The sequence below is a fragment of the Amblyomma americanum genome, chromosome 1, assembly GCF_052857255.1.
Source record: "Amblyomma americanum isolate KBUSLIRL-KWMA chromosome 1, ASM5285725v1, whole genome shotgun sequence".
In the NCBI taxonomy this organism is placed as follows: Eukaryota; Metazoa; Arthropoda; class Arachnida; order Ixodida; family Ixodidae; genus Amblyomma; species Amblyomma americanum.
The window spans coordinates 205553321-205621236 of record NC_135497.1 but is presented as its reverse complement, the minus strand read 5'-3'; the positions used below and the strand labels follow the sequence as shown (position 1 = coordinate 205621236).

The window sequence follows — 67916 nt, the reverse complement described above, 5'->3', positions numbered from 1 at the left end:
TAACATTTCGCTATAACGATCAATAATCCGCAGATCACCCGACGGTAGTCTTGCATTTTTTTGTAGCGAGAGCTACACTGGGCTACCAGTCGAGCATTTCGTGGTGGCTGGGAAAGGCCAGTTGCGCGCATGCGCCGTTGCCGTGGCAACCGGAGATAAGCAGGAGGCGCGGCGTGCGCTTCGCCGTCGCCGCGGCCGCGCGCCCGCTCCACCGTCGGAGCGAAGCGCGCCGCGCGCTTCGTCGCCGCCTCACCGCGCGCCGGTCTATCACCCGAACAGCGCGTCGCATGCGCAGTATTGCGTATAAAAGGCGCAGAGGTAATGGGCGGCTGTATCACAACATTTTACATGGATGCAGAGAGGGAGAGTCGAGCCGCTTTTAAACGGCGGTATACACATGAGAAGATGAACTCTTCCGATCATGAGGTTGTCGCCTAGCACTTGGCTACTCAACAAAGAATGAGCGTAAGAAGGCGAACACAGCAGTGGAGACGCCTGAACAGAGAGAGGAACGGCTTGCCAAACGGAGATGCCACACTGCCGAGCGTAAAGACGGCGGACACCCGCCGAGATGGAGCCTATATGTCTCTCATTGCTAAACATATAGTGACCACAAGCTCAGCCAGGGAAACATACCTCCCGCTACGTATATCCTGGCATAGCCGAGCTAAGCCACTGTCAATTTTTTCTTTTCACGTTTTTGCTATCGCCAAAAGCGTTCCCCATTAGTTTTCTATGGCAGTCTCAACTGTTCGATGCGATCGCTGTAAAGACTTTAAAGGAAAGATTTTGCTACATATCAGAATAATCGACCATTACCTTCAATTTTTGCACAAGTGTTTTACAATTTTCCAATTTTTGAAATTTTTGCCCGAGAAAGCTTGACTTGGAGCCGCTAATGTCAATCAGCTTTCGCTGATAAATGCGCTAAGCCGGTAAGCTTAGACGTACTAATTTTTCGCCTTCGCTTCTGCCATAATACGGCTTCTATGGCCGGAATTTAACCCACGAAGTCATAAGTAGCAACCCAACACACTGACAATGAGACACCGGGAATATATATTGCATAGCTAGGGCATGAACAGTGCTGCTTCCATAAAACAGATTATATTTGTAGGTTTTCCAAGTGTTGGTTTGGTATTGCTTTTACGGGTTTAACCTCCCAAAGCGACTTAGGCTATGACTGTCGCTTCGTTGGGGAGGGGATTATGGCTCTCTCTTCCGCTGCCCTCTGCCGGGATAACTGCAAAGAGCCAGGGGAGGGGCGAGGGCGGTGGGAGGAGGGGGTCCGAGAACGAAGGCACAGCGCATGTACCAGGCAGGGCGCACGGGAGCTTGGCAGGGAGATCTGGAGTGGAGAGGGCAAGGAGTAACGGAACGCCGAGGGGATGTTTCACTATAGGACACTGCACACTCTGTTGCACTCGATGAAAGGCAGCGACCATCCGACGGGCATGGGGAGGTTTAACCACATAAGGAGCACTGGACGGCCTTGCTTGAGGTGTGCATCTCGCTCCACAAATGGAGCAGTTATGAACGTCACACTTAGGGCACTGACTGACTTCACTGTAACATAAGCAGATCAGAGAAGCTCAACTGCACTCAAAAGAAGGGGAATTCTCCGTCACTGTGATGACAGAATTGATGGGCGACACGTATTCATACTGTCCATTGTTCTTGTGGCACTGAAGTTCGAGTGACATTATGAACCATCACGCTGTAAAGTGACGAAAGGCAATGAACATGCGCATGCGCACACACAAGGGACAGTGTTATGCTGTAAGGAATAACACAGTTGAATGTGGAAAAGGACAGAGAGGGCAGGGGTGCATGTACGAGACGCACATACATTGTCAATGAACTGTGGCACTACGAAAAATGTCATTATGCACTAGCACAAAACGAAGTCACTATGCCTTATGCCCTGACATACTGCACATCAAGTGAAAAAAAGAATGTACAACATGCGCAAGCACAGTCATTGCACTGTTACGCAGCAAAATATGTCCCTATGCACTGTTACAATGCACAGAGAAGATATAAAGGATGTACTACATGCATTGATATGCTTGGGTATCGGTACCGAGGTCTTCACCGCATGACGATGAACTCTGCGGACGACGGAGGGAAGCCTTCAGGAGGGTTGGTAAACTTTAAGGTTTATTTACATATTTTCAAGAGAAGCAGGGCGACCCAAAAGTCAGAGATGAAGTGCTACATATTTACAACAGAACCAGGGAGACCCAAAAGTCAGAGATGGAGTGCTACATATTTACAACAGAACCAGGGAGACCCAAAAGTCAGAGATGGAGTGCCGTGAAACCAGCCAAATCGCGGATTAAATACAGTGGATATTCCCTAGGCACCTAGCTAGGGAAACCGGTGGCTGATCAAGCGTCCAATAGCAGACACACTCTTCATAGTCTCTTCCCTAACCCCGTGACCACTCCGCCCCCACAAACACGTGCACAGGCGATAAGGAATCCTGGCGCCTTGAGGTCCTGGAATTGTTTCCGACCGGTTGAGCAGGTTCATTAGGTTGTTGGCTTAGCAGGCGGTGGCCCCCTCCATGGGAAAGAGGCGTCCTGGAATGTGTTTTCCGACGGGTTGATCATGTGCACAAGGTCGTTCTTAGCAGGTGGTGATGCCCTCCGTGCGAAAGAGGCGTCCTGACAGCCCCGGGCATTCCAGAGGGTAAGATGAATCAGCCGTGTCCGCCCCCGCTTTGTCTGGCCGCACGTGCAAGCTAGCGAGGCGGGTTCGGCGCCTTTGTTCGCGTCTTTCTGCCGGTCCACGTGAGGGCGCAGTTCGGGAACCATGCCGCATTCCATACTCCGGACGAAGGGATGAGAGGCCTTTCGTCACAGCTCACCGTCGCCAGGAGCCGTTCCTAATCCTCCTCTCAGGACGACAGCACCTTTGGGTCAAGCATAGTTCGATGGCGCCTGCCGGGCTCGTCTGTTCCCGCTGTCGGGCCTCCGATCACAACAGCATATACACTGTCATTGCACGGAGAAAAAAAAGAGAAATGTCACTGTGAATTGTCACAATGCGCTGCGTTGAAAGGAAGGAGTGTACAACAAGCACGCACACTGGAAATTGAGCTGAAGTACTACAATGAAATTTGCAAATTGCTGTCACAGTAAGATGAGATGGAGGGAGGGCATGTACGACATACATCGTCACATTTCAAGGTGGAGAATAGATATATACAACACAAAGACAGGCTGCATTTTCACTGTGATCAGAGGAGTCACGAAGCACTATCGTACTGCAAATTTACAGGATGAGGACAGGTTCTACACGGAATGCACTAGCAAAAACGTGCATTGCCAGTAGGACTATGAAGAGGGGTATATGTGCGTTTAAAAAAATATGTACCAGGTGACCCGCCTAAATGTAACCAAGCTTTTAAAGAACACGAAATGTCCCAGCTGTGTGATTCCAACTGAGGATATATATAGTCGCGTGACCTAGCCTGTAGTATTTTTCGTTCTTTTAAGTTAATTATTTAAATTGACCTAATTAGCTAAATTTTTAATTTGTTACTTGAGCTACAAAGTGTCAATGGAAATGTAGCAGATCGCTTTGAAAAAGAGCTGACTGAAACATTTGCACCAATGTGCCATTTACAAAAAAATTATTTTTTTAGTGGCCTTAAACCATGAATCGCACTATAAAAATAAGATTCCCCGTCACAGCGGTGCCACTTCATCGCCCCAAGACGCGTCTAAGAGAACAAAATCCGGTTTTATCTGAAGTGCTATTCTTGCTGGAGGACATTCGTGAAGCGTCACCTTTTAACATCACAGGCATACCGCAACTTTATTAGAGTCCTCTTCAGAGCCCCTTTAATATTTTTAGTTGTCCGTCATATGCAGGGTAGGCAAGGAGAACATGGCCGAGAGTCTCGGATTCACGGCACTGTGAGCAGTTAGGGTCTGGCACTAAGCCGTGACTGAATTTCCAAGGCCTTGTCCAGGTGCAGCCAATTCGGAGGCGAAGTGGAAGAAAGCGTTCCCGCCTGGTAAGGTTGGCATGGAGGCGCTAAAAGGGAAGACGTGCAGAGACTCTTGAGTCAGGATGATAAGACAGCACTTCGTTCGGAAAATGTCGTTTATGGTAATCAGAAGTTCTGACAGCTGATGATACTACAGGGGAGGATGAATAAGCAGACTTAGCCAGAACATCGTCCTCTTCATGCTCGGAATTCAGGAGTGTGAAGGGAGCCACTCCGGAATTCTAGCCCGGTATCCTCGAAAGTCATAGGGCGGGCCTCAAGAAGAGCTGCGGCTGTGGAGGCACGTTCTGGCCGTTGTAGGCTCATGAAAGCTGTCTTGGAGTCAGACAGGATAGAGAGAGGACAGTGAGATCGGAGCTGTTCGATGAGATCAGCAGAAAGACGAAGAACAGCTTCTCTGAGGCAGCTGAGCTGGATGGAAGGCAGAGCCGGCAGGTTCTAGAGACACTGAGTGAGGGAATGAGGAAGGCAACAGTTACCTGTCCTGTATGAGAGGTGACAGACCCGTCTGTGAAAATGAAGAGCCTGTTATGAAGTTCTTCCTGTAGTAGCAAGACTCCAGCCTACATTGGAGGTGAGCCACTGGGATACGACGGTCAAGAGGGCTTTCCAATGTAGTGAACACGACAAGATGGCGACGGGTGGTAGAAGAGGAAGAGACTATGTGTGGTGGAGGAAGGTATTCATTGAAGAGATCCTCAAATATTGCTCAGAGAATACCCATGCTCGATGAGGTGCGTGAAGAATGTCTTGAAAGGAATGATGAGCCTTCAGGTAGGTTGTATATTCGACTAATGTAAGTTAAGCATCTCTCTAGGAGGAGCAGAGAGAGAGGGGGGAAGAACTCCAGCTGGGTGTTATTTGGGAGCTGTTGGGAACGCCCAAAAACTTACTGATATAGATGCGACTGAGAATCTCCACCTGCGAAGACGAGTGTTCTGGAGAAAGACGAAAGACAGGGCATAGAGTATGCGTGACGTGGCCGCAGATTCAGTCTTTTAGCCCATTTAGTGCTGCAACCATGACCGTCGGCTTGGAATCTGGTGATTGCTTTACCAACTCGGTGAATGTGTGATACGAGATCCTTTTTTGCAGGTAACCACGACAGTCGATTGTCGATTATAGTCCCACGTAGCGGTCCTGTTTGCGCCAGGCTAAAGTACGTCCATTGACTTTTAGTTTGGGTGCTTTTACGGGTGACATTTTGGGGTGTATCAGAAGAGCTTACGGCTTTTCAGCTGAGAATATAAGGCCTATGAGTGACATATGCTTCTCAACAGCATCAGGATCGTCATCATCAGCCTGACTGCGCCCGCTGCTGGGCAAATGCCTCTCCCGTGTCTCTTCAATTAACCCTGTCCCTGGCCAACTTCGGCCACCGTACCCCCCAAACTTTTTAATCTCTGATGGGAATAACGCGCTCCACAAGGAAAAAAAAACGAAAGCTAAAAGGACTGACACAGGACAAGCGCGCTTGTCCTGTATCAGTCATTTCAGTTGCAGTGTTTTTCTTGTGTAGCGCATTATTCCCATCAGATGTACAACCAATTAGCCCACATTGCTGCCTTCCTTTCTTAATCTCATCCGCCCACCTAACTTTCTGACGCCCCTGCAGCATTTGCGTTGCCTTGGAATCCACTCCGTTACCCTTAATGACCAACGGTTATTTTGCCTTCACATTACATGCCCTCCCCAAGCCCATTTCTTCCTCTTGATTTCGACTAGGATGGCATTAATCCGCGTTTGTTCCCTCCCCCACTCTGCCCGCTTCCGGTATCTTGATGTTACGCTTATCATTTTTCTTTCCATAGTTCGTTACTTAGACATTAACTTAAGGTGAACCCTTTTCGGTATCCTCCACGTTTGTGCCCCGTAGGTGAGTACCGGTAAGATGCAGCTCAACAGCAGACAGGGCTTTTTGTAGGCGCCCGATCTCGGACTGTGGCACAACAACATGTAGGACAACGCACCCAGAGTGCGACATCGTCGGCGTAGATTGAGGCATGTATTTGGTAAGGAGAATGAGAAGGAACGACACTAGGTAAGCCCGCAAGCGCAAGATTGAATAAGAAGGGACTAAGTACAGAGCCTTCCTGGACACCAGCGGCGATAGGTTGAGAGGTGCTCAGGGTAGTACCATGTCGGACTTCGATGAACCGCTTTGACGAAAACCGTTCTCTTTTTACGTTTCATGTATGCCCCTCCTGCTTGGGATTCGGCCTGCAGTATTTCGTAAATAAATAAATGGACGAATTTTTTAAGGCGACCTTCAATTCCTGAGACACCTAGACCCATCAGAATGCCAGATTGGGGTAATGAATCGAATGCAGATGTCGTTCAAGAGGACAAGGATAGAGGCGGCACCTTGAACGCGAGCATATTCGAGTGCAGAGACGACGTCGATGGTAAAGTCGATAGTGTTGCGGTGTCTGCTCAAGTCGGTTTGTTGATCTGGGAGGAAATTATTTGTATGGTGAAATCCACGAAACCCTCTTCAGGGTAATGGATTCGACAGTCTTGCAGACGACCGACGTCAACAAGACGGGTCTATGTGATGATAGCTGGGACAGCAGTGGCTTCTTTCCCTCATTTATTGGTATGACAATGGCTAGACGCCTTAACTCAGGAATGTTACCAGTAGTCCAGACCTGGCTGAGGGAGTCCAGATGGGCGGGCGTTTCAGGACTGTCCAGGTTTTGCAGCATTTTATTTGTCGCCCCATCACCTGGAGCCGATTTCCGCTTGGAAATATTTAAGGCAGCAAGTAGCTCATGAGGGGTAATTTCAGAGCAGCACAAGGTATGCATATGTACTGCTACTTCGCACGAAATATTGATGTTGATTGCAGGAAAGACATCCGTAGCAGCCAGGTTGTTTTCAGGTGGCCTGAGTGATGGAACGGCAGGTGAAGAGAAGCGGCTTGCGAGGCGATCTGACAGCTATCGCCCGCTGATGCCTAGAGAAACCGCTTCTCCAAGGATAGGGTTCCAGGGAATTTTGGGCCGAATATTGCACTTAAAAAGTCGCCATGTGGTGCGTGTATCGCGGGCTCCCTCAAGCCTGTTGAAGATGGCCATCCAGCCTTCACTCCTGTGTCTGTTGGCCTGTTTTCGACATGAATCATCGATATTGCCGTATGCAATCCAGCCCTTCTGTCTTTGGGTGCAGATGACTTTTCGCTCCCTGCTACGACGAGCTGCCCTGAGTGACGGAAGTCCGAGGTCGGGAACAGGCGTAGAAGTTGGGATGGCTCAGGTTACTGAGGCCATTTAGGCGAAGTTGGAGATGTGGGTTACGACGTCACCACTGCTAGGAGGCTGTTTGCTTAGCTCTCTGAAGTACCCCCATCTGACGACCTTGTATATCTTGTATTTTGTTCTCCGCTTGGTTGAGATGGAGATCAAGATAGGAAAATGGTTAGAAAATGGGCCTTGGTCGAGGTACAGCCGGCGACTTTTGCGGTGAAAGCCAGGTCATTGTATAGGACTGGCTGCATATTATGAATGTAGACTGGGGCTTTGGAGGGGCGCCGGGACAGGGCACGGGAGCATGAGAAAACGTTAGAAAGCGGAGGCGGGTCAAATTTGCCTCCCCATTGTAGAGACTGCAAGTGTGAGCCGGTGCTTAACGGAATAAGGATTATGGGCAGGAGTCGCGATCAGGTGGCGCGTGAAATACTTGAGGCCTTTATGATAAAAAAGAAAGGAAGCACATGTGTCAGCGACGCCTCGGTATTCCTTCGTAGAAATGAAGTTTCCTTCCTAGACAGGTTTTTGTGACGTCAGGTTCTGTGCTACTTTTCAGCCTAGCATTTCTAGCAGCCGTCTGCTGTTTGTTTAGGTGGGTTGTTAATTTTTTTATTGGTTTTATCTTTTTTTTGTGACTGCTTTTGCTTCATATGTTTGACTCTGCTTTTGCTACGATTGTTATTGGTTTTTACTTTTTATATTTTGTTGATCTTTTGTTTCTTACTGCTTTCGCTTCTCCTGTATGACTCTGCTGTTGCTACGATTGTTTGACACTGCTTTTGCTAAGAGATGGCCCCTTTGTTTCGTTTTTTAATTCCTTTGATCAGAGATATCTGTTAGTCTAATCTGCAGTATATAGTCTGTTAACCTGGTGTAGCGGCTTTTCATACCACGTGCTGGGTTCGAAGTGATAATGGGATGAGTATCATGCTTCAGCGGAACTGTTTAAATATGCCACCTTTCCATAGAATAAACAGTTGGTAGTGTGCGCATGTGGTGTCTCTTTCTTGTCTGTGTCCTGATTTGCGCACCCATTCATTTCATCATGCACCTACTCGCCCCTCAGGCCGTTATTCCGTAGTAGAGGGCTCCGGAAACTTCGACCACCTTGGGTTCATTAACGTTCACTGACATCGCACAGTACACGGGCCTCTGGCATTTCGGCTCCATCGAAATGCGAACGCCGCGGCTAGGATAGAAACCCGCGTCTCTCGGGTCAGCAGCCGAGGAACATAACCACTGAGCCACCGCGGCGGCATTATTGCAATTGCATTGTCTATGTTCCTGCAGCGACAACTTTTTGGACGAAAAAACAATCTTGATTCAAGGCTGCTGTGGAAGTCATTTTATTGCAGGCAGAAATAAGGACCCGCCCTTGTACATGTTCAGCGAAGGGACATGAACTGAACTGATGCGATAAAATATTCAGAAACAGCTGGCATTCCAGCACAAGGATGTATTTCGTGTCTGCACTTATCGTTACGCAAAAGAGAATCTTTCATAGATTTCTGCTCACGTAAAAGGAAAGCAATAATCAATATCGGAAAGCTTTGACTTACCATCAGATACCAGCAGGCCTGAATACCTTCCTCTCACTCCACTAATGTAGCATCGTAACATGCCATCGATATCCAAGCGAAATTCTGTCGTATCATTATTCTTAGCACACCCTGCTGCTGCGACACGGCGACAAACGCTCAGACATTTCTCAGACAGGAAGGCAAAACAAAACGCCGCGAAACCTTTTTTTTTTCTCCTTAAAAAAACAGAAAAATAACAGCGCACATGAGAAAATGCCCAATGACCCCGCTTGAAGGGTGCCGAGTGAGCGGTTGTATGAACGCGCAGCAGAAATGGGAGAAGATAGATTGCGCCTGCCGGAAAGAAGCAAACGAAGCTCGAATTCGTACCGGCGCTTTAAAAGGCCACAACGAAACTGAAAGCTATTTGGCCAGAAGCGAGAGGCCAGGCAAGGTTCTTGCCATACAGGGCAGCGGCCTCTGGATGCGACCTTGACGTAGGCTCGTGCGTGCCGGCGGCACCCCCGCTGCGGGCCTCCTAAAGATAGGCGGTGCGCGGGCAGCACGAGCGGACGGACCCGAGCGGCCGCTGTGCATTCCGTGCGCCCCGCGCTGTCAGTCGGTCACTGGAACGTGCGTCCGCCCGGGCCTGCGTCGACGCATCTAGGCTCTGCCTCAGCCGCTGCGGCGTTCCCGTAATTGTGTCCCTCGCCGCTTATCAGAAGCGTGTGCTGGCAGCCGCGGGCAAGCGGAACACTGCCCCTGTCCCCTCGGTCGTGGTAGGTGGGGCCAAAAGATGGAGTATAACACCGGCAGGACTCGGCCCGGAGCAACATCTCTGCCCCGCCTACGTTCCCAGAGTGAATATAGCGGCGCGTAGGCGATCTATCTGCTTCATTTTTTTTTTGCTCCTGTCATGAAAACCTTCCGGTCAAAAGATGCATGGCTTCAGGGCGCTTTGGGCACGGAGCTGAAATAAGCTACTGAAGAAGGGGCTGTGAAACTAACATAATTTTTTTCGGCCTAGGCTCTAATAGTGCTGCACTTTGTTCAGTGCTCTAGCCTGTGTAAAGTGACATCAAAAACCGTAGTAGCAAAGCACCCTTCACGCAACGATAACAGTGACCTAGCCATCATTCGTATACTTGGAAATAAAAAGTGTACTTAAACGTTTTGTAGAGGCTTCTTGATTTCTGCTACAAATTTCTTTTTGCCTGCTCCAATGCTTATATACATTATTATAGCGTGCGGCGAGTGATTCCAATCATACGGACGGTTCTAGTCGCGATTCTTACAGGTACAAACCTTGTTACCACTCGTGATGAGATACGTACAAGAAACAAAATAATCATACCACCTTTGTTGTGTATTCTTCATTTTTTGTTTTCTCGCTACCGGTTGCTCCAAAACGTAAGCGCATTTGAAGGTAGTTGAGGGGTTTTGTCCTTGTAAAACAGAACGTGTTGATAAACACGTAGGCGTAATTTAAAAAAACTGGGCATTACCTTGGTTCCGTAACGAAAAACTGAACAGAAGGGATTTTAACCTCAGCCTTAATCTGTAAAATAACCTTTGGCCTGATTTGTTCTCTGAAAGATACGGCAAACATCATTGATGCCTTCATTGCTATAGGAAATGCGTTGCCCGAAAGATGTTTCTATTCGAACAGCCGCCGATGTCGCTATTCTATCTCCCTTTCAGTGCAAGGTATCGTCGCCTGCCATTTTGACATACTGCATCTGTAGTTACTTTCTCTTGTCGCAAAGCTTTTTTTGCGTTATCAGTGATCAAACAAAGGGTTTGAAGGCACACATTCACAGCATTGCAGGGCTAACCTTTTTGTTTATTCCGAAATAGCGCCCAGCTCAAAGGGAAGCAACCACAATGGCGGGCTGACGTTCATAACGCCGTTTCGCAACGTAGGGCTTCAATTGAAATTTCGTTTGGAGATGATGTCCTTGTTTTCTAGCAAGTTAATGCCTGCACGGGGCATCCGCCAAGCCAAACCTCAAATTTTGAAAATTATAATAGGGTTTCGAGGAAAGGAAATGGCGCAGTAATTGTCTCACATCTCGGTGGACACCCGAACCGCGCCGTAAGGGAAGGGAGGAAGGTGGGAGTGAAAGAAGAAAAAGAGAAAGAGGTGCCGTAGTGGAGGGCACCGGAATAATTTCGACCATCTCCGAAATCTTTAACGTCCATATTGTTTTCTTGGGTGCCAGGGGTCAGGTCAACCAACCTTCGTTTGCCTAAAAAAATTTGCACTCGTGACCATATATATAGCACGCACTAAAAATTTCGGACATCTCGGCTACTTCAGTAGCCAGACCATTCGTATGTATCAATCGACTTTTTTTTTGTTGTTGTTCTGGACGAACAGACGTGTTAACTCTGAGCTCCTGTCTAATACCGTAACAATAAATTACGCATGCGAAATCATATGCCAGCGAAAATAAATGGATGTAGATCAAAGAGGAAGCCTCTATTTCGTCCAAATAGGCTTGAGATTATGGTGTCATTTATTTGCCGTCACTTCCGCAGCACTTTTGGTGTGTCTAAATAAGAGACGCGTTTTCATTCATGCCCTTGTTAGAAAGAGCGGCAAGGAGTATTCAAAGCTGCATTTCGTCTTTTGTACCAACTTGCCCGTACAAGAGTTCTACTTGTGTGTTCAACCTGCGACACTGCAGCTATTCTTGTCTTCATAGAACAGAGCGCGGAAATAAAGATTCCGGACTCTACATGTCAAAACCCAATTGCCAGTGGTGCCAAAAAGTTTACTGAAGGCCGGCAGTCACGTCACGGAGGCAGTTACGGCCAGTTCTTGAGGGGGCCAATGGAGCCACCCGAAAAGAGGTCAGACGCCTTCCAAACAGTGAAGTGTTTGCACTTTCGTGTGAGCTCAGCCGGATGCCCGGGCGTTGTAGATGCAGCCAGACACAAAACCTTTCGCCGCTTCTTTCGTTTCTTTCTTCGCTTCACGCCCAACCACTCTGCACTTAACAAGCCCCGGCAAGAGAAGGCGGGCAAGCGAGTTGGGCTTAAGAAGACTGCATTCCACGCTCTGATGAAAGCTGGGAAAGAAAGAGAGGGGGGGGGGGGGGGATAGCCCTTACAACCCGGATTTAGTTCGTAAAAGGAAGACCTGAACTCGATTGTTGGATAAAAACTTGTCTTGTCGGGGGAAATCACCATTAAAACGTATAAAAAGGATCGCTGAATGGCCAGGTCTCTTTGCTTTTGTGGCAGACGTAAGTTTTGCAAGTTTTAAAAATAGAGACGGAAACCTGCTGCAATGTGCGTGATGGGCTCAAACAGACCGGATGCCCTCAAGAAGTCCTAATTAGGTGACTAACCGAAGGACTTACCGCATAATCTGAGTTCCTTTATGCCGCGCCGTTCATCGCCCTCCTGTAAACTCGACAACAAAAAAATACGAGGTGAAAGGCCCCCTACATTCGTTTGAAGAAATACGGAACTACCTGAGGGAAGTGCGAGTACTCTCTGCCTCTATGCAAAAGTGAACAGACTATGCAGTGCAGCATGAGAATAAGTTTTTGGAGTGTTTGGAGCCGCGCATTTGGCGCACTGCTACAGGCCTCAGCCCTATCTCACTTGGTGCTCACGCTGTCTGTGCGAGACGTCCGCAGCTGGCCCTGAAACCACGCAATGAAGTGTTCTTGTAAAGTGTGGTCCACCCTGTACGTCGTGTTCTAAACTTAAGGTAATGGTACAGTTGCGCGATCCAGCATGAAGGAAGTGAATATTTTTCTTTCGTTCCTCTAATTTTACGAGCCTTTACAATGCAATTGCAGAATGGACAGCCCATATATATATACAGTACCTCACGGCCTAAATCAAACCACTGAAGCTGATAATTGGGGTCTTTCATCTAAACCGTCCAAACTTTCCATCTTATCGGATTCGTGTGAAAATGAAATGACGCGCTTTTGATGCAACAGCAATTGATTATTAGCAAGGTATTTAAGTAAAAAAAAAAGAATTAATGGCTTTAGAACAATTTAAATATTAAATTTACAGTTGAAGCCAAAGACAATGGCACTGCAAAAAGTTATTAGAAATTGTCTTCATGACGGCCTAATACAGTAAAGGGCAAAATAGAACAAACTTTTAAATGCACTATGAATGGGCCTTGTCGGGGAGTGGTCGACTCGGTCTATCAGGCGAAGTGTGCTAGCAGACCGGAGTTTCCTAAAAAGATGACTCGGGGAAGATTCCACTGCCACGTCGAGCCAGGTATTCTCTGTAGCCCAGCAGTGTATGTCTCCTCAAATTTTCTTTCGATTAAACTTCGTTTCTTTGATGCTTAAAAATCCGGCCATAAAATGAGCGACGCCTCCCATTTCATGACGAAAATAGGTCTGAACGCCCAGGTCGAGATTTATTTTTCTCAAATTTGAGGTTCCTTATCAGCCTAAAAATTGTCAGAAAGGACAGAAAAGAAAGGGCGTTTTTTTTATAGAAAAATATTTCAATTAAGAACAGTTTGGATTATGCGAATAACAGATAAAAGAAAACAAAATAAAACTTGCTCTCTCGGATTGGACGGCTCACCTTTAGTAAACGCTAATAAAATAGTAGCTTTGAGGTGCCGCGAACTTGATTTCGGATGACTTTCCGATTGCTTGTTTTCACGCCAACTTCAATTTGAAGCTGCCTAAGGGCCCAACATTTTTTTTACATCAAAAATAGTTTAGAAACCAACTAAGGAGATGATTTTTTTTTTCACAAATTTTTACATCAAAAATACTTCCGAAACAAGGCAAGGAGACGATTTTTTTTTTCAAAGAGTTGCAAAAAGGTAGAGCGCCACACTGGAAACATCTGATACAAATGACCCGCTGACTAGAGCGTACTGCTCGTGTTTAACTGCATATCAAGTTCTTTATGCGCTAATAATTTGCTAACATCAAAGATCTGACTCCGCTTGCATATACAGGGTGTCCAAGCTAATTTTAGGCAGAGTTTAAAAATACGCTGAGGCTCTCTAAGACTACGCGACCAAATATATGATGCTGGCTATTGTATGAAGCAAGTCACATTATTTTTTGTGTTGTGCTTAGTTGCGTAATTCGTCGATATTAATTAGCCAGCTTCGCAATCAACAGAAATAGGCGAAAAAGGTGAATGAGAAAGTTGTAGAACGGTTCGCAAAACTTCCGTTTGTACAGTTTTTAACTCTCCATCTATTACATATAAGCTTTTCTCGATCACTGCAAATACCCGCGAAATACAAAAAAATACCACGCGAAATGCCCGCTAGCGCGCAGCGATTGCAGTGCTCTCAAACGTTCCGTGTAGGGAGTAACAGATCATTTAGCTCGGTGTGTTCCTCCTTAAAAGGCGACAGGGCAGCGACGCAGCAGCTGGCTGTGCGATTTACGCTAGCGGTGTGCTTCCTTTGCGGCGCTTGATGATAGCGACAAGCAGACACAGTCCTTATCGCTTGCGCTCCCGTAATCGCAGTCAAGGCGTGCGTCACAGCCCTGTCACCTTTTTAAGCAGCAGCACACCCTGCTAAATGAGCTGCTTGTTTGTTGGGCGGAACGTTTGAGAGCACTGCAATCACGGCGCTCAAGCGGACATGTCACATGGTATTTTCTGTATTTCGCGGGCATCGGCAGTGTGCGAAGCAAAGGCTAATAGGTAATGGATGGAAAGTTAGAAACAGTTCAGTTGGATGTTTTACGAACCGTTCTACAACTTTCTCACTGGACTTTTTCGCCTATCTTAGTTGCTTGCAAAGTTGATTAATTAATCTCGATTAATTATGCAGTTAAGTCCAATACAAAAACAGTGTGAAACCGCAGCGGTGGCCAAGTGGTTGAGCATCCGCCTCGTATGCGGGAGGTGCGGGGTTCGATCCCCAGTGCCGCCGGGTACCCACCGGTGATACAATGGGTACAAGCTTTCCCCTGGTCTGGTGCTCGGCTTATTTAGGGTGAAATGCTTGGGAAATGGGTCTCTGACCCCACCTTGAGAAAAAGAAAAAATACCTTGTGACATGGCGCTCTTTGGCCATAGCTGCCCTTGCGCCATAAAAATCCATAATCATCATCAAAAATAGTGTGAGTTGCTCCATACAATAGCCAGTAACATGCATTTGGTCGCGCCATCTTAGAGCGCCCCGGCATATTTTTAAACCCTGGCTATGCTGATGATGATTATGGATTTTTATGGCGCAAGGGCAGCTATGGCCAAAGAGCGACATGTCGCAAGGTATTTTTTCTTTTTCTCAAGGTGGGGTCAGAGACCCATTTCCCAAGCATTTCACCCTAAATAAGCCGAGCACTAAGAAGGGGAAAGCTTGTACCCATTGTATCACCGGTGGGTACCCGGCGGCACTGGGGATCGAACCCTGGCTAAAGTTAGCTTGGACCCCCTGTATGAAAGTGCCCCATTTTTCTACAGAGCACAATGTGTTAAAAGGCGTGCCTGTACACCGCTAATGCTGACGTTTTAAGCCACTTGCTATAGAAAAGGTACAACTTTCCTAAAAAGTAAAAAATTCCGGGCGACATACGAAAACTATTTTGTCCCCTTACCCTACTGACACTTCAGACTTCAATAACGGTTTCGAACTGAGCACGAATGTTGCGCCCACAAGGCTGGCGCTATTCGTCAGTAACGCGACGACTGGGCGTCACAAGCTGTCATGGGGGTTTATCTGCTCCAATACAGCAACACACTGAACAAGTACGCAATAACGAAGAGACCAGCGGCGATGCCTGCCAGAGGTTGCCGCAGTACGCCACACGACAGAGAATTGGTTTTTCTTCACCCACCGTTGTGCGCCCTCCTCGTAAGCATTCTCAGCCACAAAGGCAGGAAATAGGCTGCAGCAGTGTACAGTGAACGGGGTGGCCTGATCTTACAACTCTTGACGTGGTCGCACTATCAGGGCTGCAATTGTCACTACATGCAGACAGAGACGTTCCCACTTAGAACAGATAATGCAGTAATTATTCTGGCCGCATTTTCTGCATCTTTTTTTTTGTGCAAGAAACAGCGCCTGCGGAAAGTCACTTCTGATATTTTTTCTTCGTACAGCCTACAGCTGTGCGAAACTCACGTCGAAAGTAATCCGTGCACATTTTAAAGTAATGCCGTTTTATTCTTCAACGACGATGACTCCGTTGCCTCTTGAGCTTTACCAAGCTCCACTTCAGTCACCAGTCATGGAACGCGATGGCGGAAGATGTAGATGCGAGTTGACTTGACTGGCCTTCTTTTGCTGCAACCGAATCAATGGGCGTTCCCGCGAAAATAAATGGCAGATGTTAAGCTGCGTTGCATTATGACTCTGATGTCGCAGCTCAGCAAAGGTTTCATGCTTGACTGGAGAATACACTCCGCTTCAGATGTGTTGAGCTGGATGGGGCTTAGAAACTTCGTGTTGGAGTACCTGCAGTCAACAACAGTAAATGCATGAAGAGTAAGGCGCGGACAAAGTGTTTCTGTAGTAAGCCCTACTCCCCGGCAGTAGCACCTTCCTTGCGAGCCCTGGTAAAAAAAGCTGGCACGGTACCAGCTGGCGGTACCGTACGGTACGGTATGGTGTCGTGGAGTACGGTTTAGTACGGTAGGGATGGTATGGTATGGTATGGTATGGTATGGTATGGTATGGTATGGTATGGTAGGTTTAACGTTCCAAAGCGGCACAAGGGCTATGAGGAACGTAGTAGGGAGGGCTCCGGATTAATTTAGACCACCTAGAATTTTTTCGTGTGAGTAGCCCGTTCTGCACATCCAGGTTCTTCAGCATCCTTCAATCACTTTAAGAGACTATTATTCTGAAGCGTGGAAGAAGCATTCTAAAAGTGCTATATTATTAACAATACTGCATGCAACAATTTACTAAGCTTATTTTTTTTTTAAGGCTGAGTGGTTTTTACGATAGACCGGGGCGTTTTTTTATCGAATATTACATATGGGAGGGGGAGGGGGGTGAGCTTGAGATTGCCGCTAGCTGCTGGCAGGCAAATCCTGTGTAATACAAATCATAATTCGTGACGGAAGAGAGATTGTTCACCGGCCAATCGGGGAGAGCTCTTCGAAACGGAGTTTTCTTTAACTTGCATGACACTTCGTTCCTCATTAAGCTCTCATTCGGGCAACGCCTGATTAAGTTGATAGTTATTATTGCTGGTGCAACCTTGCATTTTTGGCAAGTAGCCATATGCGTCTTCACGGCTGCTTTTGAAAATATCAGCCCACGAATTCTAGAATGCCACCTCTGTGAGTATGTGTACCAAGCAGCCTTGCGCTTGCCTGAGGTGATCACGGCACAAGGATGTGGCATTGTTATATTGCTGTAAATTAAGTTGGCAGCATTCCCTCAGGCAATGTGTGTTGCAGGTATTTTCGTATAGAAAACAAGACACGCCTTTCAAGCGTATTGTCGGCAAATGACACACGGCTGATCGAGACCGTGAAAAGAAGAACTCCAGAGTAATAACACACTAGCTAAGGGACGGTAAAGAATGACATGACTATTTTTAACTTTCGATAAGCAATCAACGCTCTTTGTAGCGCCAGATGCTGCAGAAATGATTTTTGTTTTGGCTCTGGGCAATACAATCTGACGCAGTTGCTGAAACCGCAGTACCATAAGCGTTTAAAGTGCGCAGTCAAAGTAACATTGGAAAGGCTGGCGAATTTTAATTAGCGCATTTTAATAGGCACTCCTGCCGTAACGTATAAAGAAATCCAGTGCAGTGAAGATTGAGAAAACAAGGTTCTTTTCTCTCTAACGCGTACATATTTCCTGTCATAACGTATTGCAGGCACAATTCAACGCTTTAGTTTTCACGGCTCTCATCTCTGCTAGCACAAGCAGTGTGATGGGGATCTTTCACTGTCTGGAAACAATGGAAAGAAGCATTACATAAGCTGACAAGGCTGCACCGGCAAGCACAAACCCGCTGACACTTGTGCTATTTCAATCACAATGCGTCGCGTCACATACATGTGCCTCTTCGCGAATGAATCGGAAATCATCAGTGAGCAAATACCTCATGAGAACAGCACTGGCAGGCTGGTTAAGATGTTTGAGCTCGTTTCTTTGGGATGCAAAGGGAAGCAATGATAATTCATCTCTGCTATAAAGCCGGAATCACTCGTGCACACCATATAGTAATTGAATATAAATGTTCAAATGTTCTTATTTTGAGGTTAAATTGCAGAAGTAACGTGACTCACATCTCTATTGCCAAAGGGTACTAACCGGGTAAGCGACGACGTCGCGCTACATAGGCGAGGGATGACGCACGGGAGTGTCCGTGCTTGAAATGCGGCTGGGTAGTGCACACGCGCCTTTGTTTTCGAGCTTTACATCCCCAAGGTTGCTTTTCGTGTTCTGGTAACCAAAAATAAAGGTCCAATCCTAAATGCGAATTGTGCATTTCGATGACATCACATTGTATCATGAGCTTACTTTTCAGTTCCTTTCAAGCGTTGATGGATGATAAATCATGGACAAAACGGACGCTCTTTTATTGAAATTAAGTTTTTAGCGTGCATTCGGCCGAATGTTTGCAGAGGCCGTAGAGGAGAACCCCCAGAAATTTCACTTTCCAGAGGCTACTTTAACACGCGATGATGTTTCAGATGACCGGATTCTTTATTTATTGTCTGTCGAAATGCGGTTATCTGGACTGTTATTGCGCCCCTGAGGTTATGCTCAGCCGCAGAGCGCCAGTGGTGCTGAGCCCGATTGAATGCACGGTGGTTTGATAAGTGGGTGCAACCTAGTATGGCAGGTGGAACAACTGGCGACCTTTCCCTGCTTTTCGTATCGCACACTCATAAACCACACAAGAGAATGAGATATCGGGTTTAATCAAAAAGAGCGTATTCCTTATTGACCATTTGAGTCGTATTTATGTTGCCATAAATGCAGTAGTGAAGCGCAACGTCTGCATAATCCAATGGCGCCTACGTGAGTCAGTATCTTTCGCTATATTTTCACAAAGCGCTGCTGTAAACCAAATGCTGCAGAGACTGAACCAGCACAGCTACACTAGCGTGCACAAAAATGTGAGTGTAGAGAGCTTGTTTCCTTATTCATGTAGCTAGTTCAATGAACATTTAGCATAATATTTGCCAAGTGAGGCAGTTGCAACCACTCTGGCACATTGCCAGGGCCTTTTCTTGTGTGTAAGTGCTCCGTGAGGCGTACTCACCTGAGAGAGATCCGTCAAGTTCACAGAAGCAAGCTTCCGGGGGCTCACCACCAGCCGGCACCAGCCCCGCCTCCACCGCCACTGGTTTTGCTGGTGATCACTACATAGGTGTCGGTGATACCATTGCCTCCTCCAGCTTTCCATGGTCCCCCTGCTCCCCCACCTGCCGGTTTCCAGGCTCCGCCACCGAAGCCTCCAACCGTGCTCCACATGCCAGGAGAGCTCCCAGTCGCCTTCCAGCCTCCACCACCAGTTGCCTTCCATCCGCCGCCACCGAATCCCCCCATGCCGCCGGGCTTCCAGCCTGCGCCGAAACCGCCGCCTCCGAAGCCGCCGCCCCCGCCACCGATCTGTTGGATGATGTATACGGGTCCCGAACCGAAGCCTCCTCCTGAACCCTTGCCGAATCCGGATCCATGTCCCTGCGAAGCCAGTTTCACGAGTTATACCACAGTTCAGTCGTTTCGCTATACGCGTTGTGAACTTGCTTTTCGATGGGGGCACACGCTGAAGTAGGTTTGTTCATCACAGAAAGGTACAGCACAGAGTCGATCACACTTGTCTAGAGCGCTCGGGCGGTGTGCTGCGGAGCAAATGAAGTGAAATATTTTCGCAACTGCTTTGCTAGCGTTAGAGCACTGATGCCTGTGCGGTTCACTTGTCTATTCGGCTGCTGTCCAGGGCAAGCATTATCAGTCAAAGTCAATACTTGCTTTAGAATGTCGCCTCATTTCCCGCGGACGGCATCTCTCGAAAGCTCTAGACAAGTGTGATCAACTCTGCACGTCACAAAATAGCATTACTTTTCATTCTTGATCCAAGTTCGTCGTACACACAAGATTCTTCGCTACGGCTGTGGGGCATTTTTGCGCCGCCCTTTCTCAAAGCGGTCTTGTTTCACTTTTTGTCGTCGATGATGATGGTTATGGTTAACAGTCTGGATTCATTTCACAATAATATAAGAAGAAAGTAACGCACCTTCTGATTGCTCCGTACGTATTCGACAATGTAGACTTGCTGTCGCTTTCCGCTGCCGAAGCCACCTCCTCCGCCAAAGCCTCCGGTGCCGAAGCCTGCTCCGCCGAAGCCACCGCCGGAGTGGCCGAAACTGCCGAAACTGCTCAGGCCCCCCATGCTGAAGCCACCTCCCCCGCCAAGCCGCTGGCTGATTCCGCTTCCCAGGGAGCCCTTAAAAAGACGGTAGCCGCCCAGACCTGCGACCCCATGGCTGGCCAGGAGCAACGACAGCAGCAACTGAAAAGACGACGACGACGTCTTCAAAGTATAAGCTACGCTTATATGTTCATCTGAGACCCACGAAAGAGGAGTAAGCGGAAGACCGGTAGTACTAAATCCTTCGTAAGGAAGAAAATAGAGCTGCCTGACTTGGTTGTGAGATATGTTCGGTCAGATCGGGCTGTAATGTTGATGGCCTTGTAAAGGCGAAACCATTCTTTTCTCCGTACCTTGCTAACCCTCCTGCAGCTAACTTGAAATGATTGAAATTCTCTCCCTCTTTTGAAACGTAACATCTATAAATGGCATAAGAGTCACTTAAGTGAACGCCAGTAATATATTTTTTGTCATTGCAGCCTGAAAAGGATTTCTATGCAACATTACAATATTTAGAAGCGAATGTGCTTAAAGGCAGCTACTTGCATGTACCTTCGTTCCCAACCTTCAGTTTTCGTATGCTGGCCCGGAAGACTAAAGGTCCCGTAAATACTCAATAATGCCGTTACAAAAGTAGGCCCGGTCACGTTTCTCCGCATTTTCTGCGTATCAGTTTAAAGGAGTCTTTTGAAGTCATTTTATACATGGCTATGCTTGGCCAAACTGTATTTTCGAAGACAGAGCAAAACACTAACAGCATAGATGTTCTCCGAACAAAATTATGGCATTGACAAACCGATAAGCTCACCTCTTAGTACTCAACGGTCTTTGTGAAAATAGTACTGATGATAAATAGAAACCATTGCTCCATGTCGAGCCTTTTGACATAGTTCAGCTTCCACCACAAATCCACTTCCTACCCTTCAACCAGATACAACGTCTTTAACTTCATCTGTACAGCACACAAAAACCCGTGTCTGAATGATAGCCCCAACTCATCTGGCAGAAAAGATGCGAACGCGCACCCTAAACGCAACAATGAACACATGAAATATGCCCTTAACCATACCTTACCGCATGGCCTATTGATCTCACAAAGAACGCAACCACGCCACGAATGACATTTAGGCCAAACCCCCGCTTTGACAGCTAGAGATGGAGGTCTTCATGTCACCTCTTTACTGTCATAGCGAATGTTTAGCCGCAAAGACAGCACATGAGCACAAATCTTGAACTTGCCGAGAGTAACTCCATATCGGGGGCTCGCTCAATGTCCAGGATCGGGCGACGGCACAAGCCGCGCGGTTTCTCCTTTGTCAATGCGTGCCGCAGAAGGCCGTGGCGACGCCGTTCTCAAGAGGCCAGCACTCAACAGCTGTACGCGCTGCATTGAGAAAAACCGCTGGTGACGTCGTTTATATATGAAATGCGGAGAGAAAGTAGACCGCGTTGTGAGGTTGGCTCGTAGGGGGCAGTGCAGCTTAACGTGACCTTGGCAATGTGAGAAGGGTCAGCGCCGACGAGTCCCTCCCTCGCGCGGCTTATGGCAGTCTGCTCAAAGGAGAGGTCCGACTCGGGGGATTTGACCTAGAAGGGTTCCCTCTAGCCCATCTTATTCGTAGGTCCCCGCTCAGAGGGGACGTCCCTTTGTACATGACCCCAGGTACGAGAGGGGTCACTTTTGTTTTCGTCAAGCAGTCTTTACGCTTGTCCTCGCGGCGGGGATCTAGCTGGGTGTTTCGACCTGTCTGTTCACTCTGCCCCCTCTCGGGCACGGTCGATTGTACCGCGCCTTCCCGGTACGTCATCTGCGGTGAGCCGGCAAGCCGAGAACAAGGATGCCGCAGTGCGCGAGTGGGCCGTGACAGCGGCTCCCTTGTGTCTTTTTTCGCCGTGTCAATCCGCGCCGCGATGGGGTCAGCTGGCAGTGTGTCTCTGCCGTCGGCGGTGGGGGCGCGGGCGGGCCAGCGTTTCCTGATGGCTTTTCGATGCCCTCCTCTGCGCCTGGAATCCCTCGGTCGCGACACATGTGCGTCGCTCGTTGCCCTTATGCGTGCTCTGGCCTGAAACAAAGCCAGATGCGTGTTATCGAGCCACATATGCGTGCGTACGAAAAACGGGGAGAACGGCAGAAACGTGAAGGCATGACCGGGGTCGAAGGCAGTATTATCGACGCGTAGTGTCGTTTTATTGTGCGGGAAGTGAAGAATGTGCATCGCGCACGCAGAAAGTGCACTTCATAATGCTTCAAATTAATGTCTTCTGAGTGACCCCATGCACACGGTTCGCATTCTTTGATCATAAATATAATGACGCTGACCTTTTTTTTTCATTATTGTCTAGTTAGCTCCACCAGACATAGGCGAGGCGTTCCCAAGAATTGCCGTCAAAATATCGCCTGAAATTGGTATTGACAGCCCGCTTTATTAATCGTTATTGTCTGAAATGACAATGCATGGCGGTTCCGCGCTTGTAGCACGTCATGCTCTATATACATCGAAATCAAAGCGATGAAACGGTGCAGGTTTATTTGGTCACCTAAAAGTGCTGGTAATTTCATTCCTTGCCCATTCCAAAGAGTCTCAGAGTACAAGTTGTATAAGCAATGGGCGGGCACTGGCTTCATGAATATCCGTGTGATGCGCGATGACAGCGCAAAGTAGAGAACACGGGGTGGCTTAATTAATCCTGAGCCCTCCACTACTGCATCCATCATAGCCCATGTGTCGCCTCGAGACTTTAAGCCCCACAATTCGCAGTTCTCATTTATTTTGCATGCTGCCTCTTAACAAGCATTCCACCAGAAGGGACGTATTTTACAGCTGCTGTGCCGTGGAATATGTGCATTTTTTAATATTTACAAGTCTTATTAAACTCTGGTGAGAAACTAACTTATATGCTAACTGCAAGCTGCCTCTGAGGGTTTAGTTTTTAATATGTTGTCGCCAGTTTTGTCGTGTCTCATTTTGCGCACTGCAGCTGTGATGAAGCTTGACGTTGTTTTTTTTTCCTGTTTTCTTTTCTACTATGTTGTCTCGCCCCTCACGACGACAAGGGAACATTTATTTTGCTTTTTGCAGGGAATATTGGTTTCTTGTTTGCGTGCAGCTCCATTCCGCACCTCCAGACTCACTGTCGGAGAGACTGATGAAGTTACACTCGGATAAGTATCTTTGGCTGAAGCATAATTTAGTGTTGCTGGTAATATTAGGCATTACTGTACTACAGGGGTCTCTATTAGAATGTAATCTTTCTTCCTGCTCTCGGTTCAAGCGGGTCATGCCTCGTGTTCCGCCTAGCTATATCGCTTGGTTAATCGTGCTATTTCTCACACCATCTACAAAACACTTATTGCGATGCAACACATAATGACTCATTCTACAAAGAAAAAGCGTTCGTTGTAATACCCCAGATGGCCAGGGTCGCACAATCGAATGATTGATGTATTCACAGCTTTCGTGCGAAAGGTCCACAAACTTTCAGCAGTGTGTGGCGCGTAGCATGTCGTTGCAGAATATTTCAGAGCATACAGCTAGGTCCCTGCTAGCAGAGACATTGTATGACGTCTCTTTGGCGCGTACTGCTACATAAAAAAAAGCTTAGTTGAAACACGTCATCATACGTTCGAAGTTTGAGCCCCCTTAGGCTCGCAGTTTGTTTGGACGTTAACCGTATACTACCAGCTCTTCGCTTTCGCTTTCTGGCGCAGCATTCTGGCACAGTAAGTAGAATAAATTGGAAAAACGCTCACCACTGCTACATAAAAACAATGTCAACCTATATATGCGCCGCCATGTATTAAGTGCGCGCTGCAAGCTCCTTCTCAAGGCGGAAGTCCTTCATCAGCAGTTTATTATCTTATTTAATTTCGTTGCTTACGCTTCCGGTAACTGACTCCTCCTGTAACAAAGCCTGGCAAGCTGCATGAGAATCCAAGAACATCACAGCGGAAATAGTGCTAAGACGCACCGTTGCTATTCGCGCCTGTTTCTATGCGCCAACGTGTATCTGCTACTGTTCTTCCGATCTCTTACAGCGCACGTCACCAAAATAGAATCCCCTTCCTACTCGGCGAGCGCGTTTGAAAGAGCGGCACAAAATTCGACAGCAGTTTGAGCGCCATTTCATAAGCCTTCCCCCCCCCCCCCCCCCCCCCGCACCATACCGGGCCAACGCAAACAGAGGCACGCACCATTTGCCGTTCGTCGCTCGCGCAAGCAGTCGCGCTGAGCGCGCGGCGCACAGCAAAGAAGCGAAGATGTCAGCGCACATGTAACGAACGGGAAGCTAAGATGTGCTCGCCCCGAACAGGTGTCCGGCGCCGACGTAAACCCTGTTTCACGGGGTTCAGCCTGTTGCGGCCGGCCCGAAATAGAAGCTGCCCGAGTGAGATGTTCCGCGGACAACCGTGCGCGTTCGCGAAGAGAGCAAATTTGTCTAAGCGTCGAGAGCGAGACGCCGGGCCATGTGAAGGGCACGCCTGTCTTTCGCTCTCTCTCTCTCTCTCTCTACAACCCTGCGCCGTCGGCACTGCCGGTTGTCCCAGCATGCCTGCAGCACCGCGGCGCGAATGCCAACGGACAGCTGTGGAATTCTTTCGGACAGCAAAAAGAAAACTTTCTTCTGATTTAAGCGCTGACTATGAGTTTCGCTTTCTCGCCGGCATTGCCATTCCTTGAGCTCCATGCGATGTGGATGCTGAGTTCAATATGTGCGTGATATGCGCATGCAGAGAAAAAAATAACGCTCCGAAGACCTGCTAGAGCATATAGCCTATATCAGCGGCCCACGCTGCTATAGCTCGACTGTCCTTGACATATATATCCTTTCGCTTAAGTGAAAGTGCAGTCAGCGTCCGCTCTGCTCAAATTTTTGGAGGATATAAAAAAACGGAAAAGGAGAGAGTGGCATTTGTGGTTGTCCGAGTGCATTCCTTATGCGGCATCTGCGCCGGTTTTACTTCAAAGATAGCGACGGTGGCTCTCATGAAGGGCACCGTTTTCGTGTACAGGGGGGAAACGACAGGAACAAACCAGATTCGATTAGGGCTAAGGGCTCGACAGCACTTAGAGAGCAGAGCGTCGCTATCGACGACCAAAGTTTACGACTTAGGGGCTGACGATTGGTGCTCAAAAGTGAACATTTAGTTCGAAGCAATTTACGGCAGCTCAGCAAAATAAAGTAAAAAATGGGCCGTGGTTAATCTCACCAATTTCTTTTTTTTTTGTTTAACGTGTTCATTCCAGCCCAAAGTACTTGACAAAAAATGTTGCTTAAATGTCTTTCAGAGAAAGCCGCGTTGCGCACCACTTTTCTCGACAAGCGCTATGCGCGGTAGCCAACTTGAATTTTTTTCGTGCGGTCATCTCTTCGAAAAACCCGCTCACTCTTGGTCTCTTATCACCAGCACAAACGCACAATGGAAGCAGTTCACTAGACTTTCGGTTCGAAATAAATGCTCAGACAGTTAATGCTAGATTTTCCGTAGTTCGGTGCAGAGGGGGAAAAAAACAAAAGGTGCTGTACAGAATTTGGGTGCAAAATTCTTTCACAGGACGACAGTGCGTTACGCTCCGCAAAGTGTTTTAAAAGCACCTACATGTCGTTATAGATCGCGCGCTTAATGCCGTAATTCAGCCAGGAAAAAGGCAAAAAAAAATTATGAGAAACTCTCGAGTTTTCACGCTAAACAGCTCACATGGAACTCGTTGCGAGGCGAGAGGAGCGCAGGTGATGGTACGGACGGGACATTAGTGGTTAACGAGGCCATCTTCGGGCCGACGATGTCGCAGTCGCGCTGCAATCGCCTCGACGATGCGTCGCGCGTATGCCTCCCTTTCTCTTCTTCCATTCCGCCATCATGCACACGGTCGAACAGGCGCTGTCTGCGCACACATGTACACTGCGCGTAAAACAGGGGAAGGGGGGGGGGGGGAGAAAAAGTAAAGAAAAATTACGAAAGGGGAGGTCCGGCGGGTGGCGTGCATATTCACGGAGAGGCGGCTGCCGCGGCCGGTGTGCACTGAAAGCAGCGAGTTTCTCGCTGTTGTTTATTTATAACGGGGCCGGCTTGCACGAGGAGCCGGCGTGACCCAAAACGCAACTGCGTCCGTGCCGTGAAGGCGCTCAACCGTGACAGTAATCTTCCACGTCCGGGCGGCTTCTGAATGCATCATGGGCCATTGCTTTCGGTTACGTTCGGGCTCCAGAGGCGTCTTCTTTGCGCGGACTTCCGCGTCGGCGCTGGTGCCTTTCGCCGGTGAAATCACCCGCTCGCGCGCCCCTGCGCGGGCAAGTTTTCATAGCAAAAACCAACAAAGACAACGAGGCCCAGTGACGGCACAGGGCGCATTGAGCCCCTCCGAAAGGATGCGCGCTTTCGGTTCCAGCACTTGAGGACGCCCTCAACGTGTAACACATTTTGTCGTGGGGCGGGAGATAATGCCTGGATGTTCGGAAATGAGAAACGAATTGTGGCACTGCACGGATCAAATGCAGCGTTTTTGTCGTCCGTTATGCTCCAGTTGCGCTTTACTTCGTTCAGCGCCGATGGTTTAGTTATTGCCGTCACACTAACCAGCTGGGAATTTTCGTGCCAGTGCACACCGATCCGATGTCTGAGGTTATCTCCATTTTTGGATGCTACATGTTTCATTCATGCCTCGAAACCATTGAAGGAAAGGCGACCGATCGAAGACACCCCGTATGAGTGTTTTCCGGGTCGCTGCGTTACAAACTTAATGCCAAACGGAAACCTTTGCCGTAAACGCTTTTATTTTTAGCTAAGCTTAGCCTGCCGCTGCAATCTTCAGTTCTTGTCTGCGCGCACCAACTGCGACGTTCGAACTCCTGCTACATGGTGCTGATTGCCCCTAGCGACGAAGGACGGGACGAGGAAAGGACGGGTTCTTTATCAACTCAGAGATGCACCTGTATGGCTCTAAACCAGCGCAGAGCAGGTGAGTAAAAAAAAACAGAACAGAAACATTATTGCTCCAGTGATGTAACGCAAGTACAAGAGATATAAGAAAAACGATTACTCTTGCTTCAAACGAATATCATGCGCGTCATTTTCGACACAAGACTGGGCTTTTGAATCCATATCATATTTTTTAACATTTTTTCTTTACAACAGCTATGATGACATGGATACGCATCCCATGACTGCAGCGCAACGAACGGGACGTAGAAGGACACAGGCAGGAACACAGGAACCTATTTCGCCAGCGTCCATAATATTGCCGTCATCAGCGCTCATGGCACTGGGGGCTTAAGTGCCCTGCCAAATGTCCCGCGATGTTGTGCTGGCGCGTCTTGATTCTTTCATTCGTGCACTTGCTTGTTTGTCCTGTCGGTGCTCCTCACCGGGAGGATGGAATACGATATGCGCCTCCTTCGGGCATTTAGAGACTATGCCGGAATCTTTTACCGGCTTGCAGAGCCACGACAGCCGTTTGAGGCGGAAAAAAGCGCCTGCACACTGTCTCGATCGATTATCTCTTTCAGCCCGTGAGAAAACCTGTGCCTGCGTGCCACCCCTTCTTTTCCTGAGCTCCGTTATTCATGAGCAGTACACGCAGTTTCGCGCGTTCCTTTCGGCTTTAAATGGGTTCTTGCTTACTCTTATAGAAACTCTACTTGAATATCTGGGCACAGTGGAGTCAAAACCAGACCCAAGCATTCTTGTCAGCTTGTACATAAGATTGAACATCAAAGCGCATGCAGTTGAATAAAGGGGCCAACAAAGGAGAAATTTATTCTGGTCCCCTTTTCTTTCCAAGTCGTAAAATATTCCACGCGAGCCTCCCGCCATAACCATAGCTTTATCCTTAAACCTATTTTTGCACATATTAATACATATGTTTTGATTTTTTCCCATAGGACACCCTCAGAATGGAACGCTCTACCTAACAATTCTCCGTTTTTTTCCCCTACTTGATTGATGTGCTATTAGTTCGGCAGCTGTTTGTGCAGTCTCATGTTTTCTCAATCAAATTATTATGTTGTGTATTATTGTAGAGTGCATTTTTCATGTTATTCCATAGGGCTCTATAGACTTCAGTAAAAATGCACTTGCTGCTTTTGCTGTTGTAAGATGCCATAATCGCTGGTATTCATTTATCTATCTTTTCCTTTCTTGGGCAAAAGGCATGTACGCAGTAAAATAAATAAACGCATAAATAAATAATTAAACATACCGCCCATAATGCTGATTGCCTCAGTGAGCCATAGAAAGCGGAGGGAAGGGTAACGGGAAAGGAAAGGTAACGAGAGGCGCATACGTCACTCGCTGAGAGGTTGTGTGACCCAAATGATGAACTCCGACTGTTTTCTAGGTACAAATTGTAAATTCTGGAATTTAATGCCCCTAACCGACACAGGTAATCGGCCAAAAATTGCAACAGGATGGTTCCATCCTGCTTTTTTTTTTTTGTAGGGCCGGCCTTTGCCAATACGGTTCCAATGCTGGGCCAATTACCTGTGCTGCTTGGGGGAGGGCTGCGGATTATTTTAGACCATCATGTGCTGTCGTCGCACATCAGACAGGCGTTTACAGATTTCACCTGCAAATAAATATGCCCTACGCGGCTGGGATCGAGCCTGTGATGGTGGCATCAGCAGCCGAACGCCAAACCGATCATCCACCATGGCGGATTTTACCCAGCTACGTAATGACAAAGCCAGCCATGTCTAAATATACAAGATACTTCACCTAACACTTTACACAACATATAAAAATAGGATTTTTGAGTTAGAAGAGCGCTTTTTCGGCATAGCATTGTCAGCAGTGTGGTACGTGAAATATCTGCCCTATTACGCCTGATATTGGATATCTACACCTACACCTGATATTGAATACTGCAGCTGGCATTGAATATAGTGATATTGAGATCTTGATTTATCTGGTATTGAACAGTTAACTTTTGAACTACTACTTTTAGGTTCCTTAATTATTGAGAGGTGTGTAGCCCACCGCAAGTAATATTTATTTATTTATTCAAATACCTCACGGGCTCCGACTGGAGTATTATGTGAGGGGGGTTACATAACTGGGGTGGGAAAAAGAAGCAAGTAGAACATGGTTATTTTAACATCGTTATACAAAGAACAAGCAACCAACCAGAAAATAGAACTAAATTGAAAAACTAAATTGAAAAACGCACTACAGAACACACTTCAGAAGAAAATGCTACTTTTTTCTTTGAAAATAACATGATCTGAGATGTGAACAATGTTATCAGGAAGACTATTCCAATAAATGATTGCACGGGGCAGGGCTGATGAGTTGAATGCAGTGGTCCTTCCCGAAAGGCGCTTAAAACTGAGGTGATTACGCAATCGGTGAGATGTGCGGGCCGGTTTTGTAAGGGGTAGTGTGAAGGAATGATGGCTGTAAACAATTTTATGGAAGAGGCAAATAAGTGCTATTGTTCTGCGAGATTCTAAGGATGGAAGGGATAACGAAGCCTTAATGTTAGTTATACTGGAATGTCGGCAATAGTTGCGAGAAATGAAGCGAGCGGCACGATTTTGTACGCGCTCTAAGGAATTAATTAGGTACTGTTGGTGAGGTGACCAAATGGAAGATGCGTATTCAATTTGAGGGCGGACGAATGTCTGATATGCGAGCTGGCGTGTGGAAGAAGGCGCACCTCTGAGGTTACGCTTTAAATAACCTAATGTACGGCTAGCTTTGGCAGCAATTTTTTCTATGTGGGTTTTCCATGAGAGATTAGATAAAAAGTGAACGCCAAGGTACTTGTACGATGACGCAAGAGTGACTGGACTGTTGTTAAGCGAGTAAGTGAAAAGGTAATTAGACCGTTTACGGCTAAATGTCATTAACTGGCATTTATCAGTGTTAAGGGACATTAGCCATGATGAGCACCAGTTATTAATGCGATGTAGATCTTCTTGAAGGGCGATGTGGTCATTAAAGGAGCGGATTTTGCGATAAATAACGCAATCGTCTGCAAACATTCTGAGTGTTGAGGTAATGCCTAGTGGGAGGTCATTGATGTAAATCAGAAAAAGTAACGGGTCTATTACACTACCTTGCGGTACGCCTGATGTTACATCAATTAAATGGGATGAATGGTTATCAATAGAAGTGAATTGTTTTCGAAATGATAAAAAGTTTCTTATCCAAGAAATTGTTAATGAATCGAGGCGCAATGATGAGAGTTTCGCTATTAAACGACAGTGTGGAACGCGGTCAAAGGCTTTAGCATAGTCTAGGAATATACAGTCGATTTGAAGATTTTCGTCCATACCGTGAAAAAGCTCATTAGTAAATTCGAGTAGTTGTGTTTCACATGATAACCCTTTTCTGAACCCATGTTGTTTTGAAAAGAAGAAACCGTTGCCTTCTAAATGTAATGCCGTGTTAGATGCAATGATGTGTTCGAGAAGTTTGCAAGATATACATGTCAGAGATATTGGGCGATAGTTAGCAACGTCAGTTCGGTCACCGGATTTGAAAATTGGAATAACTTTTCCAATTTTCCACTCGTATGGTATCTCGCCTGTTGAAAGTGATTGCCGAAATATATTCAGTTAGAATTTCGAAAACGTGGTTACCCTTGGCGCTGTGGCCCAAGAAATTTGGCCATTTCGACAAGTTGCGTCCACTGGAGAGGTTGATTTGCCTGCAAGCTCCTCGAAATCGCATATATTTTGGCGCGATATAGACAGAATTTGTTGGGCCGCAGCTCCAAGGGTAACGGCGTTTTCTGAATTCTAAACCTAACATCAATATTACTTAAGGTTGGCTACATGCCTCTCGATAATTAGGGAGCCTAACAGTAACAGTTATAAAGTTAACCTAAATATTAGTTAACCAGCCTGCTAATTAACACTTCCTAGCTGTAGCATGATGTGTTTTACGTCTGACAATTCAATGCCGAAAAAAGCGCTCTTCAAACGCAAAAAGTTCTTTAAAAACTGTGTGAAGTCTTAGGTGAAACACCCTGTATATCGGAATGTGCAAACAATAATTTTCACTTTAAAGCAGGAGCATAAAGAGCAATTTTTTTCTCGAAATTTTTTTATCGAAGCTAGCATTTCCTTTTCCTTAATAACAATAGCGAACGTTTAAAAATTAGCTGTACTAAACTGCCCACAAGTGGGCCTTGGCTTCTATTTTTTTTCTTCTGCAGGTGTGGTACAGCAGGATACGGAACCCCCCTCAGTGGGAAGGAGTGTTGTCGTAGGGAAAGAAATTCGCTGCGTTTTAAACACTGAAAAAGCTTTTCCTTCGAGTAACCAGAGCGTTCATTGTTATCAACGAATGCACTATTATTAGTGTTTGTGCACTGCAGCCTCAAATGATGTGGTTGCTCAGTAGTTACGGTGTTCAGCTGTTGAGTCCAAGGTCACGGGATCCAATCCTGGCTGGTGCTGGCGGTCGTAATTCAATGGAAGCGAAATGTAAATACGCCCATGAGCAGCTCGATGGTTGTACGTGTTAAAAAACACCAGGTGGTAAAAATTCACCCTAGAGCCCTCCATTTCGCCTTTCGTCGAATTAACTTTATACCGCCGTTCAAAGTGGAAAGTAACAGCGGCAGAGAATGCTTTTCATTTTCTGTCATATCGTTTCGGAATTGCTTAAATCTTGAGTGTGACCGAAACAAATACCCTTTCTTTATTTATAAGCTATCGAAGTGATCATCAGCAGTATAATCAGCTTGACTACGTCCGCTGCAGAGCAAAAGCCTCTCCTGTGTCTTTCCAATTAACCCTTTCCTGTGCCAGCTGCGCCCACCCTATGCCTGCGAACTTCCTAATCTCATCCGCCCACCTAACCTTCTGCCGGCCCCTGCTACGCTTGCCTTCTCTTGGAATCCACTCCGTTACCCTTAAAAACTATCGGTTATCTTGCCTTCACATCACATGCCCTGTCCAGGCCCATTTCATCCTCTTGATTTCGACTATAAGATGTCTCAGCCAATCTGCCCACTTCCGATCTCTTAACGTTACACTTACCTATTTCCGTTCTATAGCTGGCTGCGTATTCCTCAATTTAAGTTGAACCCTTGCCGTTTGCATTCACGTTTCAGCCCCATATGTGAGTACCGGTAAGACGTTGCTGTTATATACTTTTCTCTTAGGGGATATTGGTAAACTGCCATTCATGATCTGAACGAACAGGCTAAATGTGTACCGACCCATTCTTATCCTTCTAGTTATTTCTTTCTTGTGACCTGATCTGTGGTCACTACCTGCTATAAGTAGGCATATTCTGTAACCACTTCCAGAGCCTTGCTATGAAATGTAAACTGAAGTTTTCTTGCGAGACAGTCAAGCATTACTTTGGTTTTGTGCATATTAATCTTTAGACTCACCTTTCAGTTCTGACTGTCTAAGTCATTGATCATGCTTTCATGCTTTGCAATCATCCCCTGAGTGATTTAGCGAGGCAATGTCATCAGCGAATCAAAAACTAATAAGGTATTCACCATTAACTCTTATCCGCAACTGTTCCCAGTCCAAGCCTCTGAATACCTCTAGTAAACAGGCGGTGAATAGCATTGGTGAGATCGTGTCTCCCTGCCTAACAACGTTCCGTATTATTTTATCGCTGACTTCATGGATGACTATGGTAGCAATGCTGCCCGTTATAAATACCTTCCAGTATTTTTACATAAGGCTCTTCTACACCCTGATTCCGCAATGCCTGCATGGCCACTAAGGTTTCGAGTGAGTCAAATGATTTTTTGCAACCTATGAGGGCTATTATAGAGGTTGGTTATATTGTGATCATTTCTCTATCACCTGAGTGAAAGTTATAATATGGGCTGTTGTCGAGCATCCTTCACAAAAGCCTGCCTGATAATTTGGTTGAGTGAAGTCCTAGGTTGTAAGTTGTAGCAGTTGAAGTGCTATAACTAATAAGTATGTAACCTGTGATGTTGTGCGACACTGTAATAGTATGTTAGTGTTACTTCGTCCCGTGTTCTGTTCAGTATTTGAAGAATTGCTACGATTACATGAATACTGCCTGCACTTTTGGACTAAATTTTTATACTATAGTATTCTCTCAATTGTTCATTTTCGTAGCATTCATTTCTCCGTACATCCACTTTTATTCGCGCACGAGAGTCCCGCCTGCTGTCTGGTTCTATGCGGAGTTTGGAAGGATGGCCCGAGCGGTTCAAGCCGAGTTACAACGCTGAGGACAGTCCAGATGTGTCCAAAAACTCTATCGGGTTTTGGAGGGCTGGCGACTGTTTCCGAGCGGGAAACAGCCGGCGAGGCTGTATTGGCTAGGACTCTCAGAGCAGAATCGGTGATCAGTATAAAAGAGGTCCGTTCGATTCGTCTGCGCGCGCTTCGTCAGTCACACTGTAAAGTTCTGCGGTGGTGCCGCGACTGTGCAGCGCCAGTTCGGGCAGTTTAAGTGTGTATTGGCACTGGCTGCGTCCAAAACGAATGGTCGAGTGCAGGACTGGTCGTCTGCTATAGTTATGGTGTCGCTAGCAAATTGCAGCTTTATGTGTGTCGCTCACCTCAACGGCCGCCAACATCCCGAGCCACGTGAAAAACTTTCAGATAGCACATCGCAGATAGGTGTTTCCATGAACCATCCTCGATGCACGTGCTTTGTGCACCTCGCGGGAGCTGACGCGAAATGCACTGTATTCTTTTGCCTAACACGGCAGAGGTGTGCGCGCGCCATGTTACGTGTTAGGTTATTTTTACAACAGGCATCATGATGCATGCGCATGTTTTCTTATTAGTGAACATATCCGATCTCGAGTATGGTTGTTGTTTTTATAACTTGATTGGTCTAAAAGAAAGACGCCGGTGACGGGTCCTCTCTCCGCCGCTGCTTTCTTGGGCGGAAACCTAATAACAGGGTCCTAGCGACGCTCCGCACGAGTCGGGCCCGAATCAGGCGCCGTTCTCGTCGGCGAGTTGAATAGCTTGAGTCTCTTCGCCGTTTATCACAACGCGCAAGCCATCGTTGCACACGCCATCGTCCGCTTCCATGGTGGCTGCTGCTGCACGATCTCGACGATTTCGGCACTGACCACTGAGGAGGGGCAAAGTTTTCCTGAATTATGCCTACACGACGTCTGCACTCTTTGAAACGAATGGCGTCGTGCAGAGGGCGTCATGTTGAACCGCACAGCAAGAACCAGTTCATGAAGTGCAGGCGAGTCGAACGGACCTTGCGTTGGCTGGTGTATTGACGACAGGTGGTGTGCAGACTGGCTCACCTCCGCAAGAGGAAGTGCTGGACAGAGAGTACGATCATGAGACCATGGCAAAGCTTTCAGGGAGCAGTCCATAAACAGCCGATTCGGGGACGAAGGAGCATTCCACTAGAACGTGCATGTTTACCGAGCTTAAAGGCTTGCCCTCAGAGACGGGGTGAAGATGGAACCGTTTACTATAAAAAAGCGCGTAATTGCATATGAGAGTTTATGATACGCCATGAGGGATTGTTTTTTGCTCGCGTACCTGGGCGGTAATAATAAACTGAATTTATAACCAAATGCAGTACATTTTTTTCTCATTTTTACATTTATCTTTCTAAGAATGCTATTAGTTGCATACTGTATAGCCAAAGATGAGTCGAAGCCCATTTTCACGCCACTATTCAACATAGTCGTCAGCATGCTTGTCTAGAGCACTGGAGCGGCGTGTTTCTGAATAAAGGAAGTGAAATCTTGGCTCAGCTGCCCCATAATTGGCGCAGTGCACTTTCCAGGTAAGTTTTGTGTATATGCGCCTTCGCTCCAGCGGAAGTATTGTCTCTAGAACCGAGCACGTGTTTAAAAGTTGAACTTCCTTTGTGCGGCACGGCGGCTTTTGAGCGCGCTATACAAGCCCTCTGTATAGAGTCTATCGAAAAAGTAAGTTTAGCTGATATTCTCAGTACTATATATTGTTGTCGTCCTCAAAAACAAGTAGTATGCAGACAAATGAAGTAAGCTGTTTCAATGGTGTTGTGTGCAAAGAACTGAGTAATACAGCAAGTTCTTTTGACACTTTTGTACTGCTATCGTTTTCTCGAGTCACTGTTAAATAAAAACAAGTATGTACACACTATCCTGCAGATTTTAGACCTTTGTGTATCCAGAAAAACTTGTTTAACTTGTTTTACTTTTCGCCGAGTACCAGCGGATTACTGAAGCATGACACTGGTGTAATGAACGCTGTAGTCAATTTATATTGAATATTTCACTGCAACTAGAGCGGTGAATGAGATTCCGAACTCATTTTCAGGCACTTTTCTAAGGCACCACGCCATTCATTTTGCTCATTTATTTCGACCCTTCCTTCTCTCGTACTGCTATGTATCCCAGTAACAAGATACATATTAACTAAGCCCACGATTTACCCGCGCTTCGGCTTTGCGGGAGCCGTGCAAGCAGCGCCGGCACCTGCCGGCCGATCCACACTCGCGCGCGGCGCAGAGCAAATGGCGCGGGCCACAAACATGACCCCAATCTTCTCGTGCACCCTCGGTGCTCTCTGGTGTTGCTTCACCTTCGCTACCAGAAACGCCGAGGCGCCACATTAGCGGGTCGAGCACCTCACACCGCCTTCCCAGCAGTCGGTATGAGCGCGCCGCTTCTTTTCGGCCTGGCGCGCTTGCTGCTAGACTTGGTTTTCTTTCTCTTTATTTTCTGATTCGGTAACGCCGCTATGTCACAAGGTTCGCATGAATGTTTCATGCGCAGACCCTGTTAACCTTTCATCCTTATTTCTTTCGGATGGCATCGCAGCACCTTGTTGCGCTGATTTCCTGCGGACGTGCGGGTTGGTCAAGGAAGTTTGGGCGAGAAATATGTCTTTCGCTGGCACACCTCATAACCACAGCGTCATTAACTGGCCCTTTTTGCGCCCATAATCGCCGCAGTACTTAGTTCAGATGTCTATATTCGTCGCTCCGCCGTGTTAGCCTCTCAGAACGCTCCTTTTTGTTTTTCTTGTGGCTGTTTCGTTTCCAAGGAAGTCATACAAAAGAAAGACTTCGGGCCCCTTCAAACGTGCAATCCAGATAATTTTACCGTCCGTAAAGAAAACCTTGATAAACTTGGACAGCCACTACAATTTTATTCCGCGAACAAACTGACTCGTAGCATGGTACTAAAATGGCCATCTCGCACTGTAGACTTTTGAGTCTGTTTGATGATTTTTCCTTAATCTAAGGCAAAATCTGCAATTTATAAAACATTTTCACCCCAACCACCAAATTCTAGAAGAGTGCCGTATAGGTACTATTTCAAGCGGCCAAAAATGGGTAAAACAACAGAACTTCTGAGTGCTGACAAACTCGTGGCGACTGATTGTGAAAGTATTCGGTGCATGACTGTGTTTCAGGTGGCTGATCACGTTCATATGGTGGTCAATCCGTAGCTACGACACAATGATCCCACCACTTGCGGTGTTGGCTCAGTGGCCGCAGAGTTCTGCGGCTAAGCGCGAGTACACTAATTTGTTTGTTGACATTGGTGGACGCCTTATATAAGAGGCAAAGTGCTAAACGTTGATGTGATGGCTCTTCGATCCACTTCAAAAATACCAGGTGGGTAATATTAATCCTGTGTTTTACACTGCAAAGTACCCTACTAGTCCTGTGTGATATTGACATGTAAAAAGTCATACATTCTTTTAAAAAAGTGCACTGCACAGCTGTGAAAGCCACTCAGTCTTAAAAAAACAATGCTGAGCTTAGACATCGAAGTCAGTCGTCAATTGCAATGACTTAATTCAACAGTACGGGAGCCGCCTTCACGATCTCGCAATTACACATTAACAATTATGCCTCCCAAAATAACAGCGTAGCGCGACTGCATGGACCCGCTCAAGTCAACAACACTAAACTGCGCGTCCCTTGCAGCTTTCTACAGTTTTCCTGTGAGCAATGCATTTGAATTTCGTTTGCCCCGTACATCATAAGTGGTCCTCTGTTGAATGAAAAAGTTGTAAAAGACAATAAAGTCGCAAAGTCGTCAATACTTATTGCGGCCCCAAACACCCCTTGTCACAAAGGGCTGCTTGGTGACTGGAGGGCTGCTCACGAGCGAAGCAGCCATCCCCAAGGAATTTCTCTCGGCGCCCGAAAGGAGCGGAGTAATCAAACGCATGGTGTTCGGCTTTAGCCGTTTCCCCCTGCTTGGATTCTCTCCTCCGTTTTCCCTCGACTCGTGCATCCGGAAGCATCGCCCCCTTTTGCAGAGGTCGTGGCCGCAACAGTTGAGTATGGAAACTCAGCCGCCACTAACACCTTCACAGGCGGTACTGACGGCGGCGTGGATTAGTGCGAGCGCTGACGCTCGAAGCGACCGCTGCAGAAGTAATGCGTAATAGAACAGTAGCTGCAGGATGTAGGATGCGCGCTGCCCCAACTCCGAGTTTGCGCCAGTATCCCGGTTACTCCTGAAAAAACCTACAGCTGCCAGTGATCATCGCGTTGAAGTCAGTCGTACACTTATACTTAAAACTTTATGAAGTAAAATTTTAATCCGGGTATATAATTAGTTGTTTCTAACGCATTGCATTCAGAATTATCTGGGGCATGCTAATAGCGGATATACGGCCTTAACAATCTTTCACAATATGCACGTATTAAAGACAAAAAATTGCAAGCCTTATACGTGTATTTTTGTAAAGAGTACCTCTCTGCTTCAATAACCGCAGTTTCAAATTTACGTACATTCCAAATATTTCAAGCCGTAGAGTGTAAATAAAAGCGTTAATTTCTCGACTGATTATTGGCCATGACAGAAAATGATTGCGTATGGTTCTCGTATTGTAGAAACCAGAAACACTTAGAGAAAATTCACTTATGGTGAACTCATGCTTCAATTAATTTCTTTAGAAATGTTCGACTTCTCCAAATATCGTGAACTGCCTGTGAGTCTGCTAACAGGCTTAGTCGGCTTTTTATGCTTGACTTCACCATTTCGCTACTCTGGGTACGCAAGCGGCGAAAAAAACACCCTTGCTCTTTCCTACCCAGAATAGCGCACTAATTAAGTCAATAGTTATCTATGCTTAAACAGAAGTTAAAAAAAAAGAAGTTCTCAATAGGTTTTGCCGTCAGAAATAGGCTTTAAACTCGGAGATTTTGTAGCTTCTTTTCAAAATGGACTGCATATCTGTTTTGCTACGAGACTACTGTAGATTACTGTGCCATGCTACACAGCATTTGCCTTGTCTAGAACTGCAAGAGTAATGTGTTCTGTAACCACAATCGTCTGTCCAGATTTCGGCCTTAGTTTAAAAAATGTTATAAAAATTGTCTATATTTTCATGTTTTATCTTCGGCATCATTTGTTTCTCATCTTTGAGTTTATTCTTGAGAACAACATAGCGTTCTTGTTCTGCCCTACCTCTTGCTGCATGCCCGATGTGTTCGCATTTTTGCGTACGTTTCAGAGGAAGAAACCAGTGAAACTACTACTGCCCTTTTCTCTTTTGTCCCTCGTCGGTCGAATAGACAATTGAAACATTCTGAAGACACCCCATCTTTACACAACGTCAGCAACTGGAGAACCAGCGTTCCGCTGTGGTGCTCCTGAATTCGCTACACTCTTGGCCGTTTCTCTGGTCCCCCGAAATGACCCTGTACGGGCTGCTGTGTGCATTTTTAAAGCCGAACACAACTTTAGCATCACGCGTTGCAAGAGGACACGACATAACACTCAATGGGTACCTGGCCAGTGCGGCCTGTCGGAAATTAGCGCCAACGCATCATTGCCGATCTGCTTCCGTGAGCTTCTAGTGTTTTGCCGCTCGGTCTCGAAAACGGACGCAACGGGCAGACAGTTTGCGATGACTGGGGAAAGCCCAGAAAACGTTCCGCTCCGCAACATGAACTGGTGGGCAAGTTGGCGGGCAAGTTGGTTGCGCTGTTGCCCGGCAAATCATGTTCCGCTGCGGCGCCGAGAATCTTCCTATCCTCGGCTCTGTCTCTGTCTGGCCTACCTTGACGTCACTGACACTTCTGAGTCGAGTCTGCCTATGTGTGGCATTGAAGATTCAATGTAACTTTCTTTTTGGAACGACCGAGATGTTGTTGTTGTTGTTGTTGAAAACTTTTATTGTCCAACAGAGAAAGACCACACCGCCTGGGCCGCTCTGTCTCACCCCCCTTTACAGGGGAGAGGACTTAGGAGCGGCCCAGCCGCACGGGATGGTCGCATTCGATGCTGGCCGGGTTGGTTTCGCCGGCGGCCTCTTCTGCCAGTTGGACGGCGGTGATTTGGAGCTCAGGGTCCGAGCTCCGCAACAAGGTTTCCCAGGCTTCCCTACTGCTAATGTTTTGCGCCCTGCCTGGGGAGTAAGCGCACTCCCAAATTATATGGTCGAGGGTTCCTCTCGCCCCACACTTTTTACATTTATCGTCCTCGCAGTCCGATCGGATATGTTTGTTTAGTACTGGGTTTGGGTATACTCCAGTCTGCAGGCGTCTCCACGCCGTCGCCTGACTCCTATTTAACGCCGTGTTTGGTGGGGGAAAACACCTCCGGCATTGCTTGTAGTGTTCTGTAATCTCTTGATACGAGATTAATCGCCCTTCTCTATCATGTTCGGCCTGAGCCGACCCATCCTGTACAGCACGGAGGTAGAGATCTCGAGCTGCACTGTGGGCCACCTCGTTACCGCTGACAGATTCGTGCGCCGGGGTCCAGATGATGTTGATCGTCCTATCAATCACTCCTTGTGTTAAAATTTTGGTGGTGAGGGGGTTTATCCTCCCTCTGCTGAAATTTTGGATTGCAGTCTTACTGTCGCTAATAATATATCTAGCTTTGGTGCCAGCGCAAGCGATCGCTATCGCGGCTTCCTCCGCTATCTCGGTTTCTTTCCCTAGTATGGTGGCCGCCGTGATGAGGGTGCCCTCCCCATCTACCGCCACTATGGTCATGTATCGACTGTGTCTGTCCCCTGCCGCATCTACGTAGGCGACTTCATTTCGGGGTTTACCCCGATATATTCTTTCTATCGCTTCCGCCCTTTTCTGTCTCCTTTCCTTATTAAACTCAGGGTGCATATTCTTGGGTAGGGGAGGGATTCTTAGGTGCGCCCTGATTTCCCTGTCAATGTCGACCCTTTCCTTTTGCCCCCTGTCTGTGGCCATTCCAAGATTACTTAGCGTAGCTCTTCCCACTCGCGTCGTGCTGAGTCTTTCAAGTTGCGAGGTTTTAACCGCTTCCGCGATTTCTGCAATCGTATTATGCAGTCCTAGGGCCAGTAGCTTCTCCGTCGATGTACAGATTGGGAGCCCTAGAGCCTTTTTTACGCATTTCCTGATGAGCGCGTCTATCTTGCTCCTCTCATCTGCCTTTAGGTTCAGATATGGCGTGGCGTAGCCCACTCTACTAATGATGGAGGCCTGTACCAATCTTAGGAGGTTTTTTTCCTTGAGGCCGCCTCCCTTACGTGAGACCCTCCTGATGAGGTTTAATGTCTGGGTCGCGTGGTTTTCTAATTTGTTAATTGTGATCGTGTTCCTCCCGTGTGTTTGTAAGTGGAGGCCCAATATTCGTATTGTCTCTACCTTTGGTATTTCCCTTCCTTCCACGTACACCTGTGGGTCAGAGGGAGGTTTGTTCCTGAGTGCCTTGTCATTATACACGAAGATTTCTGATTTTTCAGGCGAACATTTAAGTCATCTGTCCTCCGCGTACTTTGAGATGACGTCTGCTGCCGCCTGCAGCGTTTGAGATTTAGTTTCGTGTGACGTCTGCTGGTCTGGCAGTTGCGACGAGACATTTTGTCACTTCCTTTGCGCTAGCCCTGACTACAATGCGCCAACACAAGCTCCCGCCGCCTCTATATACAGAATTTAACAACCGTTGCCGACCGGAACATAGACTTCTGGGGCGCTGGCTACGATCGGCGAAGCACGAAAGCTTTAAAGTGACGCGGAAGCTTTAGAGCCCGTAGCTCTCGGCACGCGGGATTGCGTGACAGGTGTGATGGTGTGGCGCGCTTTTTCGCGTGTGCACCAGCCCTCCCCCTCCAGTTCACAGTTCCTTTTCTTTGCACCTAATAATTTCTTTATTTCCCCCTTTCCACTTAACCCACAGACAGCAGCCAAATATAACTAGCGTCGGGTAACGCATGTGCTTCCTGAACTCAACAACTTTTCTCCATGTGCACACTTAATAGCTTGTTCAACTCCAATAAACGGCAGCTGGCACGCAAGTATAAATTAATGAAGAGTTGCTATGGAAGCGTTTGTAAATAATCGCATGTAATATTGCCATTGAATGTGTGGAATGTGTAAACTACGGTTTTGTTGAATCGGAAAGCGCTAACTTGTACAAAATTGGACGAAGGACAGATAATACAAATAGGACGAGTGCTTGCACAAATTTTATCCCTTGTCTTTCATTCAAATTTGTTCAGATTAACTAGCGATAATTAGGAGGAACATTATGAATATGTTAGAAAATGGCACTGGTGCCTTTGTGTATCAACCCAAGAAACCTTTGTGTCTCTGTTCAGGACGCGTTTCAAACGCCGAAGCGTGCTCTGCATTATTTTGGCCACACCTTTAGATATAAACTTTTAGAAGGGCTTCATTAAACCTCGGAACAGATTTCATCATCCCCTAATGCTTTAATCGATTAATCGCTAAGTTAAGAGATCAAGTAAGCAATATTCCCAGACTCCACGCCAGTTCTTATGCTGACAACGTGAGCCTTCAATGTCTCATGATTTTTAGATGCCCGTGTGACGTTACGCTCGTCCCCGAAATACTCCCCGAAATAAACTCAGTTTTAGTAGCGAGGCGGGAGGGTTAGGGGTTCGCTGCTCATTAAAACAAGGATTGTTTTTCTATAATGGTTTTGATATATCTTATATAAACACTATGATATCCAAAGCGCGTACTTATTTTAGCCTTTGATCATCAGCCTTTCTTAGTTATCTCTTCGTAGTAAAGTTGCGCAGCTAAAGGGAAGGAATGCGTCGTATTGGCCATTTGTGGCTGAGCCAGTGTCTGGGTGGGCACATTTGTGGCTGAGCTTGTGGCAGGATTTCTTTGTTCCACCTGTACACACATCTATCATTCACTCTGCAGATTTTTCTGACCCTGGAAAGAAAATGCACTAAAAAATAAAGCAATTCGTTCGTAAGTGTAGTCCATAGCTCTTTTAGTCGTCGCAGTGTGAAAAACAGTGGTCAACGTTGTGCCCTAAAGCAGTTATTCGTTTGACAGGCATGGGAAGTAAGAAGGCACGCTTATCTTTCCCGAAATAGCATAGACCAATGCCCTAGCAGTCTTTCAGACCACTTTCCCGCCGTGGCTTAGGCGAACACCGAGAACAGCAAATGACAAGGAAATGACCTTTAATTTCTAAGCCACGCTGCCACAGATCTCCTGCATGCATGACCGAGAGTTCATACACCGCAAATCTTTTCTGCTATTTTTAAACCCGCCAACCACTTTGTGAATACTGCTCGGCCACATTTATTATCAGAAATTACATTTAAGGTCATTGCCTGGAGGCTTCCTTTTTTTCTCTTTTGCATAGTAAGAGACAGTTTCAGTTGATTGCGCGGGCCGTGAATAAAAATAACTTTTGGTTTTCAACGTTTCTCCTTGTGTTTCAGTTATCAATGAGGCCATGTTTTTTTTTCTTTGTGCGGTGCTCTCAGTTTGCATTTACGGTCAATGCCGCAAAAGGGCTTTGTTCTCAGTGCTCTGAAGAGCACAAAGAGACCGCTCGTTTCCTGTCAGAACACTGACCAGGACGCGTTATTCCCAGCTGGATGGAACACGGGAAAGATGGAAGGCGAAGCCAGCGTCGGAGCCTTCCAAAGACTCTGGTACTGGTGTTGTGAAGCTCGAGGAATAACAGAGAGCGTGTAACGATAAAAGCAAGTTTGCTCTTTATTCAAAAGGTGGGCAAACCACGCCAGCTGCGCAAACGAGAGAAAAAGCGCGTGTATTATGCGAAACCAGACGAGGTGCCAATCATTATCTCTCGCCTGGGTAGCGAAAAATGAGCAGCTTGTTACGTCTCAGTTAGGCTGAAACCACAAGTGGCGCATGGTGTTCTTAGTTCAGTGTTATTTTGATCTCATTTTCTCGTTGTTGTTTTCTTTCTCTCAGAGCCTTGAGCCGAGGCTGGTTGAACTCGAAAGCTTTGGAGAAAATCTGCAGCGATAGCGTGTCGGTATTGTGGTGGTCGGCTTTGTTTTACGCGGTCCAGCTTCTTTGTGCCGTCGGCGTACGCTGGCTGGTGTCTCTCTCGGTCCCGGTTAGGCATGTGTTGCGGCGCCTGCGCTCCGGTAGCGGCGATGAACGCGAGTTTTCCAGCCTCTTGACAAAGGTGGTCTTGGTTCCGGGACAGAGACACTGCGGCGAGACGTGCACCGTATCAGAAATGAGAAAGGGACCCGGCTCTTTTCAAAGCGGCCACTGCGGTGTGTGGCGGTGTGCAGGCAAAGGCAGGAAGATAAAAAATGAAGGAGAAAGGAAAGAGACGTCGCCATCGCCCGCTACACGAACTGCACGCATCAGAAAGCCTACCAGAAGTGGGGCGAACGATTGAGGTCCTTAGGGGAGCTCGCAGCCGCACAGGCCATGAGCGTTTCTACACTGAGCTCCTTCTGCACAAGCACTCTTCTTGAGACGCCGTCCAAAAATCGTTCCCCCGTTTGTACGTTTTGTACCCGAAGAAAAACACAGCAGAGAGAAACTGTTAGATGTAGAAGTCTGAACTGTCAGATGAGAGTTTGAAAATGAGGAGCTGTCAACGCCCGCATCGTTCTGCCTCCAATGCGTTTCAGTGCCCTCTTTTTACGCATTTTGCCGCCTTCTGGCGCCCTGTGCAAGTGAAAGCAGCTTGACCCACCGGTCGGTCAAAAAGCCCCAGGTTACATCTAGAATTTTTGCACGTCGGCTGGCAGGCGCCCCGCTAGCGCCAATGATATACTGTGTTGTTTGTTTCCTCATCGCTGCTCTTGCTCTCCATATTCATAGCAACAGTGGTCAGATGTCACAGTGATTTTGAAGCTCGCACGCAAAATTTAAATCGTCTATCTCCTCGGATACATCGTCGCAGAGATTTGGACGTCTCAGAAATATCCTCTCTTTCCAGTCTGACAGGGGCCTGCCGCTTAGGCTATGCGCCGTACTAAGAGGCAGGACATTTTAACAGGATGCACTGAAATTCGGCATCGCAGTATGCGTGAGTCGATAATTGTTCCTCCAGTCTGCAGCGTAGCGACAGGAACCCAGTAACACACTCATCGGTTCGTTTCACTTCACTTATGACGAGCTGAGTGAGGAGCACAAAGTCTCCACTGAATCGCTTCTTCGGGAAAGGAACCATGCACGCTAAGCGACGTAGTTTCAGGGAAAGGTTTGAATGCCGTCGAAAGTTTTGCTCTCGCAAAGGACAGAAGTGAGTGAGTGGGCGGTGCGGCCTAAGCTGTAAACTATGCGAGGCTCACGCTCTTCCACTACCTCGCGCTTGCGGCTCTGCGTTCCTTAAGGGTAATCGCTTCCGCAAGAACCCCGTGTCGACCATTCTTTAGTGCTGCCTCATTCTTTTCTTCCCTCGCTGCAGCATTTTTCTTTCTCGTCTCAGCTTTCGCGTATATTTGTCCACACGTTCGTTTGTGCACGTGCGGGCGTGCGTGCGTGCGTCAGCGCTCCTTCCTCGCTGTCAATATTCTTCTCCGGCCACCGTGCACCTGCCAGAACGCGGCAGATTGCCCCTTTCGATCCAGGTTGGATGCGTACGGCGATCATAACACGCCGAACGCTGCAGGTAGAACGACCATTTGCGAGTGATTACCTTGTCTTCCCGGTGTGTTATGTGAGCCAGCCGACCCGTTCGCTTCATTTTTCTCTGCCTTTCGGCTTTCATTCCCGCGGTTTTGTTTCTGGGGTTTTTGGGTCAGTTTTTTTTATGCGAGGCCGGAAGCATTATGCTGTCGCATAGTAATTATTCGGCTCAAAATTTTCCGCTATTCACGCTGCAAGAAGATACGGGTCTATTCTAGCTGCCGCATCATGTAAACACCTGCCGTGTCGGCACTGACAGCGGCAATGTAGCGGCCAGCGGTTATAAAGCACTTCATCGCTCGCTATTTTCGAAGCCTCTGACAACGCGTCTCGGAATAAAGAAAATACAACATCCTTGCTATTTGTACCACACAAATGGCTGCAGGGGAACTCACCGCAATGCTTTTTGTTCGCGCTACTGATCCCGATGAAAGTTTTCACACGCACTTTCGTGCGTTCAGTAATTCCAGTGTTGTTACTTTTTCGTCGGCGCAAACTGTACCGCAGTTAGCCTGCAAGCCAGTGGCGCAAGAAATTATTTCACAGCTCCTATAATCGTCATGCTTTTGCCACAACCGAAAGCTTTAGCGCAGAGCGGCAGCCGCCATACCACTCAGCGCGTTGTCGGCATTGTTGCGTGGAGGCTTTTGTTCCGTCCGCGCCGTCCTTTGTCCGGGCCGCATCATTGTTCTCGCGCTTGACCTCATCCCTTAACCTTTCTGGTACAATTACAGCAAATTCAGGTCTCGTCGCCATAGAGAGGGAGATATGGTATGTAGGAAGTGAATGCGTAACAGCGGCCGACCGACCTATGACACAACAATTTCTCGCTGTCTTCAGCGCTGCCTCCAGCGTGTCGACTTGACGCGGCGCTGCAAGGAGGACGCCTCAGCAGCCATCAAGGAGCGATGGTGCCGCGCGCGCCAGATTTGGCGTAACCCCCTCCGGCGTGACTTACACAGGCCCCGAGGCATCGGCAGTTTGTCTCTCGCACCTTCCAGCGTCAAAGCGTTCGTCCCGTGGCGCCTCTATATGGCAGGGTGCCGACCTGGTTTCTTCGTCGAATTGGCGGGCACAATTGAGGCCGCTTCAACTGCTGGCAAGTGGGCGTTGAGAGACCCTTTGAAAGAAAGCCGCACGAAACGGTGCTTAAAAAATCGGACGTTGTTCTGCCTTTGCGGAAGCGCGGTTACATATGAACCTCAGAGTATTTTGCCTGTTTTGGGAAGGTTCTTTTTCGATCTGTTTACAGGTAGCGGTACGGCGTCAGAAAAGCTGTCTGCCTCTAGATGGCTTTCACAGCCATGTTTGAGGCAACGTCTTCATTCGAGCAACGGGTCAGTTTTCTGCGTTCCGCCTAAAATGATCGCTCTTCCGACACCTGCAGTTCTCTTTGAAGCTGCAGCCATTATTGGTGTGCAGTTATTGATGCTTGCAAATTTGCAGGCGAAGGGCTGAGCATATTGCACTGAAATGAACTTCGCAGCATGTATGAAAGAGTATACAGGGCATCAGCAGCTAATTCTGGCCTTCTTGCACCCCAATGTTATAACACGAGTAAGAGCTGCAGCGGCCCCTGTGGTATTTTGCCATTTTACTTAACTTCGGCGTCAGCCTTGAAGATTAGCAACTGTGTGCCCTTCCCTTGGACTAATACCAATGATGCTTACCTGCGTAACGCATTTACCACCATCCGCGACCGCCTCCGCCGAAGCCACCACCTCCGGCCCTCCATCCGCCGCCACCGAATCCACCGCCGCCTCCCCTCCAGGGACCACCGCCACCGCCGAAGCCTCCAAAGCCGCCACCGCCCCTCCAGGGTCCGCCGCCACCAAAACCACCTCCGCCAAATCCTCCCTTGAGACCGCCGCCGAAACCACCGAGGCCTCCGCCGCCTCCCCTCCAGGGTCCGCCGCCGCCGCCGCCGAAGCCGCCACCACTCCTCCACGGGCCGCCTCCTCCGAAGCCACCTCCGCCGAAACCTCCTTTGCCTCCGCCGAATCCTCCGAGGCCTCCGCCGCCCCTCCAGGGACCGCCGCCGCCGCCGCCAAAACCGCCGAAGCCTCCGCCGCCCCTCCAGGGTCCTCCGCCGCCGCCGCCGAAGCCCCCTCCGCCGAAGCCGCCACCGCCGCCGCTGAGGAACCCGGCGGTCGCCAGGCTCACGGCGAGCCCGCACACAGTCAGCGCCAACTGAGAGAGACCCCGCATCAGCCATGCAATTCTCTAGTTCAGCTGTCACTGCCGAGGTACAAATCGCTGCAGCCGCACTGCCCGAGCCTAAGCCATTCTTTAGGTGTTGATCTGTAAACTAAGAGTCGAGCGTTCCTGAGTCGATGGATACTACCATAAATAAATGGTAGCCATTGTGATACTTACGTGTGGCTGCATGACATCGCTTATCCCAATGTTGCGGGTTCGATCCCGCACACGGCCGCAGCATTTCGATGGAGAAGAGATGCAAACAGACTCGTGCGCTGAGCGATGTCAGCGCACTTTAAAGAATCGCAGGTGGCCCAACTTTTTCTGCAGCCCTCCACTGTGCCGTCTCGAAATCCGACATGTCGCTTCGCGACGTTAAACTCCGCAATTTACAATTTTGCTGCTTGATGCGCAGCGTTCTAGTATTGAAAGTAGAATTTTCTATATGTGTACCTGTAAATGATTTATGAAAGCGAATGGAGACGTCTTTTCAGATTAAAAAGGTTTATCACCTAAACATGACAAAGTTTTCACAACCATACAATTTTGGTGCCGGGGTGAAAACGATAATAATGTGAATTCACCAGCCTCAAGCAGAACAACCATGTGAACACACACGTGCGCACGACCACGCTCCTGCTAGCTTCTTTCAGGAAGTCTTTAATCCCGTATTGAAATACAGATAACAGCAGTGAACAAGAACCTGAGCTGAGTTCACACATCTCTTCAATGCTGTGCAAAGCCGAAAGTAGCTCGAAACCCCCCTAACGGGCCCAGCAGCTAAACCAGGTCGCGTAACAACATTTCAAGTTCATTTGCATTATCCTTCAGGTCGAATGAATTGTTAAATTACTCTCATTAGGCCAGTTCTTTTCAGATATCTCATGTGGGAGTATTAAAATAGTGTCTATTTAATAGGACAATTAAAATTCAGGCCCATCAATTGATGTTCTTTCTATATTAGCTGACTGCTCGAACTGGTCTGGAAAATGTTCACAAAGCGAAGACTTTTTCTAGACAGTGTGCTCTAGAAAGCAGTTGGTTTAAATTGTTTGGAGCCTTCAAAGTGCGGTTGATCGTATGGACTGTGCTAAGTGCCGGTCGCATTCCCATCCACATTACGTCTGCGCGAATTGTACCGCAGGTAGCTACGAGCCAGGGGCGCAATACGTTATTTCAGAGCGCCTATAATCGCCATGATTTTGCTAGGACCGAAAATTTTCGCGTGGAGCGACAACCGTCATACCGCTATAATATCTATTAAATAAAGGCTATTAATATCGAATAAATCAAGGAATTAAATTCAGATGTATCAATTGTAGCTCCTATTTTATTATATGGTTTTTTTATTGCCTCTGTAATTCTTATATTTTCGTGCTTCATTCTTTTTTGCTACCTATTCGTAAACGACAGCCTTGGCAGTTGTGCACTTCTGCACGTAAAGAAATGCTAGATCTTAGAGTCACGTTCGGCATCTTTGATGCATGAAATATCGCCTTAGCTTTCGCCCTCCAACACATTTCCCGTTGATGGCAGCTGGATATTAACTGAATAGAAGCTGGGGCAATTTTCCTCACACTCCCTCTGCCGGCTGTCTTTAAAAGCTTGAGGCGAGCCTAAACTTTTTTTCTGGAGATGGCGCTGCAACGCGATACTCCCTTCGCAGCTCGCTTTCGCAGCTTTCGCGGCTTGGTTCCATTTCTCTATGCTTGATTCCAAGGCTGTTCAGTGACCTACATTTCTGCGCAATGCGCGGTGGGCTGCCATCATCGCCCGTGCCGCCATCTACATCTATGTCGTGTATTCTCTAACAAGACTTCAAAGATTCAAGTTCTGCCATTGACATGAAGATGGCGCTACAGCTTTGCTCATTTCACTAGACACTGCAAGGTGCGTTGCCTGCAGTGTCTCATTCCTCCGGCTCTACCCTTTCCTTCGTAGCGGGCTATTTAAGAAAATGCTCCTCCGCTGTCGCTGCTCCACATCGTTCAATCGTTGAAACTCTAGCTCTCTGCTCTTTCAAGGTGTCACTGTGTCTCACCGGCGGCGATGTGCAAATTTTATGAATCCCAATTTAGTGTGCTGGCTACTGGAGATTTAGCACCTGCAGTTCTGAGAAGGCCTAGAAGTAAGCCAGAAGTCAGGTACATGATAAAAGCTGCGAAAGTCTAATTTCATGAAGATCATTTTTATTCATTGCCAAGCAATAGGCAGAGGAATTTTCAGTTCGTCAGGGAAATTTCTTCTCAATTACATATCTTAAAGGGACTCTGTGGATATATTGAAGTTGAGCTGCATCTATATGGTACCACGTTCAGTCACATAACGACTACTCATAAGCTAGTATATAGTGACGAAAAACGAAATACAGGTGTCGCCATGACCGGCAGATTTCGAGAGTAAAATGGTTGTGTGGACACCGATTTTTGTGCGCGGATTCCGCAGGCTAGACTACAGAACCGCTCACTTCATGGCGGTGGCAACTGGTACTTCGCGGTGGAGACATCACGAGTTTTTCTGCCGGACAAACGTCAACTTAGCCAGAAAGGACCAGAGAAAAAATTTTTACTGAAAACAATGATTGCATGGAGTAGTCCTCAGTGTCTCTTTAAATGAAATGCCAAGTAGATAAACAATTTGGGCTACTCAGAACGTTATTCGAATGCATCGCACAGAGGGCTTCCGGAGTATGTGCGACTGAATGACCGACTTACGTCACTCTCATGGTACTGACTGTTACTCCTATTTATTAAATTCTACACTTAACGTTGCTAATCAGGCGCTGCTCATTAAGTGTTCATGAGCATTGTGTTTCTTCCGAAACAGATTTTTTTTATTCGTGCGCTAATGATTAAAAAAAATATGCAGGATTGATTTGCCTTTCAAGCATATATCAATTTTTCTATTACTTTTTCTCGGTTAATTTAAAACAATGAAATGGAAGTTGAACCGCCCTTCATAGAAGTTGGGAGCACTTACGATACTGCGCCGGTCGAATGGACTGCTCTAAGCCGGTCTCTCAATGCAAACCAAGGGTGCTCTGAATTAAAACTAATAGTTGGAGGTTGTACCTCAGCCTTAAATATCTCATTTCTTTTCACTACTTCTACATTTTAAAACTGAATTCGACAAGACCAGTTAAATAACCACCGTAGGAGGAGGACGTCCAGAAGAACAGCGAATGGCGGTCAGAGTACCATCCATTGTCCTTCTGGAGATGAACTGATAGAGGCTAAGCAAAACATGTTTTACTTAAATATATCACAAATACTTGACTATGGTCATTATCCAGAGCCCTCACTACTGCTCACACTGTTGCTCGCTATCAGTATAACCTTATAAAAAATTTTCTGGAATACCTACTATCCCCCACAAAGCACTCTAGAAAAGCAGCTTAGGTGTGCTGAAAGAATAACCTTCATAAATGTCGGTTGCATTATTCGTTAAAGATGAGTCGATGGGCGGTTCATGGGAGCAGTTTTACACGCGCTTTCAATAGAAGTATTACACTCTCCTCCAGTTATCCCACACCTCGACTTAGCTCGACATGCCTTGCGACCACAAGAGGGCGGGAAGAAGGGAGCAGACTCACCAAAAGCTTCATCCTTCTCGAGGTTCCTGGTCCACCGTTGCTACCACAACGAATAGAACGAGTGCTCTGCTCAGCTCTGTTCAAGCTCCGTGCTTATATACTTGTCGGGGTCCGCACACAGGCCCCTGCTTCTTTTCCTCCTCTCTCGTGCCTTCTTTTTACCGCCATGAAACTGAAAGGAGATTTCACCATGGCCATCCACAGCCGCATCCACGCCATCCGGCGGTCAACGCGCTCTTCCCCCTCTTCATGGGCGCCTTTCTCCTTTCCGGATGTGCGTCCCACGGCAGGCGTCTCACGTTCGGATGCCGGCGAGAAGGTAACGGACCGCCGGTCACACCTTGCTGACCTTAACGTCAAGGTCTTCCGAGAGAGATGCCTGCGCTCCTCACAGCCATCGTTGACCCACACCGACGGCGAGTCTCGTCCGCGCTGCTCCTCGCGGGGATGCTTCCTTAATGGCCTCCTGTTGCTGCTGCTGCCGCGACGCGAGCTCCTCAAGCATGCTGCTGGGGCTTGGGCGCGCGCTGGGTGTGGTCCTCCTGCTGCTTACGTGCCTAGACTCGGTGGCTGTATTGTGTGCATGCAAGTATTCCTCCCCTGAGAATATCACTCCTGCAGGGCAGGGCCGCGATCGAACGTTGTGCGTCTCCATTTCTGGAGCTACGCAGCTTTCCTAATGTTCTCGCTCACGTTCATTAGGTCTACTGTAAAGTGTGGGGCGTGGTGATAATTCCGACGCTCAGGCGTGTGAAATTTTTGGGCGGCTGAGTGAAGGTTATCGCGTGATACAAGAGTTTTGATTTATGTCGTTTTAGTGGGTACTGCATGACACCGAGGCATGGCTCTTATTTTGCTTCACCTGCCGTGTACACATTCGGGCGAGTTTCCATTGCAGGCCTCAGTGACAATGGAGGGATGCCTGCCGTGTTTTGCGCGTTCGAGTGAGCCTGCAGTTCAAACGTTAATTCGAGGCGTCCAGCTGAAATAGCTCAAAGTAAAGTCAGCCCTGGTCTAGGAGATTCTGCCATGTATCATTCTATTCTGCGTGATTACAAAGTGTATATACCTTTAACAGCTTTGCTTTCAGTAACAACTAGACACTTCATGGAACTTTTTTTCACGTGTGTGATTTCTCCCGAACTGTTCATGCGTACAGTTCTAGATACGTCGTCAAAAGTCGCCATGAGACAAGAAATCTTGCCGGAGCTTCTGAAGCATGCCGTTTTATAAAACAGGCACGAGCACAATCCGTTTATTGGAAAGCATGTATAGCAGCGGGGTTTAGGGATCGCTCAGGTCCACAGAATTGCGTCCACATTAATCATTTGTCTGCGTGGTGATAACGCGCGAACATTGCACACTGTTGTCTCACTCTACGATGGCCATCACTTTAAACATCAGCTCAAGTTCTACTGCAACTGGAAAGCTGCTAAACAGCAATATACACGTCCTTCGATTCCTTTGCACTTCTCGAAAAAGAAAGAGCTGCAGTTCGCATAGTGACTAATTGAGCAGTCTGTATACTAACGATTCGCGCGAAGTTCTTATCTATGAAATACAGTACAAATAACATGCGTATGACGGTGACCTCCTTAGTTGGTACTACGCTGCTTTATTTTGTATAGCACATCTGTAGCGGACGTCTGAAAAACATGGCCCACACCGGGACCATGTGCACGTGTATGTCGTGAACTCGCAGTAAAACTCTGTATTAATCACGGTTAAAGGCACTTCACTACCCAGTAAGTGGCAAAACTGATTGCTATGCCAGATGGTAACAAGTTAAGAGCACACGGCTTCACCTCTCAACCTTCGCCAAAATGTGCCGCTCGCCTGAATTATGAGCAAATGCCAACCATGGCGTCATCAGCAACTGTCTCATAGCATATTCGAGCAATTACATACTCCACATCTTCAGTTTGTTCCCATATGCCTGCGCTTTTGTACCGCTTTCCACCTCAAAGCACCTACTCGTGAAAGCATGTAACCGGGAAGGAAACTTCCAAGCACTAAAGCGGAAACGTTAGCAAGATTGTTACGCAAGCTATCAACCTACATACCCTTACCCGCTTTTTGCTATAACGAGAGTGATTAGCGAACTGCATGCAGAAATAATGGTCGCGAAAAAATAACAGACGTCAGCATACAGAATGCCCAATACCGTCATATACCGGGTGTTTGAGCGAACACTTTCGAATACTCCTAAAAATAGGGAGTTTCAAATAGGATAAAATATTTTAAGGAACAAACTGCCAGCAGCTGCAGACGTCAGTTACTATAGAAAGGATCATAATTCGGCGAATAATTAACTAGAGTACACTAATTTTAAATGAACACAGTCTGGTAGTTAGCTCCGCTGGGGAGTCAGATGTAATGGGCAAGATAACGGCACACAAGTTTTTGAAATGAAGAAAAAGTAATTGTCTACAGAGCTGCAGTGCGAGGGATTCGGGCACATTTTTAGGGATGTGCGAATAGCACTTTTTCAAACCCGAATCGAATGTGAATACTGCAGTTAGAAAGCGAATAAGATATTAACTGCATAGAAAATAAACCGTATGAAAACGAACCGAATATTTTTACGAATATTTGCTACCTGTGTGAATATTCGTACAAAACGAAATCGTGCGCAACAGCGAAGTACTAGTAGCGGCAATGGGCTACGGAGCTTTAACTTATAGGCTTATAGCTACAGTTTTCAGAGGATTCAGTACTCATCTCCACTAGAGGGTGCACAACACGAAGTTATATTATTAATTTTGGTGCCATCTCGTTATATGTAAAAATGAAACTACCTCACGGTACTGATGACGACAACGAATAAATTAGTGCCCCGTTTCAGTAGATGAGACAGGCGACAGCTACGTAGTAGCCATGGTCTCAGAGTTCGATCGTCAAGACAGAATATGCTCAGCCTGCCTGAGCACTGCCGTGTCACAAGTCCTGGAGGTCTTGTATGACCATTATGAATTCCGCCACATGAATATACCACAGCACCACGCTGTGCGCATCGGAGCGAGCCCTGTTTTTGAAATAGTCCTCGAAAAAAATTACCATGTGCCTCATCCGATCTTCGTGCTAGAAACTAGTGTATAGCTTGAGAGTATGATCGATTTATTTCCACAATTTCGTACATGCATTATTTGACTTGTTTGACGAATCCAACAAGAGGGGATTCCATTCGGCATTCAAAAATTTCAGATATTCGCACACTCCTAGCATTTTTTCTCAGAAAACCGAAATTAGGCGCGTAAGCCCTGCAGGGTGCTCGGTGCGAACGAAACTTTCGCTGATGACATGCTGCAGTGTGGACGGCGCCCGTTTCGAACCGCCTGCTCTATTGTATCACTTCATACACACACTATTCCTTCGCCGCTTGGTGCAAGGAAAAGGATAGCCATCGCTAACTACGTGGTAGTTATTTTTTGAGAGCGATGGAACCAAAGAAAGTGCATGCCATGGTATAACTGAGCAGGAAGTTTGCATTTGCCGCCTTAGTCATTCAACTACGTCATCAGCTGTCGTTGCGTTTGCACCGAACTTCCTACGCACCTTATGCACTCAGTTACGGTAATATGCCGGAAAATGCGCTTGATTTCCTTGCGCTGCACAGCGTTAGAGAACGCCTTTTTCTTCCATCAAGAATTGATGTGGCATTATCTTGTCCATTGCTCCGTACTCTGCATTGGCACTAACCTCCAAACAGTGCTAGGTAAAATTTTTTGTGAATTTTAGTTAATTGGATACCTATATAGGATTATTTTTATAGTAACTGACGTCCACCGTAGCTGACAGTTTGTTCCTGAAAAGATTATATATATATATATTGGAAAGCCCCTAATTTTAGGAATTTTTTTTAATGTTCGCTAAACACACGTTATGTATTGGCGTATAAACAAAAATATTTTCGCACTTAAGCAAGTTAACCATTGTTTCTCCTCACCAAGATCTGATTTCCTGCATTCGGACGAACACACTGTCTACAGTCCGCTCACAGTCGGCATGCCTAAAAGATCTAAGTTTCTTTTAATTACGTATGAGCAATATCGCTCTCTTCATAAAGCAGACACTAAATATATATATATGACTTCTCCGGACAAGAGGAAATCTTCCTTTTGAATACAAAACCATAGAATAAATTTAAAAAGCCAGTATTAAATTTTGACTAGAAGAACAAGCCACCCAAACAAGCGATAATCAGCTTTTCCTTTTCTATCTATCCTATCTTAAAGAGACTAAAAAGGTATACTAAGTCCCGTTCGACTGAGAGATTAATGTTGCAAGGTGCTAGATTTGTCATACTTATCGAGAACAAAGCTTGGATAAGCCAGAAAAGAGCATAAAAAATAACGACCTGAATCGATGCGCTGCCGAAAATCCTCGTAACTGGGCTTCGACATGCGAATCTTTCTCCGAACATGTCTGGTTCACTTTTCTTTCGCGTATTATTATTTCGATGTGCAAGTTCCGTCTCGATAGGAGTTTTGAGTGTCCTTTGCCGGCTTTGTTCGCTTTCTGTTTATGACTTGAAAACACTTCTTAAAAAGATTGACTGTTGAGGTACTACTTTTAATGGTCTTATAGTCCTATCACGCAATAAATTAGTCACAATCAAGTGTAACCAGCTCATCTTTAGAAATTTTTTTAGAGACATATGAAGCGCACCTACTAGCTCTACAATGTGCATTATAAACACCATTTCGTCAGCTCCAGTGCTCTACTTGAAGTAATGAAAACTGTTATTTCTAGTGTAATGCATCATATTGTTCTTATTTCTTTTCCTTTGTATTGTTGCTCCCATGTTATTTCTCACCGATAATTATTATTGCTATTAAATCTAACAGCCTCTGTTCACATATAGTTGCAACGCTGTTTTTATGCACTTGCTTTGTTGAATTCTGTTTTTGCTCTTCCTGCGATGATCCCGATTGAGATTGGCAGTATTTCTATATAAATAAATAAATAAATAAATAAATAAATTAATAAATAAATAAATAAATAAATAAATAAATAAATAAATAAATAAACATACAGTGAAGGCCACCGGAAACACTTGTACAAGTACCCCTGATATCAAAAGAGAACAACCAGCTTGCGCATAAAGGCGTATTTTCAATTATTTATACATTATTGTTGAAAATTACTTGAGATATTATACGCCAGGGGGAAAACTAGATAGAAAAAAAGAAAAACTGTGTTTGACGCAGATAATTATGGCATGATCAGTAATTGAATGCTCGAACTGCATTCCGTTAGAAGATTCTGGAGACGTGTACATTTGAAACACGATGAAAAGGAAGATATTTTCATTCACTTTGGAGAATATTCGACTCTAAAGAAAGCAGAAGTTTGTGTATGAGTTAAATTTTACCATTGCACAGGCAATCATTGTCCATCGAAGACAGTTCCACAGGATGAAGTTTGCTCGTTAAATAGCTTGCATTCTGTTTTTGCATGTCGTGCTGCTATTTGACAATTCCCTGATGTCGCTCTAGATAATTTCGTCACCGCTTCTTTCTCGCAAGCAGTAAATCGGTGTTCACTTCATTCTCCGCTTGCACTTTTATCAGCTTCGCCTTTTCTCCCAGGATAATCTTTGCATGTTCGCACCTCCTATTCTTTCAGGGAGAAGTAGGGGGTTCGCGCGCAAAAGTTTCCTGAGGACTCTTCACTTTCCCCTTTTTCGTTAATTTAAAACGAATGACGACTGAAATGGCCCTGATTCACATATATTCATCATTTATGTTCTTTTATTGATAATATGAGTAGTCGCTAGTATTTACTTTTAGTACTCTTCATGAAGGTCTTCGTCATGGACCTCTTCCATGCGCTTGGCGTTCTGAGAGGAATCCTGAGCCCGCTCTGGGTTTGCAGAGGGAGAAGGTTCAACTGCTTCTCCGCGCAAATTTATTTCTCTGATTTGCTTGTGTATGGAGCCGACAAATTTTGACAGGGGAGCGCAAGAATGCTTGGTTGTTCGTAATCACTTACTTTCTGCACTTCTCCGAAGGCTTTGAATCCTCTGCACTTAATCTATAAGAATGAAAGCTGTATAAAAGCACTTTCCGCTTAAAAGCAGAACGCACTGTAGGTAGCAAACGTGCTGCAAACCACGCGTCGTTGCGTCGCTCGTTCCTCATGTGCCGTCTCTCGCCATTTTCGTCGAGCAGGATAGATGCGGATCGAAACGAACAAACTCACAGACATGTTTGGAGATAAAAAGAGTCAGCTCGTCGCCTCCTTCTCTCTCTACAAGGTGCAATGGCGAAGAATGGCGCGGCAGTGAAGTGTAATGGAAGCTCGAGTTGTATACATCACTTTTGCTCCTGAGAGTACGTACACTAAAACCTGCCGCCCGTGCAAGTTCTCGCACACGTTCAGAGCGCTGTTGGTTCAAGGTGGATGAGTTATTCACTGAACAGCGGTACTTGCGGATACTTTTTTCACTAAATCGTTGCTTTCTTTGGAGCCGGGTTTTCCGGACGGAATGTGAGAAATCGTACACCGACTAATGGCTAGAAATCGTGTCAGGCACAACTATTGTTAAGTGACCGTGATGAGCGTCTTTGCCTTCGTTTTTCATTTCTTGTGCCGCGAGCGGGTACATCGTCACAAGCGTTCCTTAAGCAGAATACCCTCGCTACTGGGAGATAAATGTTTCAAAAACTGTTTTAGGCGGCCGGAATGCAGAGACTGAAAACTGTCACTTGGCCCCGCTGCCATCTGTAAACCTTATACCGGAGGCCTGTGAAGTAGGCACTCTCGAGAATTTGGCTTCTGGGCTGACGTGATTAAAATTGGCTTGGCCCAGCGGGGGATTAAGTTGAACCCCCCTGATATAAGGCGGAGACGCTTGTCGAACCCGATGATCGTTTCTTCCTCGATTGCGCAACTACACCATCGCTATAGTATACCATATGGGGGAAGCCTGTGTGACTAATACTTTTATTAATGCGAAAGCATTATATGCCTCATGCGAAGGAAAACCCGTCACCAGAAGTTCTCCGCAAAATGTGCTCACAGGAAGTGGTACCTATCACATGACCGCATTCGAGCTCTCTTTGTGTCAGGTGCGCACGCACCGCATATGTCACGAAGGGTCGTTGGTTCAAGCGTGTCAGAGGGGCACGAAGTGAACGCGTTCTGATGTGTATGAGGCTAAAATGTGTTGGGGATGTTCACTGATGTTAGAAAACGATGACTTGCAAAAAAGTTACTGATGTCATCCAACGAAACGTGTCAAGTGCCACGTGAGAAAAATGACTTGCAAAAAAAGTTGCTCTCATTCAAACGGAAAACCTTTCGCATTTCTCTGATGCAGTAGACTGCAGTGCTCTACAATGTTTTTCTTTTTTTTTACTCAGCACTACTCCGATAACTTACTAAAGATAGCGGAATTACGTCTTTGTAGACTGGAATCACGCCAAAACTGTCCTTCGGGAGGTTATAGGTGGTAAAATAAGGTTTCGGAATGTGCAGCTCCTTAAAAAGAAGCATCTTTATTTCGAACGATTTTCCTACGTCATGGATCAAGCGCACGAAAATCCCGAGGAGAGCAGGACCCTGGACTCTCGAACGCGCGCCGATAGGCAGTTAAGGCGGGCTGAATCAGCGGCCAGGCCGCGAGCGAGGAGGCGTGGCTTGTTCAAAACACGCGCTCCGGTTAGAGCATTGCAAACTTCGAGCTCTTTGTTCAAAACCTACAGATTCGCAATAAATTTATTGCTAGGAAGACTTCACCATTGTTGTTCCTACGCCACTCTATTTTTTTATTATAAGCAGCCTAGAAGTTGAAAAGCAGTATAACAGTATAGAAGTTGATGAAATAAATTGAACAATTTTTTTAAAATCAGTCACAATTTTAAAATCATTCCCACCCATCTGGATTAACCGCGAAAAATAGCGTTTGTGTGTCGTGTCCACAACACGTGCATATTTTTGCCTTAAACCCTGTCCCCACAAAAGCTAGGGCGTCCTCTTAATACGTGGTTATGCAAGGAGACATAATGACATTGAGACGTAGAGCCGGCTGGTTCTTCGCTTGTTTCAAGAACAGAGGAAAATACTAACAGTGTGTGTTATTCCGTAAGACTTCGTATAGGATCCACAGTGAACATTGTGAGAATATTTTCTTAATATATATATATATATATATATATATATATATATATATATATATATATATATATATATATATATATATATATATATATATATATATATATATATATATATATATATATATATATATATATATATATCCCGAAGCGACGCATAGGCAACGAGGGACGCCTAGTGAAGTGCTCCGGAATAATTTAGATTATCTGGGTGTTTTTTAACGTGCACTGACATCTAACAGGACACAGCGTTCTAGCGTTCCGACTGCATGTGGCCGCCGCAGCCGGTATTCTATCCCGGCACCTTGGGATCCGCAGCCGAACACCAAAGCCACTGAGCAACCACGACGAGTTTCCGCATATCTCGGCTCAGGATAGATGTGTCTCTTAGGGTAATTCATTACTATTTGTGCATGATCAGTGCAGCATAAAAATAAGGGCTTATGTCAGCTTTTCGCCTTTTAGTCTTTATTACGGCTTCCAAATGTCAGGTGGTGCGGCATCAGTCACGACTTCACATGGTGTGGTATCATGCACCTTTTTCTCCTGTTTCTTGGAACGTCCTTCTAATTTGGACCTGGTTCGGGTCAGAAATTTCAGTTGTGCATACGAGGTGTATCGATTTTAACAACAAAAAAGTTAATCGCGCTATCGTGAGGCGCTTTGCATAAAGTTCACAGTCCAGAATGTCAGCACTAATATGTCGATCTAATTCAAGTAGAACAAATGTTCGGGTCACTTCAGCGCTGGCCTGAAGTTTGGCAAGAGCACATAACCGCGCAGCTGTCGCTTCTGAGAGGTGCCTGCAGGACTTCCTATGGCAATCGTGTCTCTGCAATCCGATATGTGCCCAAAGACCACGGTACACGCTGGTCTTCGTTTGTTTGTTTTTCTACATCTGTATGACTCTCTGCTTTCTTTTTAGCGGTTATCTTGTTTTGTTAAATATTCCGTGTACTGTAGAGCCTAACGGCGCTATAGATTCTTGCATGAGTAAACAAAGAAACAGGCTCGCTTGTGGCACTTGCGCCAGCCCAAAGCATAAAGGAGGTTGGAGTTGTGCTGAATAATCCAAACTTGCGAGATCGGCTAGCTCGGGTATGCGGGTGAGAGCTTATGGTCTTGAAATGATGCTTCATAGGTTTAAGGGGTCATGACATGAGCGACCGAAAAATCGTGCTTTTACGCTGCAGCTACTAGCCATGACGTTATTATGCGCATTTTGTTTTAAGGTAGGGCTCTACGCGCGCATTTGAGCTAGAAATTGTAGTTTGAAGTTATCGGTTCTACACCCCGCCCCCTGGCAGCGACGGCCACATTAAAACAGCCTGAGTTACGTCACAAAATGAGAGCGCCGTTGTCTGCTGCAAAACTCGTGCGCTCACGCATACCCGAGCGCGGTCGTGGTACATTGTGATAAAGTCGCCGAGACCAGGCAGAAGCTAGACAGAAAAAAGGAGGACGCAGGCCTTTGTTGCCTTTGTCCTCCTCTAACTTCCCCGTTTCACCCCACCGCAACCCAAGCCTGAACAATGGACAACTTGCTCTCATATACTTACTACGCGCAGTTCAGTCATCCAGTCACGAGCCACCACATGGCTGTCAGTATATGTCGTCACGAAACGCGTGCGGGCCAGTGTTGCCTAACTGTAACACGGTTCCAGATAACTTTTAAAAATTATATTACAAATTCCTCGCTACACCCAAATGAGCTCATATTTTGTGCAGAGTTTGCGATATGTATAGCGAACAACAAGCAAAAAACAGCTGGAGCCTGAAAAATGGTGTCATGACTCCGTTAAATTCTTATTTGCGTGTAATTCACGCCAGAAGCCCTTTTTTTTCTTGGTCGCGCCAGCAGTGACACATTTTATTAGTTATTTTCTTTGCTTAGATTTTTTTCCCTTTTCGGCCTATTCACAAAAGAAATTGGCTTGGGCAGGGCATGTACTGCGAAGGCAAGATAACCGGTGGTCCTTAAGGGCAACGGAATGGATTCCAAGAAAAGGCAAACGTAGCAGGGGGCGGCAGAGAAGTGCGCAGATGAGACTAGGAAGTATGAGGGGAAAAGGTGGCCAAAGCTGGTACAGAAACAGGTACATTGGAGAGAAATGGAAGAGGCATTTGCCCTGCAGGGGGTGCAGTTAGGTTGATGATGATGACTATCAGTCAATCAATCAAATAATTTATTTGTGATTAGTTACGGAAACCAATTATAGGCGGAGTCCTCAGTCCAGAACCCCGATGGCTGAAGCGTTCCGGCGTGCCCGCTTGATCAGCGATTGTTGGTTGCTCGGGTCCGAGCCGGACAGGGCAGTCCGCCAGGAGCAGAACGAGGGGTGGGAGATGGGCGTTTGGTTTCCTGGCGGATTCAGGCGCTCCCAGACAAAGTGGCAGAATGCTAGGTTTTGATTGTTACGCTGTGGACAGCATTCGGGGTATTGCGTGGGGAAGAAAAGGTGCATGTGAAAAATGTTAAGGCACGTGATAGGCCAGAGCTGGCGCCAGGCGATGGCGTCGGCCCTATTGAAGGTTTTGTGGCGTGGTGGAACTTGGAAGTGTCCTTCGTTGTGTTTTGTAGTACGAAGTTATATTCATGTAAGTGAGTGGCTCTGGGCTTGGAGGCCCCGCAGGGGCATCTTGTGCCTCCTCCTCGTTTTCTTTATCTGCAGTCCGGGATAGGCCTGGCGTTCTAGCCTCTTCCTCCGCTGGCGCCCTGCGGGTCAGATCTCGGGCGAACGCATGCATGTGTGCTCTCATCGCCAGCGAGAGAGACAGGGCCTGGTGCCGAAACATTGCGAATAAGGGGAAGGCTGCTGGCGCGGCAGTTGTGTAGAATGTGTCTTGCCCGATGCGTATGCTAGGCATGCTGCCTGCGAGTCGCCGATGACGGTTTGTTTGGTGTCGGTTTTAACGCGATAGCCTTGAAGGCTCTGTTACCCAGAAAATCCGAAGTCGGCGTTGTGGACGAAAAATAGGGCAGCGTAGTGCGACCCAGGTAGCGACCTGCCGGAAAAGCAACCTAGGAGGGCCACCAAGGTCACGTGCCCTTGTGGTGTCATCGGAACCTGTCCACTGGATTGTGAGAAAACTGACCACCGTGGCAGGTGGCTGCTAAATTAATGATTTTTCGCGAGAGGTTGCTCGGGAAGAGCCACCTGGGTCGCACAAGCCCCACCGGTGACCGTGCCTCCCATTGCAGAGCAGAGGCGCATCCCTTAACCGCTGCACCACTGCGGAAGGGGCGGTGTGAGGACTCCCAGGGATCTATGAATAAAGTTGAGAATGACCAATTCCGCATATATGGACATTAACTTATTAACGTTATCGCGTCATATCCCTAAGGCGGAGCTTAAGTGTCCACTCCAAATTTATTGCGCATTTCTGTATCCGCTTCAATAGCGTACCTATGGTGTAGATGTTGTATTTCGAGTGCAATGGCGGCCTCTTCCACGGTCTTCCTCGAGTTCACACCCCTGCTAGAGCCGGTAATTTGAATTCTGCCTGTTTCGTCCGAGGCCACGAAATAGATGGCGTCTGTTTGTGTGAGGTATATGGCCACCCCGAATTCCCGAGTGAGGGCTTGGGCACAGGCGCGCCGCGTGGACCTTCTGCGTTCAGGGTGCATGTTTCTTTTTTTTTCGGGGGGGGGGCGGGAAGGGGGGAATTGGAGTTACCTCTATTTTGGTCCAGATTGGAGGTGCCAGTGCTACGGTTTCGCGGGGTAAGGGGATGTGGATAGTGAATCAATGTGTTTGTTATACGAAATGTATAGGGAGAACAAAGTAGCAGTGATTTGGCACGAAATGAAACGTACACCAAGCATTCAGGTTAAAAGCTAACTTAAGAATGGATGCCCTTTATCGCCACTTTTTTTATGGTCTACGTTAGGGGGATTGAACGGAAACTAGAAATTATAAAATTAAGGTTTACTTCGCCATGGGGACGAATGCGCCAACTGGAAGCAAGTCGCTTACCAGTGCTAAAGTATGCCGATGATATCATTCTTCTGGTAGACGATCGAAAAGACCTGCAAAGTGTCGCTGACATCTGCATGCAAAAGACTCGAGATTCCAAGACTTAGATTTAGAGCAGGAGAGTCAGTATTTATAGCACGATTACGTTACAAAATTTGGAGTAATATACAGTTAAGGCGTTCACGTATCTTGGCAGAAGGAAAATATAGAGCGCCAAGAAATCTTGTTAAAAAGAAATACGTTTCGGCTCCGCTGCGGGGGCCTTGTTCAAGTAGTTAATGAAGAAAGTAGTTGAACTAGTTAAGGAAGAAAGAGAGTGAGAACATGCGCCTCCCGTGGTGTCGTGCACCATCTTCCTCGTCGGTTTGAACTATTAACAAAGGCACGGAAGTGTGAAGTGTGGAGCCCATATCAATAAGGAAGCCATTTGTATAGATTTCACTTTCGACCTCAGTGGATGCTGATGAATGTAAGGCTTCAAAATAGATATTTTTGCTGTTACTCATTTCAGAACACCAGCGTGGAAAAGGTTAATGCTAAAGCTCTCATATTTGGATTGACGCAGGTGGTGAATATACGTCATCACATCATTCCTTTCGCAAACGAACGGGGACAGTTTTTTCCAACCTAACGATTAGCTAGATTCTCGTCCAGTCCCACATCTCGTTTTCGTCGTCCATGCTTTCTCTATAGCGCAGTTAGCGAAAAATTAGTAAAGCCTGGCGATATTAGCGATCACGTTCAGCGTCAGTCGCGTTCATTTAGTCAGCGAGCACATCTTCTTGTACGCTTCCGAAATGTACCTTCAAAAGTAGTAGTAGTGGTCCTTAAAGCAGCCTGGTATATTTAATGCTTACCAAAGTTGGAAAAAAGCAGCACGGTAGTTTTCACCGTGAGAATTTCGAAAGCAAGGACCTTTGAAGTGCGCACGCTGGCCCTGGAGGCGATATCATCTAAGGAGAGAGGAACCCCACATAAGCTTCATGTTGAGATTTTTTTTCCCTTGCGAGCATTCTACGCAGTGCTTACCGAGCTGGGAAGTAAGTACTTGCCGTTGTAAAAGATTTATGTCGAACTGAGCAACTCTTCGCGTGCAGGTGAGAGCTGGCAGTCTAGACCTTGTGCCTAAATTCATTACCGGTCCTTTTGTAGCTGTGTGGTTCGTCGGCGTGGCGTGCATCTACTCTTCTACCGCGCTCCTAGCGACATTTACAACCCAAAAAAGCGTTAAGTTCTGCGAAGAGGCGCGGCGTTACTTCAGCCACTTACCAGCGCAATGGGGCCCTAGGGGCGCGGGGTTGCTCGCGTTCATCTTAATTGCACGGGAGCAGAGATGAACCTCGTGTGACGAGGCACACAGTACGTGGGGGGAGGGGGGGGGGGGAAGGACCTTGGTGCATCCAGGACGCATGCAAATAAAACAAGAATACAACGTGGAAATAGCGCAAGGTTTTTCGGGTTTCATAAGCAGCTTCCCCAGTGCCACATTGTGGTCTCACGTTGAACGCTGCCTCGTCGTCTCGAGCTGGCCACCTTGGGCCCTTTACGGTGGTTGGTACATGTTTCATTGTTTTAGGGCGCTCGGAGGCCCGACAGCGAGACTTTTCGTGGGTCGTTTATTGTCGCACCTCACTCTCCGCGATCCCCGGACGCGCCGCAGCGGTCGCCGCTGCGTCCGTTGTTAATGGGGCTCTCCGCTGTGGAGGGGACCCGCGGATTCGCCAGGTAACCACGCCGGCAGCGAGCCGTTCGCGGTAGCCTTGACTGGCGACTTGACTCGGCGGCTCCTTTAGCAGCGTGTGTGTACACAGGCGCGAAACGGTCGCGCCGTGTATCGAGAGTGCGCCGCGGCTCTCCGACACCCACTGGGCACCGTTCTTCCGATCCAGCTGCCTGCTGTCTATTTGCATAGCGGCGGCTACCACCGCGCGCGTGACATGTTTTCCCGGCGCTCTTCCCTTGCGGGACCGTATTGAACTGGGTAATGCCTCCTGGCGTCGAGCATTAACTCCGGGAATGTTGCGCTGAAGGTGCCCTTTCCGTGCTACTGATTAACGAATGGCAAGAGCGCTTTCTCCGAACAGGACTCCAAGAAGGACGCCTCGGTTTCCTCCTTGAAACATAACTGCCGACACCATTCGCGTTTTAATACGAAAGCATTACTAGTCATATTAGGAGAAAAGCCGGTGTGTGTGTGTGTGTGTGTGTGTGTGTGTGTGTGTGTGTGTGTGTGTGTGTGTGTGTGTGTGTGTGTGTGTGTGTGTGTGTGTGTGTGTGTGTGTGTGTGTGTGTGTGTGTGTGTGTGTGTGTGTGTGTGTGTGTGTGTGTGTGTGTGTGTGTGTGTGTGTGTGTGTGTGTGTGTGTGTGTGTGTGTGTGTGTGTGTGTGTGTGCGTGCGTGTGTGCGTGTGTGCGTGCGTGCGTGTGCGTGCGTGTGTGTGTGTGTGCGTGCGTGCGTGCGTGTGGGGGGGGGGGGTCGCATATCTCAGAAAATCCCAGAGATTGCAAGAAAAATAGGGTGACATCATCAAGCGGCCCTATGACGCACACATCAAGCCGAGCACCACCACTTGAGTGAATCCTGTATAAATGCCGTTCGTCTATACTATTTACTCGCCACTCGCCTACCTCCATGTGCTGCCAGTTTTCCCGACAACATTCGTACCAAAATCGTAACGCAACCGTTTGTCGTACAGCGTTCCGGGTGGTGTCATACGATTTCTCGTTGCATATAGCTTACATTTGCTAGTCATGTTAGAGGCTAGCTTGCGACAGGGATTCAAACCGACGACATATACACCTTAAACTCATACCTTCCCAAAATTTCGTATCAAAATTAAGATGCAACCGCTTGTCATACAGCGTTCCGGGTAGTGTCATACGCGCGCATGTGTGTGCCAGTGGTGTCATCATCACGCCACTGGAAATGGCGCAGACAGTGTAACGCAGTGCCTGCAGTGCGCCACAGTAAAGCTTTCGTGTTCCCACATGTAAGCAGTCGTATGCGTCTCTGTCATTTTTTTTTTCATTCACACATATTTCGCGATTCGTCGACGGCCCTGACACTTGTGTAGAGCTGTTTTTGTGCTCGCATTTTTTGCTGATAAGCGCGTCGTAAGTTGTCGGTACCCTTGTCATAGGGAGGGCACATGACGACCTCGCGCTCGGTTTTCCGCCCGATTTCAAGCTGTATTCTGTATACAGGCAGTCGAAGCTACGGGGAAACGTCGGGTTCCTGTAGCTGGAATAAAGACATGCGCTGAGCTTCACGAACAAGAAAATCACGATTGTTTTCTTTCATTTTTCTCGCGCAATCAGGTTTAGGCGTTCTGACTCATTGCGGCATCCGAAAGCCACGACTGCTTTCGTAATCGAAGCTTAACTGCATTCGAATTGCAAAAGTATTGTATCTCAGACAGGGTGGTGCTGCAATTTTTATGCACCGTGCGCGTTTTTCTGCTGAGTTTCCTGGGGTAATCACAGTTAAGGAAACATCAGCAAGAAAAGTAATTTTCGGAACAAACGAAAACAGCCAGCTCTGAAACCTTCTGAACGTTTACAAGCGGGGCTAAACAGAAACAAAACAGTTTGCAAAGAAAGGGCCAGCTGGTTATGACTTAGAAAGGGCTGCACTAAACTCTTTTTAATGTTCACGAAGTTCGAAAATTGTTAGGACTCAGTACAAATATCCCGGCTGCATGAAATGGTCTATCAGCGAAGGGCATTTTCACGAATACGCCCATCGCGAATACCGCTGAATTTTTTTTTTCCAATTATGCGGCAGTAGGCGCCAGAAAAACGAGTGTTGTTACCGTGCAGTTTGAACACGCGCCAGTCCCACACTGCAACATCCCCCCATAAGACGCATGTAATTGTGCACGCACGGCTCTGTTATCACGCCGCCGTGAAGCAATCGCTCGTACCGCCCTGGCGCGCTCAGCCGGCATAGAGGCTCGAGAAAGAGGGCTGTAATCTGGTAGAATGGTCCAATTACGAAAATGCGGCTGCAAAGGGTCCAGGGTGCTTGTTAATCAAGGGGACTGTTGCGGGTTACCTCATTGCATTGCACGAAGACGCACTGTCTGGGATATGCCCAGTAAGTGGGGTCTCCGAGGAAAATGGGCCCACGTATGTTGCGATAGCTGATGTTACGTTTTGGATGATGAGATAAGCGCACAATAAAACAAAAAAGAAAGCGGAGGCGCTTGGATATGAACAATGACAACAACAAAAGGCATGGCTCATTACTCGGGGTCCACACGATTTGCATTCTGCCTGTTCGGGCACATCAGACTTCCGAAACCCTGGCGTGGTCTGATTCATTGCTCGTATAGCCACGTTGCGGACCACTTTACGCCGCTTGTTTGACACGTTCATCCGTTTTCGTGATGTACTTGCGCAGGAGTAATTGGGCCCACTCCGCTCCACACGACACGAAACTCATGGTTTCACAAACACACAATCATTTCGCTTGTAGCCAAGCGCTTCACGGAAATTTAGGTGGTCTCACACTAACGAGCTCATTGAACGTCCGCTGCAGGCGAAGCTAATTCGCTCAATCATTTTCTTTTTGTTTCTTTCGATGACGTTCTTAGCAGTGTGGCACATAGCTGGGGTTTTTAGTTCTCCACAACAAGAATCCGAGATGAAGCAATGACGCAAATTGAACGGAAACGCGAGCAAGGTACGACGGGGAAAATCCGGCAGGACAGTACAGAATGCAGTACATTGCTATGATTCTTTTCGTTGTCTTTCATATTTGCGTGAGAGCCCCAAGGCACAAGCATCGACACTCAGCGACTCCAGAAGACTATTTTGAGAAGAGGCGCCTTACCATGGAATTTATTCGTGGGGAACAACTTTCTACACGCCAATTTTTCGCACGAAGCTGTTACGTTCTTTTTTTTTAATGGCAACGCTACCCTCTTTTCGGAGTGCTACGGCACGTCACCGCTGAGATGGTAATCGCCTTTCATTCTGCATTAATTTCGAAAACATCGGGCATCGTCACGTTGTCGTCTTACTTGGCCTAAATTGTTTTGAGCGACTAATACTTTTTTCGTTAGATGTTCTTAATATTCAAAGATGAATGTGCCAGTGTATAACGCTGTTTACATGACGCTTACGTGCGTGGCGAAAGACTCGTCGGTA

At 47.1% G+C, this 67916-nt stretch overlaps 2 protein-coding genes across 2 annotated transcripts; both read right to left on the bottom strand.

Annotated features, from left to right (window-relative positions):
• Nucleotides 1-15942: 15942 nt before the first annotated feature.
• LOC144094776 (uncharacterized) lies at nucleotides 15943-20215 on the bottom strand. The gene is made up of 3 exons (XM_077628682.1): nucleotides 19973-20215; nucleotides 18995-19416; nucleotides 15943-16215 (listed from the first exon to the last, which is right to left on the bottom strand). Exons 1-2 carry the CDS (start codon nucleotides 20126-20128, stop codon nucleotides 19039-19041), a joined length of 534 nt encoding a protein of 177 aa, XP_077484808.1. The 5' UTR covers nucleotides 20129-20215; the 3' UTR covers nucleotides 15943-16215; nucleotides 18995-19038.
• Nucleotides 20216-42950: 22735 nt separating this feature from the next.
• Nucleotides 42951-50788, bottom strand: LOC144114532 (uncharacterized). Its single transcript, XM_077648337.1, has 3 exons — nucleotides 50671-50788; nucleotides 46550-47069; nucleotides 42951-43442 (listed from the first exon to the last, which is right to left on the bottom strand). The coding sequence occupies exons 1-2, from the start codon at nucleotides 50680-50682 to the stop codon at nucleotides 46563-46565; spliced, it is 519 nt and encodes a 172-aa protein (XP_077504463.1). The 5' UTR covers nucleotides 50683-50788; the 3' UTR covers nucleotides 42951-43442; nucleotides 46550-46562.
• Nucleotides 50789-67916: the final 17128 nt, after the last annotated feature.

Bases quoted from the DNA above. Each gene is read 5' to 3' on its own strand.
- LOC144094776 (XM_077628682.1), bottom strand. From the start codon at position 20,128: ATGGGGGGCCTGAGCAGTTTCGGCAGTTTCGGCCACTCCGGCGGTGGC. The intron at 19,417-19,972 runs GTGCGTTACTTT...CTGGCTTCGCAG, and splicing joins ACGTACGGAGCAATCAGAAG to GGACATGGATCCGGATTCGG.